This window comes from Helianthus annuus, chromosome 11, assembly GCF_002127325.2.
Source record: "Helianthus annuus cultivar XRQ/B chromosome 11, HanXRQr2.0-SUNRISE, whole genome shotgun sequence".
NCBI classification, from domain to species: Eukaryota; Viridiplantae; Streptophyta; class Magnoliopsida; order Asterales; family Asteraceae; genus Helianthus; species Helianthus annuus.
In genome coordinates, this window is record NC_035443.2 from 11,881,956 (window position 1) to 11,954,044 (window position 72,089).

At 37.1% G+C, this 72,089-nt stretch overlaps 2 protein-coding genes and 1 long non-coding RNA gene across 35 annotated transcripts; all 3 read right to left on the reverse strand.

Moving 5' to 3' along the window:
* Positions 1-31,299: 31,299 nt before the first annotated feature.
* LOC110921996 (rho GDP-dissociation inhibitor 1) lies at positions 31,300-33,604 on the reverse strand. Its single transcript, XM_022166332.2, has 5 exons — positions 33,171-33,604; positions 32,949-33,015; positions 32,654-32,872; positions 32,445-32,569; positions 31,300-31,659 (listed from the first exon to the last, which is right to left on the reverse strand). Exons 1-5 carry the CDS (start codon positions 33,387-33,389, stop codon positions 31,579-31,581), a joined length of 711 nt encoding a protein of 236 aa, XP_022022024.1. The 5' UTR covers positions 33,390-33,604; the 3' UTR covers positions 31,300-31,578.
* Positions 33,605-43,907: 10,303 nt separating this feature from the next.
* LOC110925879 lies at positions 43,908-52,652 on the reverse strand. 33 transcript variants are annotated; one of them, XR_004872021.1, is made up of 20 exons: positions 52,375-52,652; positions 52,061-52,264; positions 51,910-51,963; positions 51,730-51,835; positions 51,525-51,626; positions 51,304-51,414; positions 50,925-51,201; positions 50,103-50,328; positions 49,946-50,008; positions 49,796-49,835; positions 49,178-49,467; positions 49,008-49,110; positions 47,083-48,161; positions 46,872-46,926; positions 46,747-46,773; positions 45,981-46,259; positions 45,597-45,874; positions 45,368-45,522; positions 44,458-45,075; positions 43,908-44,366 (listed from the first exon to the last, which is right to left on the reverse strand). It is a non-coding gene; the product is annotated as an uncharacterized LOC110925879 (long non-coding RNA). The 33 variants fall into 33 exon arrangements; XR_004872040.1 differs by having other exon boundaries at positions 43,908-45,075; positions 50,925-50,987; positions 51,107-51,168; positions 52,375-52,650; XR_004872036.1 differs by having other exon boundaries at positions 43,908-45,075; positions 50,103-50,219; positions 50,925-50,987; positions 51,107-51,201; positions 52,375-52,650.
* A 4,218-nt stretch (positions 52,653-56,870) lies between these two features.
* Positions 56,871-57,467, reverse strand: LOC110922930. The gene has a single exon (XM_022167120.2). It carries the CDS (start codon positions 57,341-57,343, stop codon positions 57,050-57,052), a length of 294 nt encoding a protein of 97 aa, XP_022022812.1. The 5' UTR covers positions 57,344-57,467; the 3' UTR covers positions 56,871-57,049.
* Positions 57,468-72,089: the final 14,622 nt, after the last annotated feature.

A 72,089-nucleotide genomic window follows, 5' to 3' on the forward strand; every position in this document is an offset into this window, starting at 1 on the left:
CTCATTAAAGTCAATAATTAGGATGATAATTAATCAATAAGGAAACCATAATTAAGACACCTAGGCATGTCAAGCAGGTAGGTAGGTATGTCAAGCAGGTAGGTAGGCATGTCAAGCAGGTAGGTAGGCATGTCAAGCAGGTAGGTAGGCATGTCAATCAAGCAAGTAGGTAGGCATGTCAAGCAGGTAGGTAGGCATGTCAAGCAGGTAGGTAGGCATGTCAATCAAGCAAGTAGGTAGGCATGTCAAGCAGGTAGGTAGGCATGTCAATCAAGCAAGTAGGTAGGCATGTCAAGCAGGTAGGTAGGCATGTCAAGCAGGTAGGTAGTCATGTCAATCAAGCAAGTAGGTAGGCATGTCAAGCAGGTAGGTAAGCATGTCCCAAAAATTAGTATAAATAGAGGACACTGGGACTTGATTTTGGGCACTGAAACGACGATAAAACTCCAAATACACACGGAGATATCGCCTGTATACTATTAAAACACACACAGATCTCGAATCGCTGCCGCAATCAGGGTAATAACTCGATCGCTATTACGATTCAACGTCCGATCGATTATAACTATCCAACGATTGTCCGAGTGCTGCTCAAATTGAGCTTGTACTTTGATTATTCATCGTGATTTCGATTTGAATACTTGAGTGCTGTTCGAATTCGAACTATGCTCTGTTATTCTTTGTGAATCCGATTGAATTATTAAGTATCGCACTTGTTTATCGATGTGAGGGTTTGATCTGGTGAATTGACGTAACTGCTAAATTAGTTACTAACCCGTTTGTGTGTGTGTATTATTATTTAAATTAGGTTAATCACAGGCAAATCAGTAGGCTTATATCTTGCTCGTTAAATCTGCAATGTGAGTCATTCTCTTTTCTCACAGTTTGTGAGTCATTCTCTTTTCTCACAGTTTGTGAGTCATTCTCTTTTCTCACAGTTTGTGAGTCATTCTCTTTTTCTCAAACTGTTTTACAATACCTCAAAGTATTTTCAAAAGTTATAATTACAGGGACTAAGTCGTGGATATCTTGATTTATTGGTTAGTGGGGTATTGTGCACATTACTATTTCTCCCAGTTAGGTTCATTGACCTACTAGGGAGGAACGTCACTATTAGAGTTCATTGACCTAATAGTGGTATGACCATCGTCACCATTGTGACTTATCACCATTGTGGCAGAAAGCCAGATAAAGATAAGATGTGAACCATTGTAATCGCTCTTATGCTGTAATTTATAACTAAGAGTCATTTCATAAAACCTGAATGAACTCACTCAGTATTTCGCCGCTGACAAAACCTTTTTCAAACATGTTTCAGGTAATCTGTTGTGAGCAAGGAAAAGTGCCAGGAAGCACTACCAGCTTAGAAAAGTGGCTCAGTGTAAATAAATAAAGGAACATGTTTTAAAAATAAAGATTTCCATGGAAATCACATTATTGTAAATTACTGGGTTTTATCCCTAAATTATGTAACGAGCAGTTTTAATACTAAAGATCCTGTTTTAAAAGACTTCCGCTGTCGCCTAAATTAAATACCGCAGGATTTCTGTCCCGCGGCTCCTGGAACGGGTCAAACCGGGTCGGGGGTTGTGACAGAAATAAGGTGGTAACAGAGCCACTTCTCAAGCCACTGATTTAAGCCAATTTAGTATTTAGAAAATACTTAATTTCCATTAATTGCTATTTTGTAATTATTTGTTTATTTATCTGACTGATTTAAACCAAAGTTTTATAAATAATTCATTCTGTCAAGATCTTAACTTACCTTTAACCAGCATTAGACAAATCTTTACAGTCGAAACGGCAAGCGGAAATACCCTCATCTATTTTAATAAATCTCGAGGACGAGATTTTTCTTAAGGTGGGGAGGATGTAACAACTCTCATTAAAGTCAATAATTAGGATGATAATTAATCAATAAGGAAACCATAATTAAGACACCTAGGCATGTCAAGCAGGTAGGTAGGCATGTCAAGCAGGTAGGTAGGCATGTCAAGCAGGTAGGTAGGCATGTCAATCAGGCAAGTAGGTAGGCATGTCAAGCAGGTAGGTAGGCATGTCAAGCAGGTAGGTAGGCATGTCAATCAAGCAAGTAGGTAGGCATGTCAAGCAGGTAGGTAGGCATGTCAAGCAGGTAGGTAGGCATGTCAATCAAGCAAGTAGGTAGGCATGTCAAGCAGGTAGGTAGGCATGTCAAGCAGGTAGGTAGGCATGTCAATCAAGCAAGTAGGTAGGCATGTCAAGCAGGTAGGTAAGCATGTCCCAAAAATTAGTATAAATAGAGGACACTGGGACTTGATTTTGGGCACTGAAACGACGATAAAACTCCAAATACACACGGAGATATCGCATGTATACTATTAAGACACACACAGATCTCGAATCGCTGCCGCAATCAGGGTAATAACTCGATCGCTATTACGATTCAACGTCCGATCGATTATAACTATCCAACGATTGTCCGAGTGCTGCTCAAATTGAGCTTGTACTTTGATTATTCATCGTGATTTCGACTTGAATACTTGCGTGTTGTTCGAATTCGAACTATGCTCTGTTATTCGTTGTGAATCCGATTGAATTATTAAGTATCGCACTTGTTAATCGATGTGAGGGTTTGATCTCGTGAATTGACGTAACTGCTGAATTAGTTACTAACCCGTTTGTGTGTGTGTATTATTATTTAAATTAGGTTAATCACAGGCAAATCAGTAGGCTTATATCTTGCTCGTTAAATCTGCAATGTGAGTCATTCTCTTTTCTCACAGTTTGTGAGTCATTCTCTTTTCTCACAGTTTGTGAGTCATTCTCTTTTCTCACAGTTTGTGAGTCATTCTCTTTTTCTCAAACTGTTTTACAATACCTCAAAGTATTTTCAAAAGTTATAATTACAGGGACTAAGTCGTGGATATCTTGATTTATTGGTTAGTGGGGTATTGTGCACATTACTATTTCTCCCAGTTAGGTTCATTGACCTACTAGGGAGGAACGTCACTATTAGAGTTCATTGACCTAATAGTGGTATGACCATCGTCACCATTGTGACTTATCACCATTGTGGCAGAAAGCCAGATAAAGATAAGATGTGAACCATTGTAATCGCTCTTATGCTGTAATTTATAACTAAGAGTCATTTCATAAAACCTGAATGAACTCACTCAGTATTTCGCCGCTGACAAAACCTTTTTCAAACATGTTTCAGGTAATCTGTTGTGAGCAAAGAAAAGTGCCAGGAAGCACTACCAGCTTAGAAAAGTGGCTCAGTGTAAATAAATAAAGGAACATGTTTTAAAAATAAAGATTTCCATGGAAATCACATTATTGTAAATTACTGGGTTTTATCCCTAAATAATGTAACGAGCAGTTTTAATACTAAAGATCCTGTTTTAAAAGACTTCCGCTGTCGCCTAAATTAAATACCGCAGGATTTCTGTTCCGCGGCTCCTGAAACGGGTCAAACCGGGTCGGGGGCCGTGACAGAAATAAGGTGGTATCAGAGCCACTTCTCAAGCCACTGATTTAAGCCAATTAAGTATTTAGAAAATACTTAATTTCCATTAATTGCTATTTTGTGATTATTTGTTTATTTATCTGACTGATTTAAACCAAAGTTTTATAAATACTTCATTCTGTCAAGATCTTAACTTACCTTTAACCAGCATTAGACAAATCTTTACAGTCGAAACGGCAAGCGGAAACACCCTCATCTATTTTAATAAATCTCGAGGACGAGATTTTTCTTAAGGTGGGGAGGATGTAACAACTCTCATTAAAGTCAATAATTAGGATGATAATTAATCAATAAGGAAACCATAATTAAGACACCTAGGCATGTCAAGCAGGTAGGTAGGCATGTCAAGCAGGTAGGTAGGCATGTCAAGCAGGTAGGTAGGCATCTCAAGCAGGTAGGTATGCATGTCAAGCAGGTAGGTAGGCATGTCAATCAAGCAAGTAGGTAGGCATGTCAAGCAGGTAGGTAGGCATGTCAAGCAGGTAGGTAGGCATGTCAACCAGGTAGGTAGGCATGTCAATCAAGCAAGTAGGTAGGCATGTCAAGCAGGTAGGTAGGCATGTCAAGCAGGTAGGTAGGCATGTCAATCAAGCAAGTAGGTAGGCATGTCAAGCAGGTAGGTAGGCATGTCAAGCAGGTAGGTAGGCATGTCAATCAAGCAAGTAGGTAGGCATGTCAAGCAGGTAGGTAAGCATGTCCCAAAAATTAGTATAAATAGAGGACACTGGGACTTGATTTTGGGCACTGAAACGACGATAAAACTCCAAATACACACGGAGATATCGCCTGTATACTATTAAAACACACACAGATCTCGAATCGCTGCCGCAATCAGGGTAATAACTCGATCGCTATTACGATTCAACGTCCGATCGATTATAACTATCCAACGATTGTCCGAGTGCTGCTCAAATTGAGCTTGTACTTTGATTATTCATCGTGATTTCGACTTGAATACTTGAGTGCTGTTCGAATTCGAACAATGCTCTGTTATTCGTTGTGAATCCGATTGAATTATTAAGTATCGCACTTGTTAATCGATGTGAGGGTTTGATCTCGTGAATTGACGTAACTGCTGAATTAGTTACTAACCCGTTTGTGTGTGTGTATTATTATTTAAATTAGGTTAATCACGGGCAAATCAGTAGGCTTATATCTTGCTCGTTAAATCTGCAATGTGAGTCTTTCTCTTTTCTCACAGTTTGTGAGTCATTCTCTTTTTCTCAAACTGTTTTACAATACCTCAAAGTATTTTCAAAAGTTATAATTACAGGGACTAAGTCGTGGATATCTTGATTTATTAGTTAGTGGGGGTATTGTGCACATTACTATTTCTCCCAGTTAGGTTCATTGACCTACTAGGGAGGAACGTCACTATTAGAGTTCATTGACCTAATAGTGGTATGACCATCGTCACCATTGTGGCAGAAAGCCAGATAAAGATAAGATGTGAACCATTGTAATCGCTCTGATGCTGTAATTTATAACTAAGAGTCATTTCATAAAACCTGAATGAACTCACTCAGTATTTTCCCGCTGACAAAACCTTTTTCAAACATGTTTCAGGTAATCTGTTGTGAGCAAAGAAAAGTGCCAGGAAGCACTACCAGCTTAGAAAAGTGGCTCAGTGTAAATAAATAAAGGAGCATGTTTTAAAAATAAAGATTTCCATGGAAATCACATTATTGTAAATTACTGGGCTTTATCCCTAAATTATGTAACGAGCAGTTTTAATACTAAAGATCCTGTTTTAAAAGACTTCCGCTGTCGCCTAAATTAAATACCGCAGGATTTCTGTCCCGCGGCTCCTGGAACGGGTCAAACCGGGTCGGGGGCCGTGACAAAAATAAGGTGGTATCAGAGCCACTTCTCAAGCCACTAATTTAAGCCAATTAAGTATTTAGAAAATACTTAATTTCCATTAATTGCTATTTTGTGATTATTTGTTTATTTATCTGACTGATTTAAATCAAAGTTTTATAAATACTTCATTCTGTCAAGATCTTAACTTACCTTTAACCAGCATTAGACAAATCTTTACAGTCGAAACGGCAAGCGGAAATACCCTCATCTATTTTAATAAATCTCGAGGACGAGATTTTTCTTAAGGTGGGGAGGATGTAACAACTCTCATTAAAGTCAATAATTAGGATGATAATTAATCAATAAGGAAACCATAATTAAGACACCTAGGCATGTCAAGCAGGTAGGTAGGCATGTCAAGCAGGTAGGTAGGCATGTCAAGCAGGTAGGTAGGCATGTCAAGCTGGTAGGTAGGCATGTCAAGCAGGTACGTAGGCATGTCAATCAAGCAAGTAGGTAGGCATGTCAAGCAGGTAGGTAGGCATGTCAAGCAGGTAGGTAGGCATGTCAATCAAGCAAGTAGGTAGGCATGTCAAGCAGGTAGGTAGGCATGTCAAGCAGGTAGGTAGGCATGTCAATCAAGCAAGTAGGTAGGCATGTCAAGCAGGTAGGTAGGCATGTCAAGCAGGTAGGTAGGCATGTCAATTAAGCAAGTAGGTAGGCATGTCAAGCAGGTAGGTAGGCATGTCAAGCAGGTAGGTAGGCATGTCAATCAAGCAAGTAGGTAGGCATGTCAAGCAGGTAGGTAAGCATGTCCCAAAAATTAGTATAAATAGAGGACACTGGGACTTGATTTTGGGCACTGAAATGACGATAAAACTCCAAATACACACGGAGATATCGCCTGTATACTATTAAAACACACACAGATCTCGAATCGCTGCCGCAATCAGGGTAATAACTTGATCGCTATTACGATTCAACGTCCGATCGATTATAACTATCCAACGATTGTCCGAGTGCTGCTCAAATTGAGCTTGTACTTTGATTATTCATCATGATTTCGACTTGAATACTTGAGTGCTGTTCGAATTCGAACTATGCTCTGTTATTCGTTGTGAATCCGATTGAATTATTAAGTATCGCACTTGTTAATCGATGTGAGGGTTTGATCTCGTGAATTGACGTAACTGCTGAATTAGTTACTAACCCGTTTGTGTGTGTGTATTATTATTTAAATTAGGTTAATCACAGGAAAATCAGTAGGCTTATATCTTGCTCGTTAAATCTGCAATGTGAGTCATTCTCTTTTCTCACAGTTTGTGAGTCATTCTCTTTTCTCACAATTTGTGAGTCATTCTCTTTTCTCACAGTTTGTGAGTCATTCTCTTTTTCTCAAACTGTTTTACAATACCTCAAAGTATTTTCAAAAGTTATAATTACAGGGACTAAGTCGTGGATATCTTGATTTATTGGTTAGTGGGGTATTGTGCACATTACTATTTCTCCCAGTTAGGTTCATTGACCTACTAGGGAGGAACGTCACTATTAGAGTTCATTGACCTAATAGTGGTATGACCATCGTCACCATTGTGACTTGTCACCATTGTGGCAGAAAGCCAGATAAAGATAAGATGTTAACCATTGTAATCGCTCTTATGCTGTAATTTATAACTAAGAGTCATTTCATAAAACCTGAATGAACTCACTCAGTATTTCCCCGCTGACAAAATCTTTTTCAAACATGTTTCAGGTAATCTGTTGTGAGCAAGGAAAAGTGCCAGGAAGCACTACCAGCTTAGAAAAGTGGCTCAGTGTAAATAAACAAAGGAACATGTTTTAAAAATAAAGATTTCCATGGAAATCACATTATTGTAAATTACTGGGTTTTATCCCTAAATTATGTAACGAGCAGTTTTAATACTAAAGATCCTGTTTTAAAAGACTTCCGCTGTCGCCTAAATTAAATACCGCAGGATTTCTGTCCCGCGGCTCCTGGAACGGGTCAAACCGGGTCGGGGGCCGTGACAGAAATAAGGTGGTAACAGAGCCACTTCTCAAGCCATTGATTTAAGCCAATTAAGTATTTAGAAAATACTTAATTTCCATTAATTGCTATTTTGTGATTATTTGTTTATTTATCTGACTGATTTAAACCAAAGTTTTATAAATACTTCATTCTGTCAAGATCTTAACTTACCTTTAACCAGCATTAGACAAATCTTTACAGTCGAAACGGCAAGCGGAAATACCCTCATCTATTTTAATAAATCTCGAGGACGAGATTTTTCTTAAGGTGGGGAGGATGTAACAACTCTCATTAAAGTCAATAATTAGGATGATAATTAATCAATAAGGAAACCATAATTAAGACACCAAGGCATGTCAAGCAGGTAGGTAGGCATGTCAAGCAGGTAGGTAGGCATGTCAAGCAGGTAGGTAGGCATGTCAATCAAGCAAGTAGGTAGGCATGTCAAGCAGGTAGGTAGGCATGTCAAGCAGGTAGGTAGGCATGTCAAGCAAGCAAGTAGGTAGGCATGTCAAGCAGGTAGGTAGGCATGTCAAGCAGGTAGGTAGGCATGTCAATCAAGCAAGTAGGTAGGCATGTCAAGCAGGTAGGTAGGCATGTCAAGCAGGTAGGTAGGCATGTCAATCAACCAAGTAGGTAGGCATGTCAAGCAGGTAGGTAAGCATGTCCCAAAAATTAGTATAAATAGAGGACACTGGGACTTGATTTTGGGCCCTGAAACGACGATAAAACTCCAAATACACACGGAGATATCGCCTGTATACTATTAAAACACACACAGATCTCGAATCGCTGCCGCAATCAGGGTAATAACTCGATCGCTATTACGATTCAACGTCCGATCGATTATAACTTTCCAACGATTGTCAGAGTGCTGCTCAAATTGAGCTTGTACTTTGATTATTCATCGTGATTTCGACTTGAATACTTGAGTGCTGTTCGAATTCGAACTATGCTCTGTTATTCGTTGTGAATCCGATTGAATTATTAAGTATCGCACTTCTCGTGAATTGACGTAACTGTTGAATTAGTTACTAACCCGTTTGTGTGTGTGTATTATTATTTAAATTAGGTTAATCACAGGCAAATCAGTAGGCTTATATCTTGCTCGTTAAATCTGCAATGTGAGTCATTCTCTTTTCTCACAGTTTGTGAGTCATTCTCTTTTCTCACAGTTTGTGAGTCATTCTCTTTTCTCACAGTTTGTGAGTCATTCTCTTTTTCTCAAACTGTTTTACAATACCTCAAAGTATTTTCAAAAGTTATAATTACAGGGACTAAGTCGTGGATATCTTGATTTATTGGTTAGTGGGGTATTGTGCATATTACTATTTCTCCCAGTTAGGTTCATTGACCTACTAGGGAGGAACGTCACTATTACAGTTCATTGACCTAATAGTGGTATGACCATCGTCACCATTGTGACTTATCACCATTGTGGCAGAAAGCCAGATAAAGATAAGATGTGAACCATTGTAATCGCTCTTATGCTGTAATTTATAACTAAGAGTCATTTCATAAAACCTGAATGAACTCACTCAGTATTTCCCCGCTGACAAAACCTTTTTCAAACATGTTTCAGGTAATCTGTTGTGAGCAAGGAAAAGTGCCAGGAAGCACTACCAGCTTAGAAAAGTGGCTCAGTGTAAATAAATAAAGGAACATGTTTTAAAAATAAAGATTTCCATGGAAATCACATTATTGTAAATTACTGGGTTTTATCCCTAAATTATGTAACGAGCAGTTTTAATACTAAAGATCCTGTTTTAAAAGACTTCCGCTGTCGCCTAAATTAAATACCGCAGGATTTCTGTCCCGCGGCTCCTGGAACGGGTCAAACCGGGCCGGGGGCCGTGACATAAACCTTCGTTCCAGAATAGGAGACCAGTAAAAGAAACTTGCATTTGTTTATTAAGGATTATTACTTGCTCAGGTAAATACTTTTAACTTATTTTCTGTTATACGGGCTTGGGTTACGGTATTTAAAGTACCGCTTGGTCGGGAAATTGACCCCAACTCATTAGTAGTCGGGTGATTTCAATGTGACCCGTTTAAAAAAATTGGTTTTGTTGGCTTTACGCCTTTGGGAGCTTAATGACCATGTCCCGGATATCCTTGGCATCATTTTACGAAATGGCCACGACCTCGACACACGGGTGTAGGCGTACACCCGTCAATGTGTCTATATTATAAAGGTATAACCGTTGGTTTTCCCGCCACGGCTTTATGCTTTGTGGCGTGTCTATTAACCTTAATCCCGACACGACCCGGGCGACCGAACGCATAGTAAACATGTAATTCTTTTACAAGCTTTAATTATAAATTATCCCAAGTTATAAAGAGTTTGTGCCTTGTGCATTCAAATCAATTTTATTAAACATTTTACAAAAGTGTTGGTTGAATGTATTTACCAGTGTAAACTGACGTATTCTCCCCAAAAGATTAATGCAGGTTCTACTCGTAATAGGCTGGCCACTCCTTAGCATCGTTAGAGTCTCGCAAGCTTTGGATGCCAATATCTGTTGAACAATTATTTTTCTATCTTATTTTGATCCCCTGTGGATTATATTTCGACGATTGTGATACTTGGATATTACATTCAATAGTTGAAATATATTTATCTTTATGCTTCCGCTGTGCATTTATATATTGTGTGGTTTGACTATATTGTTGCCAACTACGTCACGGTAATCCCCCACCGGGCCCACCGGTGATACACATGGAAATCGGGGTGTGACAGGTTGGTATCAGAGCCAACGTTGAGTGAATTAAACACTATTCTTATGTGTTTAATCTCAATGACACAATTGCACATACTTGAGTCTAGACAAGAACATAGGACAAATTCGAATTATTATTCCAGTTTGTCTTTTATTGTTTATTGTGATTTAAAACTTTGTTAAGCAGGAAATATGCCACCAGCAATTAGAAGAGGAGGAAGAGGCAAAGGGCCGATCACTACTCATAATGATCACGAGGCCGGACCTTCAAACATGCGAGCTCCTTCCAGCACGAGGAGCGAAGAGCCTCAGAGAGGTAGAAGAAACCTCTTTAAGCCAGCAAGACGGTCCACCTCACACAGTTCAACACATTCATACCGTCACTCTTTTAGACCAGATTCGGAGAACAATCCCAATAACCCTCAACCTTCGTTTATACCTCTCCAGCGATCTGCTTCGCACCGTTCCTATGGCGATTCTACTCCTTTCTTTCAGGGCCAGTTCAACCCGGCTGATTATGTCCAGGAACCAATAGGTTATAACCCTTTAGGACCTGAAGACCATTTCTCCGAAGATAATGCGGTAGATATGGATGAAGACACGGATCCCATAGAACCTGCAAGGGGTACTCCCAACCACCCTATCGAGATCTCTGATGGGTCATCCTTTCATGGAACACCCTATCAAGGTCCCGACAGTTACCAGGCGAGGTTTAACCAGTGTGATTGGTACTTCACACCTTCTCACCACTTCTCGCCTCATGAGCAGCAGCAACAACAGGATCCTTCCGAGGATTCGCGTTTCGTGGCAGTTACGCCACCGCCTCCTCCGCCACCAGTTCAGCAAGCACCTCCTGATCCGCCAAGGCGTAGGAGATCAGGCGCGCGGATGTCTACCCGAGGAGGGGAATTCCACTTTAGCACCCCTCGCCACTCGAGTGCAAGTCACTTTCCGCCAGTGCCTGAAGAACCACAGTTAAGGGAACCTTCGGGTCACCCTGCAAAGGTGAATTCTGCACCAGTTGCACCACCTCCGCCACCATTCGGCTATGATAATCCGATACCAGCATACGCCGGTTCCACCGCGTACAACCCGTTTGAGCAGCCGACTCACACGCACTACAACTATAATTATGATGCCGACCCATACGTGGTAGCGGCTAATTACAATGCCCTCCATCCCGACAGATCTTATGGAAACCTTTGGGGACCAGATTACTCAACTCATGGGTATCCAGCACCTCCTAGACCTCCGGTTCAGCAACCGTCGCAGCAGCCACGTTTTTCTCCACCGGAGTAGGAAGAAATCCTCCACCGTCTAAACCGAGTGGAACGAGACTTTGAGCAAGAATGTAAAAGTAATCGTGGATTCCTTAAGGGCCTAGCAAACCTACTAAAAGGGAGGAAGAAATGAGATCATTAGTCTCTTTATGTACTATAGTATTTACTATTACAATCAAGTCCCTGCGAGGACATTTGTCTTGAGTATTTTAGTCCCTGCGTGGACATTTATCGTGTTTAGTCCCTGCGTGGACATTTATCGTGTTTAGTCCCTGCGTGGACAATTGCATTTCAGTCCCTGCGCGGACTTATCTTTTAGTCCCTGTGTGGACATCTATCTATGTATTTGGTCCCTGCGTGGACTTGTTTTCTGTAAACCTCTGTGTAGGTATTTATCTATTTAAAAAGCCCCGTTTAGGGCAGTGTGTAATCATTATAATGATTAATGGAATGTTAAGCTTCTAAATTTCATCTTTGTCATTATATACATTATTATATGAAATAAATAAATCAAAAACCGTTCCTTTTAAATTAATCTGCTTAAATAAAGAATCTTAATGGTGAAACCTAGCCTGGTATCATTATAAGACCCGGCTAAGATGGTAAGACTTAATTAAAAGATTCAGATTCCTGTTAACCTCTGTAAACATGTTAACGTTCTTGGCAAATGTGATTCGTTAAAATCACACGCGTCATTCTTATATAAGAATCCCTCAAGGGATTCCAAAACCCAAAATAATGACTTGTAAATCATGGGTTAAGTCGTCAATAAAGATGATCATTTATTTAAGAGTTAATTACACAAATGGGTCCTGTGGTTTATACATAATTTCACCTTAGGGTACTAACTTATTTTTTTAACAGGTTTAGGTTCTATGGTTTCAATTTTGTAACACCTTTGGGTACTAACACCAAAATTAGTTAATTAATGACTAAAATACCCTTGCATTTTTTTAAGTTTATCAATGTAACACATTTAGGTACTAACACCTAATTTTATTTAAGTTTAAATCAATTTTACAAAATCTATTTATTTTTTTATTTTCATTATTTTATTATATCTGTTAATTAACATAAACTCTATTTATTTTTTTTTTATTTTCATATTTTTATTAAATTTCTTATTTAACATAAAATCTACTTGTTACACCAGTATTTTTTTAAATAGATTTTTTAAATAAAATCTACTAGCTATATAGTTTTATGTAAATTAAATTTTCATTTTCAATTTTGGATTGAAATGATTGATAATAATAAATATCTTTCATGTAAAAAAAATTAAGCCTTTTTTTAACTCATTTTTTTGTTCATTTACATTTTACTATGTTAGAAAGATATTTAATTTACATAAAACTATATAGCTAGGTATTTTAGATAAAACTATATAGCTAGGTATTTTAGATAAAACAATATAGCTAGGTATTTTAGATAAAACTAAAAAAAATTAAGCCTTTTTTTAACTCGTTTTTTTTTTGTAAAATAGATTTATAATTTACATAAAACTATATAGCTAGTAGATTTTACTGCTGCAACTAGTAGATTTTATATAAATTAAATATTTTCTAAAATAGTAAAATGTAAATGAACAAAAAACGAGTTAAAAATGGCTTAATTTTGTTTACATGAAAGATATTTATTATTATCAATCATTTCAATCCAAAACTGAAAATTAAAATTTAATTTAAATAAAACTATATAGCTAGTAGATTTTATTTAAAAAATCTATTTAAAAAAAATACTGGTGTAACAAGTAGATTTTATGTTAAATAAGAAATTTAATAAAAATATGAAAATAAAAAAATAAATAGAGTTTATGTTAATTAAGAGATATAATAAAATAATGAAAATAAAAAAATAAATAGATTTTGTAAAATTGATTTAAACTTAAATAAAATTAGGTGTTAGTACCCAAATGTGTTACATTGATAAACTTAAAAAAATGCAAGGGTATTTTTGTCATTAATTAACTAATTTTGGTGTTAGTACCCAAAGTTGTTACAAAATTGAAACCATTGAACCTAAACCTGTTAAAAAAATAAGTTAGTACCCAAAGGCGAAATTATATATAAACCACATGACCCATTTGTGTAATTAACTCTTTATTTAAGCATCCATTAGTGATGAAGTGCCTACGGGCCATACTTACTGTCATATAAAACAAAAGGCAGTGATAGTCTATAACTCCCTGTCAGAAAAGGTAAAAGGACTACAGTTCAAACCTTCATGCCTTGATTCTTTGTAATCCCGGCTTATATTATAAAAACGTCCTTGTTACTAGGCTTGTGTGCCACTAGCAATATTATTTGTAATTAGGATAAGTTATATTCAAATCCTAAAAATGAAAGTGAGTAACAAATTAACCAAATATGGTCTACGTCTACCATGGTTAATGAATTGCCATAAAAGACAATTCCATAATAAACTCCTAAATAAAACTTTGTCATTATCTTCTGTAGCAGATTAAAGTTTGCAATGGCTGACCCAAATGAAGTTAATAGTCATTCGAAGGAGGATGACAATGATAACGCCCAAATTCATATAACGGGCGCGGAATTGAAAGCTCTAGTAGACGGCGCTGTTAAGGCAGCCTTGGATCGACAGTACGAAGAATACACCGGGTCCCGAAGCAGAACCCTATCTACACCACACTCAAAACCAAAAACCCACTCTAAATCTCACAGCAAACCACCCTCGACTCCGTCTAAGCCTAAGAAGGACGGCGATAGGCACTCATCCAATGAGAACAGCGTCCACCCTAAGAAGAAAGTGGTCGATGACGCACCTCGCGCCAAGGGTTGCACATATAAGTACTTTGTCTCCTGCAAGCCCAGAGATTTTACTGGGGAAAAGGGCGCGGTGGATTGTATGACCTGGTTAGACGAGATGGACACTGTTATGGACATCCGTGGTTGTGCTGAGAGAGACGTGGTGAAGTTTGTTTCACAGTCGTTCAAGGGTGAAGCCCTAGCGTGGTGGAGATCTCTGGTTCAAGCCTCTGGGAAGGCTGTTTTGTATAGCATGACATGGGAGGAATTTATTGCTCTCATCAAGGAAAATTTCTGCCCTCAGCACGAGGTTGAAAAGATCGAGTCTGATTTCCTATCGCTGGTCATGAAGAACCTGGATTGCCAGGCATATCTCACGACTTTCAACACTCTATCAAGATTGGTTCCGTATGTTGTAACACCGGAACCCAAACGGATCGCGCGCTTCATTGGGGGTTTGGCCCCAGAAATAAAAGCTAGCATGAAGGCTTCTAGGCCTGCTACCTTCAGATCCGTGGCAGATATATCTCTGTCTCTCACGCTGGATGCAGTGAGGCAGAGATCGTTGAGAAGTGCTGATAGCGAAAAGAGGAAACGTGAGGATGATGATTTACGTAGATCCAGCAAGAAGCATCGGGGCAATCGTGACCACAAGAGGGGGTCAGAGAACAAGAAAAATGACCGACAGTCGGGCGACAAGCCCTTATGCAAGGTTTGTCAGAAGCACCACTTTGGAAGGTGCAGGTTTGAAAAGAAATCCCCACCGAAGGCGTGTAGGATATGCAAGTCCTCTGAGCATAGGACTCTTGAGTGCAAGAAACTCAAGGATGCAACTTGCTATAGTTGCAACGAGAAAAGACACATCAAGACTAACTGCCCGAAGATAGTGAAGAAAGCTGAAGATGGGAAAAAGACCAATGCGAGGGTCTTTCAGATGGATGTTAAAGAGGCTATCCAGAACGACAACGTCATAACCGGTACGTTCCTTATCAATGATGCATTCGCAAGAGTCTTATTTGATTCTGGAGCAGATAAATCCTTCGTGGATGATAAGTTCTTCGAGTTGTTAAAATTGCATGTTAAAACCTTGAATGTAAAATACGAAGTAGAACTAGCTGATGGTACTATGGGAACAGTCTCAACTGTTTTAGATGGATGTGTTATATCCATTAGGAACCACTCATTTCCTTTATCCCTGTTACCCTTTAAACTCGCTGGTTTCGACGTAGTGTTGGGTATGGATTGGTTATCGCATAACCAAGCCCAAATCGTGTGCAACCAAAAACAAGTGGTAATCAAGACTCCGTCTGGAGAACTGCTCACCATTCAGGGAGATACTCGACATGGATTGCCTGCACAAGTATCTATGCTAAAGGCATCCAGATGTTTGAAGAAAGGATATGTCATTTATATGGCACAGGTGACTATTGGGGAGGAGAAGCCCAAGATTGAAGACATTCCAGTCATCTCTGACTATCCTGAAGTTTTCCCGAAAGAACTGCCTGGTTTGCCACCAGACAGGCAAGTGGAATTCAGTATCGACATCATTCCAGGAGACGCGCCTATTGCAAGAGCACCTTATAGATTGGCACCCACGGAAATGAAAGAATTAAGGACGCAGCTAGATGATCTGCTAGCCAAAGGTTTTGTTAGACCAAGTGCATCTCCTTGGGGAGCGCCAATCCTGTTCGTCAAGAAGAAAGATGGTTCGATGCGTCTATGCATCGATTACCGCGAGCTTAATAAAGTTACAATCATGAATAGGTATCCTTTGCCTAGGATCGACGATCTGTTCGATCAATTGCAAGGAGCGAGCTATTTCTCCAAGATTGACCTACGGTCAGGCTACCATCAATGGAAGGTCAAGGACGAAGACGTGCACAAAACTGCGTTTAGGACTCGATATGGTCATTTCGAGTTCCTAGTGGTGCCTTTCGGGCTCACTAATGCACCTGCCGCATTCATGGATCCCATGAATCGCGTTTGCAAGCCTTATTTGGATAAATTTGTCATTGTCTTCATTGATGACATCCTCATTTACTCCAAAAGTCAAGCTGACCACGAGAAGCATCTTCGATGCATTCTTAATTTGCTTCATCAAGAAAAGCTTTATGCCAAATTCTCTAAATGTGAATTTTGGCTACGAGAAGTCCAGTTCCTCGGGCATGTAGTCAGCGAGCGTGGTATCCAGGTGGATCCCGCCAAAGTTGATGCCGTCATGAACTGGCAGGAGCCGAAGACACCTACGGAGATTCGCAGTTTCCTAGGTCTAGCAGGATACTACAGACGCTTCATCGAAAACTTCTCAAGAATTGCTGCACCCCTAACTTCCTTAACTAGGAAGAGTATAAAGTTTAATTGGGGCCCTAAGCAGCAAGAAGCTTTTGATATCCTCAAACAAAAGCTGAGCAATGCTCCAGTGTTGACATTGCCGGACGGAATGAAAGAATTCGTCGTATATTGTGATGCATCGCACACCGGTATGGGTTGTGTGCTTATGCAGAGGGGCAAGGTGATTGCCTATGCTTTGCGACAATTGAAAGTGCATGAAAAGAACTACACCACCCATGACTTGGAGTTGGGTGTCGTTGTATTTGCACTAAAGCTTTGGAGGCATTACCTTTATGGCATTAAATTTGTGATCTATTCTAATCACAAAAGCCTTTAGCATCTGTTCAATCAGAAAGATCTGAATACGAGGCAGCGACGTTGGATGGAAACTCTGAATGACTATGACTGTGAAATAAGATACCATCCAGGCAAGGCCAATGTAGTCGCAGATGCCTTGAACAGGAAAGAAAGAGTGAAGCCAATAAGGATCAATGCCAAGAGCATTGAAATCAAGAACAGCCTGAATGAACGATTGTTAGCTGCACAGAAAGAAGCTGTGTTGGAAGCTAACTATCCAAACGAAAAGCTAGGGGTAACTGAAGAACAGTTATCTTATGGCAAAGACGGAATTCTGAGATTGAATGGAAGGATATGGGTTCCTGTTTATGGAGGTCTTCGTGACGTTATTCTTCAGGAAGCCCACAGTTCCCGATATTCTGTTCATCCTGGTGCTGATAAAATGTACCAGGACTTGAAGGCAAATTTTTGGTGGATAGGCTTGAAGAAGTCTATAGCCACCTATGTAGCAAAGTGCTTGACTTGTGCGCAAGTAAAGGCTGAACATCAAAAACCGTCAGGCTTGCTGCAACAGCCTGAACTTCCCGAGTGGAAATGGGAGATGGTGACGATGGATTTCATCACCAAGTTACCAAAGACAAAGAAGGGAAACGATACAATATGGGTAATAGTTGATAGACTGACTAAGTCATCACATTTCCTACCCATAAAGGAGACTCATAGCTCCGATATATTAGCCTAGTTGTTTGTAGACAAGATTGTAGCCCTTCATGGCATGTCTGTGTCTATCATCTCTGATAGAGATACCAGATACACGTCACACTTTTAGAAAAGCTTCCAGCAATCTTTGGGTACACGTTTGAACTTCAGTACGGCTTACCACCCTCAGACAGATGGACAGAGTGAGCGTACGATCCAAACGTTGGAAGACATGCTTCGCGCATGTGCGATCGACTTAGGTGACAGTTGGGATAACCACCTACCATTAGTCGAATTCTCCTATAACAACAGCTACCATACAAGCATCAAGGCTGCACCTTTTGAAGCCCTATATGGTAGAAAGTGTAGAACGCCCGTTTGTTGGGCAGAAGTTGGAGATGTCCAAATGACAGGACCTGATATAATATTTGAAACAACGGACAAGATTTTCTAAATTCGTGATCGATTGAAAGCTACCCGGGACAGGCAGAAGAGCTACGCAGATTTGAAGCGTAAGCCTTTCAATTTCGAAGTAGGCGACAAGGTACTGCTAAAGGTATCACCCTGGAAAGGGGTGATGCGATTCGGTAAGAAAGGCAAACTAAGCCCGAGATATATTGGACCTTTCGAGGTAATCGAACGTGTCGGATCGGTTGCCTACAAATTAAACTTACCGGAAGAGCTCAGTGGTATCCATAATGTGTTCCACATCTGTAACCTAAAGAAGTGTTTCGCTGACGAATCACTAGTTATACCGCATACAGATGTACACATCGACGAGAGCTTAAAATTCGTTGAGAAACCTGTGTCGATCGAGGATCGACAGGTTAAGAAACTTCGCAGGAAGTACATACCGATTGTGAAGGTGAAGTGGGATGCCCGTAGAGGTCCTGAGTACACGTGGGAGGTAGAGTCCACGATGAAGGAGAAGTACCCTCATCTATTCCAATAAATCTCGAGGTCGAGATTTCTTTTAAGAGGGTGAGGATGTAACACCTCGAAATTTTGCGTCCAATAATGTATTGACACGTGTCTTGAGTTTACACGTGGTGTTAAATACTGAATAAAGGACTAAAGTTGACAAACATGGAAAGTATGTAAATTCGAGGGTTAAAAATGTCAACGAGGGATAAATATACTGTACATTAGCCCTAAATGATGCTCGTACCATCAAACGAATGAATCATGGATCGTACGGAACGAATTGTGGAAGAGAGTGAGGAATTACAAACTACAGGGGCCAAATGTGTCAACATGTTTAAGTTATACATCTGAGTGACCTTTGAGCATACCCGAGGCTTTGTAATGGTAAATTATACACACTAGAATGCGTGATTTAAATTTCGCGAAGTTCCGATTCGAAACGAGAAAGTTATGATCGAATTCGTTAAAAAGGGTTAAAAGCGTCAAACATTGAAAGATAAGACTTTTCGGGTAATAATAAATTAACCAAGGGTTAATATGTTGGGTGGAAGTCTCAAGGCCCTTATACGCAAATAATCGAGACCCAAATCGCAAAGTTACCCCTTCGAAACCGAAAGGTCAGGTCAATGATTAAAAAAGATTTGAAAATCTTGAAAATCAAGTCTCAAGCGACCCGCGTTAGAGATGCAAATGATCTTACGCGGGCCGCGAGCCATGTGCAGATTCGTTGCCTGACATTAGGAATCAGGCGACCCGCGTAAGGGTAGCCTGATCCTTAACGCGGGCCGCGTCAGACCGCCAGATGCAGAATACGGGGACAGGTTCATTGTTTGCTATTTTAACCGCCTTAGAATGCCATTATGAGAGCATGGGCGCCCCCTAAACGACCCCTAGCACCCAGGGACACATGTTGATGATCAAGGAGCCCTTGTAGCCTTAGTTGTGATGATCTTGTGCTCCCATTTTTTACTATAAAAGGCCATAAGTTGTGCACATTGTAACCACACCTCAAACCTGCTTTCTTGATCACTTCTGGAGCTCAATAGCACTCTTCTAACATCTCTGGTCGTGTACCACACTTTTCTGTAAGTATGCCTAATCCTTTGTGGTTTAGTTTTTGCTTAGTTATAGCCTAAAAGTCAATCCGTCGTAATTAACGATTGACTTTACGATAAATCACAAATGGTCCAGTGGTTTGTCGAATCAAAGGTAGTTATATGTTGGTGATCATGTAGGCTTTAAACCCCTAAAAGGGCACCCTCTGATTCCCACTCTAACTAGTCCGAATGTCGAGTCAAACTTGCTTAGAAAAAGTCAACAGAATGCTATTTTGCGATTTTATGCATAATCAGTAATGTAGATGGCATGTAACCTGTTTTAACACTCATATAACATGATAATAAGTATATTAACTAGTCTAAGCTTGTTTGATCCGACCATTTACTGTTTTGACCCGGTTCGGAACCGAAAGTCGCAAAACTTTGACTTTTGCTTTGACTTCAGTTCTGACCCGTTTTGGTATGAGTTAGATATGCCTTAGGACTCTCTTAGGACCAGGTTACATGATTGTTTAACCCTCTGTGACCGGTTCGTTGTTTTTCCGAGTCTTTTGCACATTTCCGTTATATGCTTAAATGTTGACCATAACGCCCTTATGACCTTAAAACGAGAATTTTGGAAATGTGAGAGAGCAAAAATCTTTCTTACTGATTTCTAAGCATGTCCCTAAAATTTCATGTCAATCCGAGGTCTAGAATAGGAGTTATGCTAAATAACGCAATTACAGAAACTTTAGTAATTAAACGGCGCATTTAGCGTAAAACCTATCTAAACCCAAATTTCAACACCAAACCTTTTACACACTGATGTAAAATAATATTTTGGGATTTTTAAAGATTTTTAATTATTTTTAACCTGCTCATAACCTGCGGTTATGGCATCGGTTCGGTAAATACCGAATATGCCCTTTTGGACATAACTTGAGTTCTACAAGGTGTTTTGACCCGATTCCAGTTGCTACTGATTTTAAATAATAAATAGAGTATTTTGGACTTAATAAACTGTTCGGAAAACTCAGATTTACTGTAGAACTCAGAAACCCCTTTTATAATCTTTAAAATGACCAAAATACCCCTACGGGGCATATAATGGGTTTAAACTCGTTACGGGCATTATGGGAGGTATCCTACTGATACCACAACCTCTTTAAAGCATATTGACTTAGGAAACTTGTGTAGGACTCTTACGGTTACCCGTTACGCCTTTTGCGCGCACGGTTCGGTTTATGTAACTAGTTTACATAAACTAGCCGAAACGGGTCAAACCTTATTGTTTTGACCTCAAAATCCAGAGTGTGGTTATATTACCCATATAAAACAAGTCTTCAAACTTTTTGGGTCCGAATCACATTCCATTCCCGGTTTTCGCCTTTCACGCAATTAAACCGTAATTATCCGCTGAAACTGACCGGTCTAAGCTAAGGCTAAATTAAAGACCCGTTAGGATTCTAATAGGTTATTTTAAACCTTCGTTCCAGAATAGGAGACCACCAGTAAAAGAAACTTGCATTTTTTTATTAAGGATTATTACTTGCTCAGGTAAATACTTTTAACTTATTTTCCGTTATACGGGCTTGGGTTACGGTATTTAAAATACCGCTTGGTCGGGCAATTGACCCCAACTCATTAGTAGTCGGGTGATTTCAATGTGACCCGTTTAAAAATATTGGTTTTGTTGGCTTTACACCTTTGGGAGCTTAATGACCATGTCCCGGATATCCTTGGCATCATTTAACGAAATGGCCATGACCTCGACACACGGGTGTAGGCGTACACCCGTCAATGTGTCTATATTATAAAGGTATAACCGTTGGTTTTCCCGCCACGGCTTTATGCTTTGTGGCGTGTCTATTAACCTTAAACCCGGCACGACCCGGGCGACCGAACACATAGTAAACATGTAATTCTTTTACAAGATTTAATTATAAATTATCCCAAGTTATAAAGAGTTTGTGCCTTGTGCATTTAAATCAATTTTATTAAACATTTTACAAAAGTGTCGGTTGAATGTAATTACCAGTGTAAACTGACGTATTCTCCCCAAAAGATTAATGCAGGTTCTACTCGTAATAGGCTGGCCACTCCTTAGCATCGTTAGAGTCTCGCAAGCTTTGGATGCCAATATCTGTTGAACAATTATTTTTCTATCTTATTTTGATTCCCTATGGATTATATTTCGACGATTGTGATACTTGGATATTACGTCACAGTAATCCCCCACCGGGCCCACCGGTGATACACGTGGAAATCGGGGTGTGACATCATAGGTGTTAATTCTCATAGGAAGGCTAGGTTCGTTCGGTCTAAGTGCCTTAGGATTTGCAACTCTGTGGATAAGGGGAGGAGGGGTGGTTCACTAGTGATAGTTTCTATCACTCCCACTATCCAATCAAATCATGCCATGTCATCACCCAATATTCTATCACTAGTGATAGAAATGTAGGGGGTGGTATCACTAGTGCTGGGATTCCAATGTACATGTATTAATGCACAATGTACAAGATACACATTCATCACCAAAGTTTTTCAACGCGTTATATATATAATGAGTGATACTCTATCACTTGTTATGGAATTGGGCGGGGCGGTATTCCACGAGTGATAGAAATTTATCACGGTAAATAACGATGCCACCCCGTGTGGCCTAAAGGCCTATGATATTTCTCAGTCATTTGTGATATTTGATACATAATAATATAATATCTTAATACACTTTAATAAATTTGTATTTTCTATAAATTTACAAATTTCCACTGCAATGTGATTCTGCTAACCATTTTCACGGTAATTGCCTCATCCCTGCCAAGGCGGAAACACGAGAATGCAACGAATCGTTTAATCAAGAACACATTGTTTACTAGAGAAACACCAAGGTATCATTACATTGTCTTGAACAATTATAAAACAGAGTTCTAATGTCACAAAAAAGACCTTAAAATTTGATTGAAAAGGCTTTGAATACCTTTGTTTTGCTTGAAAAGGGGCTGTTATTTTTTAGAGCAGATGTGAAATGGGTTATGAAAGTGAATAGATTCCTTAATAAAGAAAAATGAAAGTTATATACGTGGGTGCATGTCCGATCGAAAAGGCAAGGGGGACAAATGTCCCTCTTTGACTTTGACTTCTCACTTTTTTCAACATTATAGATAATATTAAGCCGATATTTAAGTTTGTAGATAGACACTGGGTTTAAACGCTCCCCCAGTTTGGTAAACGGTCGCGAAACAAGTAGCTTTTCACGTTGTTTTTGTGTTTTTTTTAAACTGACTACCATTAACGAATGCCTAAATTCTTTCACTTTTTTGCTTAAGAATCTTAAATAAATGTTTTATAAGTCTTCTTAGGCTTGTCGGATGATGCAATGCATGTTTGGTTGATACAGTGCACGTTTAAATCGAAGGTGTTCCGTTAACCGAAAACTACTTCGTTTAATGTGTACGCTACTAGTTATAAGGCCTCAGTGTCCCTATGTTATTGGCTAAAGATCATGTTTACACTAATTCGTATGCTCGGAATCGTTTACAACACGTAGGTTTTTGTTTCGTTAGTTGTGTAAACACAATATTTCGATTTAAGGTTTACCTGGATTTTCACGAGTGTCACAGTCTCCTCGGTTACAAGAATTTTGTCCTCGAAATTCAAGTGTTATCAGTCTTCTTATTGGGTAAAAGATGTGGGTACTTTTTTTTTGAACTGATCTTTACGTTCTCAGTTTACTCTGGCCCTCGCTATGAATTCTATCGTACTTTGACAATCGAAATCTTGTTATTCCGTAGCCTCTTGACCTTTCCGTCTACAATTTCCACCAGTTCCTCCACAAAGTGGAGTTTATCATTCACATGCACTTCTTCTAGTGGGACGATCGCAGCATCATCAGTAAAGCACTTTTTCAAGTTCAAAATATGGAACACATATGTAACACCTTGAAAATTTGCGTCCTATAATGTATTGACACGTGTCATAAGCTTGGACGTGTTAAAGAATACTAAAGAGGGACTAAAGTTGACAAACATAGAAGTATGTGAATTCAAGGGTTCAAAACGTCAATGAGGGATAAATATACTTCACAGTAACCCTACATGATGCTCGTACCTTCAAACGAATGAACCATGGATCATACGGAACGAAATGTGAAAGAAAGTGAGAGATTACAAGCTACAGGGGGTAAATGTGTCAACATGTTTAAGTTATACCTCTGAGTGACCCTTTATCAAACCCGAGGCTTTGTAAAGGTAAAATATGCTCACTAGAATGCACGATATAAATTTCATCACGTTCCGTTATAATATGAGAAGGTTATGATCAAATTCGTTTAAGAAGGGTTAAAAGCGTCAAACATTGAAAGTTATGACTTTTCGGGTAATAATAAACTAACCGAGGATTTATAAGTTGGGTAAAAGTCCCGAGGCCCTTATACGTAAATAAGAAAGGCCCAAAATGCGAAGTTACCCCTCCGTAAATCCAAGAGCCAACTGCAATAATTGTAAAAGATTTGAAAAATCTTACAGCAGGTCTCAGGCGGGCCGCGTAAAGGTTAGCAAGGGCTTTACGCGGGCCGCGCTAGCAGCAAAAGATATGGGCTCTGACAAGGAGATTCATACGGGCCGCGTAAGAGTTGCAGGACCTCTTACGCGAGCCGCGTCAATGGCCCAGATACAGAAAATGCAGACAGAAGTACTGTTTGGTGTTTTAACCGACTCTAGACATTATTACAAGAGCATGGGCGCCCCCTAAACGACCCCTAGCACTCAGGGACACTTGTCGGTGATCAGGGAACCCTTGTAGCCTTAGTTGTAATGATCCTAAGCTCACAAATTCACTATAAAAGGCCATGAGATGCACACATTGTAACCACACCTCATTCCTTCACTTCTGATCATTTCTGGAGCTCAAGTGTTCGCTCTAAGCATCTCTGGTCGTGCATAGGACTTCAGTAAGTGTGCTCAACCCTTCTTAGTTAAGTTTTTTCTTAGTTATAGCTTAGAAGTCAAACCGTCGTAATTAACGGTTGACTTAACGATTAATCACTAATGGTTCAGTGATTAGTCGAATCAAAGGTAGTTATATGTTGGTAACTATGTGGGCATTAAACCCCAAAAAGGGCATCCTCTGATTCCCACTCTAACTAGTCCAAATGTCGGGTCAAAGTTGCTTAGAAAAAGTCAACAGAATGCTAATTTTTGAATTAATGCATAATTAACAATGTAGATGGCATGTAACCTGTTTTATCACTCATATAACTTGATAATAAGTGTTATAACTGGTCTAAGCTTGTTTGATCCGACCATTTACTGTTTTGGCCCGGTTCGGAACCGAAAGTCGCAAAACTTTGACTTTTGCTTTGACTTCAGTTCTGACCCGATTTGGTATGTTTTAGATATGTCTTAGGACTCTCCTAGGACCAGGTTACATGATGGTTTAACCTCTGTGGCTGGTTCGTTGTTTGTCCGAGTCATTTGCACATTTCCGTTATATGCTTAAAATTGACCATAATGCCCTTTTGACTTTAAAACGAGAATTTTGGATATGCGAAAGGACAATAACCTTAGTTACTGATTTCTAAACATGTCCCTAAAATTTCATGTCAATCCGAGGTCTAGAATAGGAGTTATGCTAAATAGCGCAATTAAGAAAACTTTTGTAATTAAACGGCGCAATTAGCATAAAGCCTATCTAAACCCAGATTTCGACACCAAACCTTTTACACACTGATGTAAAATAATATTTTAGGATTTTTAAAGATTTTTAATTATTTTTAACCTGCTCATAACCTGCGGGTATGGAATTGATTTGGTAAATACCGAATATACCCTTTTCGAACCTAAAATGAGTTCTACATGGTATTTTGACCCGAATCCAATTGCTACTGATTTCATATAATAAATAAAGTATTCTGAACTTTATAACCTGGTCAGAAAACTCAGATTTCCTGTATAACCCAGAAATCTCTTTTATAATCTTTAACATGACCAAAATACCCCTATGGGGCGTATATTGGGATTAAACTCGTTATGGGCATAATGGAAGGTATCCTACTGATATCACAACCTCTTTAGAGCATATTAACTTAGGAAACCTGTGTAGGACTCTTACGGTTACCCGTTACGCCATTTACGCGTTCGGTTCGGTTTATGTAACTAGTTTGCATAAATTAGCCGAAACGGGTCAAACCTTGTCGTTTTTATCTCAAAATCCAGAATGTGATTGGAATACCCATATTAAACAAGTCTTCAAACTTGTCGGGTCTAAATCACATTTTATTCCGGTCTTCGCTTAATCGTGCGTACGAACCGTATCTTTCGTTAAAACTAACTGGTCTAAGCTTAAGCTTAATCAAAGACCCGTTAGGATTCTAAAAGGTTATTATAAACCTTCGTTCCAGAATAGCAGACCCGGTAAAAGCTACTTGCATTAGCTGTTTGTGAATTATACTTGCAAAGGTAAATACTTTTAACTTATTTTTCCCTTATACGGGCTTGGGGTACGGTATATAAAATACCGCTTGGTCGGGCAATTGACCCTAACTCATTAGTAGTTGGGTATTATCAATGTGACCCGCTTGAAAATTGGTTTTGTTTGTTTTACGCCTTTGGGAGTTTAATGACCATGTCCCGGATATCCTTGGCATCATTTTACGAAATGGCCACGACCTTGACACGCGGGTGTAGGCGTACACCCGACAATGTGTCCATACTTATAAAGGTATAACCGTTGGTTTTCCCGCCATGGTTTTGTACTATGTGGTGTGTCAATTAACCTTAAACCCGGCACGAACCGGGTGACTGAACGCATAACGAACATGTAATTCTTTTACAAGATTAGATTTGATTAATTATCCCAAGTTATAAAAGATTGTGCCACGTGCACTCAAATCAATTTTATTAAACTCTTTTTAAAAGTGTCGGTTGAATGTATTTACCAGTGTAAACTGACGTATTTTCCCCAAAAAGATTAAATGCAGGTTCTACACGAAATAGGCTGGCCACTCCTTAGCATCGTTAGAGTCTCGCAAGCTTGGATGCCATTATCTGTTGAACAATATCTCCTTTTTATTTTGATCCACCTGTGGATCTATTTCAGCTAATATGTGATACTTGGATATTACATTTTGTTGGTTGAAATAAATCTATCTCTATGCTTCCGCTGTGCATTTAAATATTGTGTTGTTTGACTATATTGTTGCCAACTACGTCACGGTAATCCCCCACCGGGCCCACCGGTGAAACGTGTGGAAATCGGGGTGTGACAGGTAAGCGCTAGTAGACGACGCTGTTAAAATGGCCTTAGAACGGCAGTATGAAGATTATAGCGGGTCTCGAAGTAGGACCCGGTCTGCACCACACTCTAAACCGAGAACCCATTCTGAATCTCATAGCAAACCACCCTCGACCCAGTCTACACCTAAGAAAGATGATGATTGGCACTCATCAAATGAGAATAGTGTCCGCCCTAAGAAGATAGTGTTCTATGATGCACCTCGCGCCAAGGGTTGCACATATAAGTATTTTGTTTCCTGCAAACCCCGAGATTTTACTGGCGAAAAAGGCGCTGTGGATTGCATGACCTGGCTGGACGAAATGGACACTGTTGTGGACATTAGTGGTTGTGCTGAGAGGGATGTGGTAAAGTTTGCATCCCAGTCATTTAAGGGTGAAGCCCTAGCATGGTGGAGGTCATTGGTTCAAGCCTCAGGAAAGGTTGCTTTGTACAGCATGTCATGGGAGCAATTTGTTGCTCTCATCAAAGAAAACTACTGCCCTCAACACGAGGTCGAGAAGATAGAATCTGATTTCCTATCACTGGTCATGAAGAACTTGGATTGCCAGGCATATCTTACAAGTTTCAACACCCTGTCCAGATTGGTTCCGTACCTTGTGACCCCGGAACCCAAAAGGATCGCGCGTTTCATTGGGGGTCTGGCCCCAGAAATCAAAGCTAGCGTGAAGGCCTCTCGGCCCGCTACATTTAGATCCGTAGCAGATATATCTCTGTCTCTCACACTGGATGCAGTGAGACAGAGATCATTGAGAAATGCTGACACTGAGAAAAGGAAACGTGAAGATGATAATTCACGTCGGTCAAGCAAGAAGCATCGGGGGAACCGTGACCATAAGAAGGGGTCTGAGACCAAGAAGGGTGATCAGCAGTCGGGCGATAGGCCTAAGTGCAAGGTTTGCAAGAAGCACCATTTCGGGAGGTGCAGGTATGAACAGAAATCCCAGCCGAAAACATGTGGGATTTGCAAGTCCTCTGAGCATAGGACTCTTGAGTGCAAGAAACTAAAGGATGCAACTTGTTATAGTTGTAATGAAAAAGGGCACATCAAGACTAACTGCCCAAAGCTGGTGAAGAAGGCTGAAGAAGGGAAAAAGACCAATGTCAGGGTCTTTCAGATGAATGTTCAAGAGGCTATCCATAACGACAACGTCATAACTGGTACGTTTCTCATTAATGATGTATTCGCAAGAGTATTAGATGATTCTGGAGCAGATAAATCCTTTGTGGATAGTAAGTTTTGTGAGTTGTTAAAATTGCCTGTTAAAGCCTTGAGTGTGAATTATGAGGTAGAGTTAGCAGATGGGACTATGGAAACAGTCTCAACTGTGTTAGATAGATGTGTCATATCCATTAGGAACCACTCATTTCCTTTATCCCTGTTACCTTTTAAGCTAGCTGGTTTCGACATAGTGTTGGGTGCCGTTGTATTTGCACTAAAGCTATGGAGGCACTATTTGTATGGCATTAAATTCCTGATCTATTCTGATCACAAGAGCCTCCAGCACATGTTCAATCAAAAAGATTTGAATATGAGGCAGCGACGTTGGATGGAAACTCTGAACGATTACGAATGTGAAATAAGATACCATCCAGGCAAGGCCAACGTAGTCGCAGATGCCTTGAGCAGAAAAGAAAAGGTGAAACCATTAAGGATCAATGCCAAGAGCTTTGAAATCAAGAACAGTCTGAACGAAAGATTGTTAGCTGCACAGAAGGAAGCTGTGTCAGAAGCTAACAATCCTAACGAAAAGCTAGGAGTAACTGAAGAACAGTTATCCTATGGCAAAGACGGAATTTTAAGGTTAAATGGACAGATATGGGTTCCAGTCTATGGGGGACTACGAGATGTTATCCTCCGGGAAGCCCACAGTTCCAAATACTCCGTTCATCCTGGAGCTGACAAAATGTACCAGGATTTGAAGGCAAACTTCTGGTGGATAGGCTTGAAGAAGTCTATAGCTACCTATGTGGCTAAATGTTTGACTTGTGCGCAGGTCAAAGCTGAACATCAAAATGGGTCCTGTGGTTTATACCTAATTTCGCCTTTGGGTACTAACTATTTTTTTTAACAGGTTTAGGTTCTATGGTTTCAATTTTGTAACGCCTTTGGGTACTAACACCAAAATTAGTTAATTAATGACTAAAATACCCTTAATTTTTTTTAAGTTTATCAATGTAACACATTTGGGTACTAACACCTAATTTTATTTAAGTTTAAATCAATTTTACAAAATCTATTTTTTTTATTTTCATCTTTTTATTATATCTCTTAATTAACATAAAATCTATTTATTTTTTTTATTTTCATATTTTTATTAAATTTCTTATTTAACATAAAATCTACTTGTTACACCAGTATTTTTTTTAAATAGATATTTTAAATAAAATCTACTAGCTATATAGTTTTATGTAAATTAAATTTCTTACTCGTTTTAAATAATGTAAACCTTACTCGTTTTCAATTTTAAATTGAAATGATTGATAATAATAAATATCTTTCATGTAAAAAAATTTAAGCTTCTTTTTTAACTCGTTTTTTTGTTCATTTACATTTTACTATGTTGATTTATTTATTAAAAGATGAAAATTAAATATCTTTCTAAAATAGTAAAATGTAAATGAACAGAAAAAAAACAAGTTAAAAAAAGGCTTAAATTTTTTTACACGAAAGATATTTATTATTATCAATCATTTCAATTCAAAATTGAAAACGAGTAAGGTTTACATTATTTAAAACGAGTAAGAAATTTAATTTACATAAAACTATATAGCTAGTAGATTTTATTTAAAATATCTATTTAAAAAAAATACTGGTGTAACAAGTAGATTTTATGTTAAATAAGAAATTTAATAAAAATATGAAAATAAAAAAATAAATAGATTTTATGTTAATTAAGAGATATAATAAAAAGATGAAAATAAAAAAAAATAAATAGATTTTGTAAAATTGATTTAAACTTAAATAAAATTAGGTGTTAGTACCCAAATGTGTTACATTGATAAATTTAAAAAAATGCAAAGGTATTTTAGTCATTAATTAACTAATTTTGGTGTTAGTACCCAAAGGCGTTACAAAATTGAAACCATAGAAGCTAAACATGTTAAAAAAAAGTAGTTAGTACTCAAAGGCGAAATTAGGTATAAACCACAGGACCCATTTGTGTAATTAACTCTTTTTAATCTTAAAGATTTTGTCAGTGGTTTCATGAATAAGTTCAGTTCGAGTAATTTGTTTATCACCATACGTCACAAAGCTTTTTTTTCATCTATGTGTGATTGATTCACAAATCACAAGTTTATGATTGATAATATCCCTCAAAGAAAATGGCTTTATATCAAATATTTGAGTTGATCAAGGAAGAGAACGGGGTTATGGGTCAAGGCTTTCTTTAGTATGATGGGCTTCTTTTCTTGGTCAGGACTTCTGATCCAATTTATTTCCTGTGTCTACAAGAGTGCAAGAAACACCTTGTGTGTCACAATTATTGGATAATAACGTTCATAACTAATTAAAAAACCAGAAAATGGAAATAAATATAATATAAGTTGGTCTAGATTGAATGAAAAAAATGAGAAAAAATAAATAAAATAAAGGACAAAAGAAGAAGAAAGTTTGACACCAAAATTCTGAGTCCAAACATCATACATGCCTCTTACATTTATAGCCCAATCAGTATATGTAAAATTTAAAAGAATTCAATGACACTTATAAATTCATACAATGTTTTTCTGGTTAATGCTAATAACAATTGTTAAGGCCTGCATTGCATTAGCTAAGACCAACAACCCTCATCCGAAACTCAATTACAAATGCCTAAGGCTGTAAACAAACAACGAATAGTTCGTGAACCGTTCGGCGGGAAGTTCGTTTATGTCCATTCGTTTAATTAATGAATGAACATGAACAAGAAATTTCGATTAGTTAGTTAAATGAACGAACACGAACATATGTCTCGTTCGTTCAATTGCGTTCGTGAACATTCGGTAAAGTGTTCGTGAACATTCGTTATGTTCATTTGTTTATGTTGTTCCTTAAAGATTTTTTTAGCATTTATTTATTTTATCTAAACTTTTTATATTCTTTAGTTCTTATTTAACTCATTACCCAAATAAATAAAATAGAAAACCCTATCTCCACCTTGTTTATGCACCGTTTCACTTTCCTTCTCATTATTCACATCGAAAATACTCGAGCTTCGTTCAACAATTAGGACTTCAAGGTGTAGCGTCGTCACTCTCATCATCCACCTCTAGCCACCACCGTCTTTGCTGATTTTATATGTGTTCGTTTTTGTTCGTGAACACATTCCTTTCCTTCACGAACGAACACGAACATAAAATCTCATCTGGTAAGTGTTCATGAACCGTTCGTGAACACATTATATCCTTAACGAATGAACACGAACAAGGCCTTGTTTATGTTCGTTGGGTTCGACAAATGCTGATTTATGTCCAAGCAAAAAGGGAAAATATCATTGTAAAATTTCTGGACTTTTATGGGTTTAAAGTAGAATGCAGTGTTGATGATGTTAACATATTGAATGAAGAACAAAAGTGAGACAACAAGGTAAGAATTTGGTGGGCACTTGAAGTGATAAATGTGCAAATTGGTATTGAGAAAGTTATGTTATATTATCAGTCTTGAGCAATGTAGGCCATACAACCCAATAGCCCACTGGGCCAAGCCAGAACTATATAGGAGCCCAAAGATACAACCCATTAGCATTTAGACTACACAAACCATCACCAACTATAATTTCAGTACAACATATTACAATGTAAAAGGTAAAATGCAAACTCATATAAAATTTGGCATCATCACACTAAACTTGAAACAAAAACAAGAAACTTCAAGACTAAAGCTTTCTGACAATTTATGCATTTGTTTATTCAGAGTTGGCCCAATCTTTTCTGATATCAAACGCATAGTTGATCTCCAAGTAGCATTTGTTGTCATCATCAACAAACTGAAAACAATAAAAAAAACAAGTGTGAAGTAATAATTATATCAAGACATTATCATTTGCCCCTCACTTCATGGGCCAGCAAAATGATGGCTTACTTTAAAAAGCAAAACATAAAACACTCAACATGTGTCCATGATTCATGTTATAGTTTGGGCCACACAAAAAAAAAAAAAAAAAAAACATCTAATGTGTGACACGTTAAGTAAAAAACTCATTGCGCTTGTAACGAAACTTAGACACAACAACACGTTTTCTAACAACCAACGTTCCAACCATTGATGGATTCAAGAATTTTCGTCAGCGAGGGCCGAAAACGGGTCTGGTAGGAGATGGGTAGCTTGAAAATGGGCCGGGTTAAGATAATTATATCAAAACTTAGTTAAATTGAACTTTTTTTTGTCCCATAACATATTATTTGAGAAAATTCAAATATTTTTTATTATAGGTATGTCCTTCGTATTAACGAGAATTGTTTAACTTGAATTCTGAAATTTGAAAGTTCATGGGCCAGAAATGGGCCAGTATAAACAATATAATTGTTTATACTAGATCCATTACGAACCCATTTTTAATATAATTGTTTATACAGGTCGGTTCGTAATGGATCTAGTATAAACAATTATATTAAAAATGGCAAAATTAAACTTTTTATGGGCCTACTAAAGTAGCCCAAGCCTATAAGACATTATTTACAAAAACTTTAAATACTTTTCATTAGTTTGTGATCAAAAGTTGAAATTTAAAAAGTTAGGAGCAAAATATTGAAAATTGTTATATTTATTTACCTTTGTTTTAGCAGAGTAAGATCCTCTTGCAAAGTAACCAGAAGGTGTAGTCTCTTCAGGCATCTCATAAGTATATGCTTCTTGTTGGGGGCTAAAAGTTCCAAGCATTTGTTTCACTCTATCCACTAAAACCAAGAATAACCGTCTTATATATCACACTTAAAACAATATATATGTATAGTTAGTTAGTTGGTTAGTTAGTTAGTTACCTCTGACACCAGTTCTCCATACGTTGTTGGTGTACTTTAAACCGGAAACAATATTACACCCAACTTGAAACTTGAACCGTAGACTGTAACGACAACCTTCTTTCAACGTAAACCATAACCCTTTCGGCTTTCCATCTTCGGGTATCGCAAGAACAATGTCAGATCTCCCAGGAGACGAGATCGAAAGACTAATGATTTTCACTTCCGGTTCGAGTGACTCTATAAACAAAATCAACATATTTATTTTACTACTAATTTTTAACAAAATTGAATTCCATTAATCAAACAATAGTACCTCCAACATCATTAATATCAACATTTCCAAGAAGCTGTTCTTTCCACTTTCTAAGACTCTCATCATCCTACAATCATTTAAAAAAAATTAATTATTGTTATAATTTTCAAATACATTATATAAAAAAAAAGAATGACAGTTAAACTGGCAAAAGAATGACAGGTAAACCGGCGCAATCTTTTGAATAGCAAAACCGATCCTACCGTAAAAAAAAAAAATTACCTTATCTTTCTCAAGTTGTGATTTGAGGGTGCACTGAGGACCCAATTCAATTTTATTGTTATTATTATTATTATCTTCTGCTTCTTCATCACCTTCATCTTCAGTTTCATCAATGGATGATTCACTCTGAATTCTCTTCATACTTTGTTTTTCTTCAACAATTTCTTGAAACCCATTTCTGGGTTCCTCTTGGACTTCTTGTTTGATGGTCAACGACATGAAAGGGTTGTGAACAAATTGTGCTGGTAATTGATGAAATCAATGTGAAGAAAATGGAAGGAAAAAAAAGAAGAAAAAGGTGGTTTGTTTCTTGGAGTAAAAGGTGTTGGGAAAAGTGAAAATGTTGAAATAACGGTGAAGAAGATCCAAGAAACAGGAGGAAGAGAAAGCGATAAAATCAAGACAAAGGGTGATAGGCCCACCGAGAACACGGGTAAAGGGATCTGCTTTTAAATACATACATACATATATTTATTGTTTTTTTTTATTTACAAGATACTTTTTTTTTTCTTGTGAACATTTTTATTTTATATTTTTTGATAAAATAATGTAAGAAAAAGAGTAAATACAAGATACTTCTGTATGAGTCTCGTTTGAAATAAATTTTGTTCGGAGTTGAGCCATGGGTTTTTCTAGTTGTGGGTTTCTTGCTGGAAGTTGGGTTGAGTCACCATGTTTTTTATTCGGGCGGAAGGGTGATCCATATGTCAGGTGATCTCTGTTGTCCGGCCTTTTGTTGTTAAAAAAAAGAATTTAAGGTGTAGTTTAAAAGTAGATTGATTTTACATGTAGGGTGCCCATTGAAGATGAGGTGATATTTGGGTGTTTTGGATTGAGTTTGGAAATTATTAATTAACTTATTAGTTTTTTGAAAAAATTAATTAGTTAATAAGTTATTTATATAAGCTAGAATTTTAGGTTTTTTTTAAATAAGTTGTTGACTTATTGGCTCCAACAAATTAATAAGTTATTTTTAAATTTTTTTTTTGAACGGCAAAAATATTCTATGATTATAGAACCGGCCAACATATGCTGTAAAACCCAAAATTACAACTACAAACCGAAAAGGAAAACAAACTTTTATACAATCCCCCAACCGATTATTACTAATTTATGATATCTCTTATATTGAAATCCTCCCATCTCTCCCAAACCACATCTTTCACCTTCGATCTACTTTTTAGCCATAAAAACGAGTCCGCCTTAATCTCGTCGACAATGTTTTCTTCTGACCTTACTATACCTTTGAACTCTTTTTCGTTTCTTGCTTTCCATATGTGCCACATGGTTGTCTGTATAACCAATTTTATAATTTTCTTCCACTTTGTAGAACCATTTAATCCATCTATGTATGCTAGAACCTTCTCACAAGAGCTGATGTCCCCTACTGATGGTAGTTTCAGCCAAATAATGATTCTTCTCCACACTAATACTGATTCCGTGCATTCGCTGATGATGTGTTCTACCGTCTCTTCCGCTGATCTGCATCTAGGGCACAGGTAATCTTCTAGCATAATGCCTCTTCTCCTCAATTCGGCTTTTACCGGAATTCTACCGATCCCCGCCCTCCATGTGAAATAATTTAATTTTGCAGGCACCCACGAGTTCCAATGCTTCCATTCTGCTTCTCTATTGTTACACATCTGCTTATAGATCTGTTCTTTGACAACTGCTACTGTGAATTCTTCCCAGCTACTATCCGCCCATCCCCATCTATCTTTACCTGTAAGAGTTTTTATGTTATGTAATTCTTTTAGCAAATCTGTCCATTGAAACCATTCATCATCTGAGCATGGCGGTCTTAACGTTTCGATGTTCCACTGCACTTCATTCCGAACACATGTGGCATGTTCTGAAACCCTAGCGTTTTTGCTCTTTGCGATTTTATACAATTCTGGGAATTGTTTTATAAACGGTTTTTCTCCAGCCCATCTATCCGTCCAGAATTTGGTCTCTGCTCCGTCTCCCACTTTCACCATAAGTCGATCTTGTATGATTATATCTCTGCTTTCCAGTTCTCTGAATGATGCCACTATATCTTTCCACAGACCACTGATTCCATTGTTTACAGGAAAATATTTTTTACTTCTTGAATTTGCGTGAATCGCCCTTATGACCCTTGCCCACAGTTCTGTCGGATTCATCTTGTATTTCCATCCCCATTTTGTTAGTAATGCTAGATTAGCACTGCTCATGTCCCCAATACCAAAGCCTCCGTCTTTTCTTGGTTTTGTCATATTATTCCACGCTATCCATCTAATTTTGTTTTTTCCATCTTTCTTTCCCCAAACAAAATCTCTGCGAATACCCTCTAGTTTTTGTAAAACTTTCTTTGGTGCTCGAAACATTGACAAATAGTAATTTGGCAAAGCTCCCATCACCGCTTTCGCAAGGACCATTCTTCCAGCGAAGGATAGGCACTTAGCTTTCCAGGCCGAGAGTTTGCTATTAAACTTATCCACAACCGGTTCCAATATTTAACTCGTTTCATGTTTGCTCCGATAGTTAATCCGAGGAACTTGAAAGGTAGTTCTCCTTTGCTACAATTTAACTTGGCTGCCATACTATCAATTTCCTCTTCTTCAATACCCACTCCAAATAGCTTGGATTTGTTTAAGTTTACTTTTAAACCCGATACTAAATAAAAACATCTCAGTATTCTTTTTAAATTTTGTATATTTGATTCAGACCACTCCCCCATGAAAATCACATCGTCCGCGTAGAATAGGTGTGATATACACGGGCCTTCGTTTGGTAATTCTACTCCTTTGAACACCCCCTTTCTCCCGCCCTATTCATTATGACATTTAATGCTTCCATAGCTAGGATAAATAGGAACGGGGATAGGGGATCGCCTTGTCTTAAGCCTCTCTGTAGTTTGAACTCTGAGGTTGGGGAACCGTTCACCAATACTGAAGCCCAACTTGATTTCAGACATGCTCCGATCCATTTTCTCCACAAGAATGGGAATTTCATTGCTTTTAGGGTCGCCAAGAGAAATTTCCAATTTATTGAATCGTATGCTTTCTCAAAGTCTACTTTGAAGACGAAAATTTTCTGCTTACTCTTCTTAGCCCATGATATGACTTCACTTGCAATCATCGGGCCATCGAAAATAGACCTACCTTCCACGAAAGCGGTTTGAACCGGGCCAACTACAGAACTGGTGACCTTTTTGAGTCTAGTTGCTAGTATCTTAGCAATCACTTTATAAAGTACTCCGATCAGAGATATTGGCCGATATTCGCTAACATCTTTTGGATCTCTCGTCTTTGGAATTAAAGCTACAAAGGACGGATTACAACCCCTGTCGATACATGCCTTCTCGTGAAATTCCTTTAGTGCTCCCATGAAGTATTTCTCCAATTGATCCCAGTACTTTTTAATAAATTTGAACGAAAAACCATCAGGCCCGGGAGCCTTGTCACCGCCGCACGCCCAGACCGCTTTTTTTATCTCTTCTCTTGAGAATTCAGTGACCAGCTTTTTTATTTGATCATTATTGATTTGTGCGAAGCCTCTACCATCCAGCGTCGGTCTTCTGACTACAGGTTCTATGAATCTTGCCTTAAAACTCTCTAAAATGGATTCCTTGATCAGTTTTGGATCCGTCTCCATGACCCCGTTTACTTTTAGTGCATTTATTCTGTTCCTCGCTTTTCGGCAGCTTATTATACCGTGGAAGAATTTTGTGTTTTCATCCCCTAGCTTCGCCCATCTGAATTTAGCTTTTTGTTTTAAGTTGTCCAGCCTTCTTTTCTCATGTTTTCTTATCTTCCATTTGCTTGTTATTCTTTTCTCCTTTTCCTGCCTTGTAAGACTTCGGTTTTCGGCCAATTTCTCGATGTCTTCTACTTCTTTCTTGTACTCCTGTAACTCTTTTTCCTCTGTTACTTTTGAATTTTTCCTCCATTGTTTTATATCGCCTTTAAGTCTCTTAAAAAGACCCGCCACATCCTTTAACGAAATTGTCCCGGTACCATTTGCAACCAACACTTTTCTTACCACTTCATCAAGTCCCTGTAATTCCAACCAGCTATTATAGAATCGGAAAGGTATTGGCCCGAAGTCCGGTGAATGGCATATCAACGAAAGTGGGCTGTGATCCGACAAGTTCCTTGCTAGAGCTTCAAATTTTGCCGTTGGCCAATTATTCAAAAACTCATTGCACACTAGGATCCTATCTATTTTGCTAAGACTTGATCCATCCTCCGGCATGTAAGTGAACTTGTAACCCCCCATTTGATATTCAACTAATCCTGATTCGGCTATAAACGAGTTGAATAACATTGCACTATAGCTGTCAAATCTTGAAATCATTCTATCCCCTTCTTCTCTTACTTCGTTGAAATCACCCAACATGATCCATATTCCTTCTTTTTGTTCCTTAATGGTCTTCAAATCCTCCCATAAACTTCTTCTACGCATTGTATCGCAAGGAGCGTATACATTTACTATATTGATAATTATTTCCGTTCCAGCTATCTTCCCTGAGATTAGTAGATAATGCTCTCTTTTTACGTCGCTGATCCTGGAAAAGATGGATGGGTCCCAAGCCGAGACTAATCCACCCGATCTACCCGAAGCATCAACTGACTCCCATTCCATCTCTACTTGGCCCCAGTATCTCCCTACTGTTACTCCATCAATACCCGAGACTTGAGTTTCTTGTATACAAAGGAAGGATGTTTTGTTTTCTTTTACCAACTTGCTGATCCACCCTGGCTTTTCTGTACCCGTTCCTCTGATGTTTATTGACAAGAAATTCATAATTCTTCGTTTGACTCCAATTCCTGTTGAATGATCCTGGTGACTTCTGGTCGATGCCCTGAAATCCTTACTCCTATCTTCTTCCCGATACGTATCGTTTCTTCTGTTTCATCCTGTGTGTCGATTACCGACGCTTCATTCAAATCAAAAGTTCTGTCAATTGGGTCAACCAGATCATCGTTTGACGCCTGACTGATACCTGTTCTTTCATCGTCTGTCCTTAATCTCTTGTGTTTCTCCGAATAAGTGTTGATATGAGCACATTTGGACACCCTCTTTCTCCTTTTTCCTATAACCCTCTTTTTACTTGTGGCCCATATTAGTTCATCTAAGTTGAAAGGGTCATAATCAGGCCCATTATCATTTCCAGTTCCTTCTTTATCTTTCTGATTTAGCTTCTTGTTTGGTCCGGTTTCCCCTTTATCTTTTACCGGCCCAGTATTCCTAGGCCCATTTTGTCTCTCACTTCCAGCCTGGAAGTTTACTTCCCAATTTTCGCTTTCTAGAACAAAGTTATTGTTATTATCTATTGTATTCCTAGGGTTTTGAGGATCTTCTGACGCTTCGGTTCTGATACAATCAGCAAAAATCTCTCTCCAATTCCCACCGAAACTATTACCTTCATTTAATATTTCACCCTCCTCGATGTACGTTTGGTCTTCCGCACCTGATGGGTTCCCTGACTTTTCGTTTTCTTCCTCCTGTCCTTCCTCGTCGTCACCGTCTGCCATCATGTTCTCTGTGTCTCCGTTCTCCGTCGTATTTCTTCCGTCGTTGTTCACCGGACTATTGCCTGTCTTTTCCCCTATCTCACTGTTTTCATTACCTATATTTTCATTACCTATATTTTTAAATTCAATCTGAAGAAAAACGCTAGAAAACATTCAAAATTCGTGAGCGTATTTAATGTCGTCTTTAATGAGATGAGATATTTTATTTTATATGCAAATTCTCTGTCATTGTTTAATCTCCGGATGAAAGAGTTTTTATTTTTTAAACTTTACGATTTTTTTTTCTTTTTACCTATATCATATGGTAATTTATAGATTAATCATATGAAAATTGACTGTCTGATCTATGAACGGGTAGTGAAGTCGATAAAACTGGTAAAAATGATCAAACCATAAAGACGAAAATAGCAGTTTACAATTCGTAATATGAAGCAGATACTAACCTAAGTTTATAATGTTTTTATCGATTCTTTATTCTCTATATTTTGTCCAAATTATAAGAGAACTATTTCCATTTTCGTTTGTTTTCTCAATGACTTACTTCTATACTTTACCTTGTACGTTTTCCAAATAAATTCAAATATACTTGGTAAAGACTGAAGAAATACAAAAAATGGCATTTTACCTCTTCTATCTCATAGTTAATGATCAATAATTTGAAAAGAAAAAAACATACAAATCAAAATGAAATGCATACACTATTTTTTTTTTTTTAACGGCCAACAAAATTATTTATTACTTAAAGGGCCAAGAACATGTTAGCCCACACCAAGTTACATACACCCATTACATACACCAACTAACTATCGATCTACTAACATACACCAACTAACTATCAATAAAAAAAAAATGCATACACTATTATATACCAATCTACAAAAACTACTCTCCTAAAAGGAAAAAAAAAAAAAAAACCCCACCAAATCTATACAGAAAGATGGTGTGGTTATGAAGTTAAGTTCTTATATGCTGTGGCGGGTAATAGGTAGTGGATTGGTTATTTGAGTCTTGTAGTTGTTAATTAAAGTTATGAATTATTGATGATGAATGATACGTTACATGAGAGATCAAATGTAGATTTAACGGCAAACGAATCCGTCAAATGGGTTACTGGCGAAATTCACCATATCGGGATACACTCACCTCCGAACCAGGGAAAACCCTCACATAGGGCCGAAGCCCATGAACACTCGCCCGAAGGCACGACAGTGCGGTGAGATAAAACCCGCTCAGTTCAAGGATCGAACTAGCGATCTCCACCTTTCCTTCTAGTCTCTCATCATCACCAGGTGCCGAAGAAAATATTAGGATGCCAGAAATCGAACTTGGGTCCCTTAGAACACCAAGTTTCTCTCTCTTACCACTCCACCACCACCTCATTGGCCAAATGTAGATGTTAATGGGTCAGTTTGTGATGATTTTGATATCTCTAATCTAATGCCAACCACTGGAGTATCATCGTACCACCAGCGAAGCTCACCCGATCATATCCATCTCCGCTAGACAATAATGTCTATACACCAATTCAATAGGAAACCCAATAAATCTAGGAGAAAAACCCTCTTGTGAGAATCGAACATTGATACTAAATATATAAGGAAAAATTACAAGTTTTGTCCTTTATCTTTATACCACTTTTCAGGCGGTGTCCTTTTTAACGAATGTTGACAGGCGGTGTCCTTTGCTAGGTATTTTGTTGCAAGTTTAGTCCTTTACACCCAACCCAGTTAAAAAACCCTGTTAATTGTTGGGTGTAAAGGACTAAACTTGAAGCAAAATACCTAGGTAAAGGACTAAACTTACAATAAAATACCTAGTAAAAGACACCGCCTGTCAACAATTAACATGGTTTTTTAACTGGTTTCGGTGTAAAGGACTAAACTTGCAACAAAATACCTAGTAAAGGTCATCGCCTGAAAAAGTGATATAAAGATAAAGGAGAAAACATGTAATTTTTCAAATATATAGTTCTGTCAATTCAATTTTCTTTACAATGCTAGTTGAATTTTGTTTGTAAGAATATAAACAAAATACATATGGTCATGACAAAAAAACAGAACAGAAAACCCAAATTGTCTTATGAGTTCTGACACAAAATTCACAAGGATGAGGTGGTCCAAGTTAGTTTGTCGTTAAATAAATAATGTAGGAATGTAGCTATTCTAAGTATTTAAATGGTTAAAAAATTAATTATATAATAAATAACAAGAAAATAAGGTATGCACTTGGATGACCTTTTTATTAATGTATTCTCGACTTCTCGTTGGAGGTAATATGGATCTAGTTGCTAGCTTGAATGCTTTAGTAGTATCAATACTGATCTATTTGTAATGAGTGATTTTATAGAAAGGGAATGAACTAATTTTACTATTAATCCAGTTGTGCAAATCCATCATTTGTACGATATCTAAATTGATTCTAATCTTAAAATTTGAAAACGTAAATTACAAGAATTGTCTTTTATATTTATATTCAATTTCAGGTGCTATCTTTTGAGTTAAAAATTACGAGTTTTGTACTTAATGTTTTAAAATCTTGTATGGTATATCATTTAGCACTAAATCAGTTAATTTTTATCATTAATATAAATCAGGTTACACAAGTGTAGTTTGATCTTTTACCTATATATTTAATATAATTCAATAAATAAAAACAAAACCAAATGCCATCACCATCTCTCTCTCTCTCTCTCTCTCTCTCTCTCTCTCTCTCTCTCTCTCTCTCTCTCTCTCTCTCTCTCTCTCTCTCTCTCTCTCTCTCTCTCTCTCTCTCTCTCTCTCTCTCTCTCAATCCACCACGACCACCAAAATTTAGGACAAACAAAAGTCTGTTTTCTGCAAGTGCCAACACCACAACCTTCCAAACACAAAATAAGATCTCAAATTAAACACAACTTGCAACCCTCATCGGCTCACCCCACCAAAACCATCAAGAACCCTAATCTTTAACAACTCATAACCACTTTCAAAATTCCAATTTGCGTGCCTCTTCACATTCACTTATCAACACTCCTTTTTTCTACTCTCCTGTCTTCCGACTTCCATTCAATCAAATCTTACCACAAACCCTAACACGATAACACCCAAATCACTTTAATCAAACCCAAAATGGGATCTGCTGAAAGCCACCAAGATTTACACTTATCCAACACTAAATCCAAAGAAGAACAACCCCATACCAAATCAGAAGAAGATGAAGATGTAAAAGACGACCAATCACCTATCAAAACCCCACCCAAAACCCCATCTGTTGATGAAATTGAAGCTAAATTAAAAGCCCTAAAGCTCAAATATCAATCTAAGAATCAATTTAAAGAATTCCGTTAAACTTTACGTTTACTCAGGTGGAAATACTGCCAATTCAAAATGGGATGTTGTTGATAAGCTTTGTTCGTTTTCTTTTATTAAAACAACCACCGATCAGAACCCTAGACATCCGTCACCACTAGATCTACGGCTGACCTCCTCATCGGGTGAGACCTAGTAAACGATTAGGCTCTTCGGTATGGTGACGGAGATGAAGACGGGACAGGATGAAGACGGGACGGGATGAAGACGGAGGGGGCGGGATGGGGTGACGGAGAGGACGTCGGAGAGAGAAGAAAGGGGGCCCACCATTTGGATCGTCCTCAACGTCGATATTCCGACGTTGAAGACGGGGACGGAGCTCGACGGGAGGGGGGCGGGATGGGGTGACGCCGGCGCCGGGCGGAGACGGGGTGGATGACGCCACCATACCGAGCAGCCTTAGGGTGTTTTAAATTTATCTTTTGTGTTATTAATTAATTTATTAATTTTTTTAAATAAATATATAAAAATACTAAAGTACCCATGTGTGACCTAATTTAACCTAAAAATTAACTGGGTTAGGATCAAGATTATGGTGTTTTAAATTTATCTTTTGCATTATTTATTAATTATTTTTAAATAAATACGTAAAGAGAATAAAGTACTCATGTTTGACTTAACTTAAGCTTAAAAATTAACTAGGTTTGGGTCAAAGGACATACCGTGCAAGATTTTGAATCATTGCCAATTTTAAAGTCAATGGACAACGCTTGAAATTGGGTATAAACATAATTACAATTCTTGTAATTTACCCAATTTAGAAAGATAATATATACTACTTGATAAACAATTTAACAAAAGGGCACATGACATCATTTTAGGGCCTTAGAAAGTTGGTTGTTTCACCCTCTCATCATGGTTGTAAAAGTCCCGTCTAGGCTCCGAGTACTCCCCGAGTACTCGCTACAAGGTAGGCTGCCGAGGCACGAGTACTATTCTCCCAGGCCAATTACTCCCCGAGTAATCTCCGTCTAAGCCGAGTACTCCCGAATCCGACTAGCGAGCGCCTAGCGACTTTTGCAACCATGCCTCTTATACTAAATAATAATGACTAAAAGAATATATTTTTAGATATATATATATATATATATATATATATATGAATTTAATTATGAGTACTTGTTATTTAATCATACATAACAATTATACATTCACCAAATTATGGTTTGTAATTTTCATATGTATTTATATATTAAAAATTGCAATTTAAGTGAGCTTAACTATACTAAAAATATATTTAAAAGACTAAGTACACTTTAATTTAATTAAAACTTAGCAATTACATAAAAAAATAATACTTACCTAAAACATGTTTTAAAAATTAACTTAACATAACTTTAACAAATTACATTGTATTTTATTCAACCCGTGTAATACACATATTTATTTAATACATACAATACACGGGTTTTATTACAAATCACACAGTTATATTTATTTAACCTGAGTAATACATTAGATTCTAACTCTATGTACTTTATATAAAGTAACTAGGTTATAACCCGCGAATACTCGCGGATCGTAAATTTAATTTGCATTAATCGAATTGTCATTAAATAAAATAAAAACACATGCTTTCGAAGGTTTTTGATGAACACGTTTGAGAGAGAGAGAGAGAGAGAGAGTATGAACGAATTCGTGAGTTATTGATGTTATTGTAATTGTGTGATCTTTATCTCTCTAGTTATCTCTCTTCGTATACATCCAAATGGAAACCCTTGATTAGATAATAAGGATAATTACGTCCATCAAATAATTACTAACTAATCTAATAAGGAATAAATATATTTTGATTAAATGTACAATAAAAAAAATTCAAAAAATCTAAAAACATAAAAAAAATTCTAAAGATCTAAAAAATCTAAAAGAATTCTAAAAATCTAAAAAATAAAAAAGATCTAAAAGAATAACTGCACAGTTCCATAAGATCTCTCAAAACTATAAAGGCGCATAACGGCAACCGGAGTCGGTGTATTTGTTTATAGTTACTAAAAACTCCCTTTTTTTCTTCCTTCCGACACTCCACTGATTAAAAACATATCTTGTGAAACGTATGTCCATCCTTCACTCCTTCACTAAAGTAGTAAAAACTACCTTTTTTTGCTTCATTCTGACACTCCACGGATGAACCTCACTTGCACAAATAAAACGGTCATTGGCTGATTTGGAAGATTATTAGAAAAATAATGATTCACATATGAAGATGGCAACAACAGCATAATAACCCATTTTATAGTAAGAAAGATATAAGAACAAATAGAACAAAATGAAAGCAAACAAATAAGATGATGACCATTTGTTTGGACTCACTTCTGCTGTCAAGTAATGAGGGGAAACATTCACATCCCCTACAAAGTACACAAACACCATAAGGCTATTTGGGCTTCACCATTCAAATAATAAGTCCTAATAATGATCGTTTTAGGGAGCAAAAATTACCAGCAATTACAAGATCTCGTTGATCACGCTCACAAGCTACCACCCTAACTTAAAGTCAAAAAGCCATAAATATAAGCAATTCAAAACCAACAAAAGCGACAAAATGCCATATAATACCAAAAATTTTACAACATTATTTACCATTTGTATTGCAGAACACCAATATACTTGAACAAACAGATGTAAATGCAGGTATTTTGATACTTATCGAAACAATAAGAAAATCACAATAATAAATAGTTGCATCCAAACACTCCGAATTATAGAGCAAATTCAAGTCGCAATAATCAGTTTAAATGCAATTAATTTATCATATTTCATCTTTTTCTTCGCACCAGAATTAGAGCATCCCAAAAGGTTAATACTTTACCTTATCGTTGAACATAAAAAAATTTTAAAACCACTGTCGGATATGGTGATTAATCAGAAATTTCACAAACACAATCGCAGCTAATACATTCGTTACTACACATAACTTCGAAACACAAACTCTCATTTTAAGTCTATAAGCAACAAACAATAATAACCAATTCAACTTCTTTAGGCATTGCATATACCTAAATCCAAAAACCTTCAAACCAAACAATAATCACAACCTCCCCAAATGAAGATTAGGACCTGCATAAAAAAATAAGGCTTTAATCAATGAAAGTAACATTTTGGAGAAGAAAAAATGTGTGGTCTTCCAATTATTTTGATGCTATTTTGTAAAAAAAAAGACATTTATTTTCATTTACATCTAAACCCTAAAACCGAATAATCCGACCCGAACTAACCCGAACCTGAATAACCCAAACCCGACTAACCCGAACTTTAAAATGGGTTGGTTATCGGGTCAATTTCTCCATCCCGAAAAACCCGAACATCCCAAAAACCCGAAACCTGAATAAGAAACCCGATGAATACCCACCCTACTTCCAATACCATTCCAACATTAAAAACTCAAGATATGATTGATGGTTAAGCAACTTGAGGAGCTTTGTAGTATGCTGCAACCATTGCTGAGAAGTACATTTGTCGAACTCCTTCCGACTTGATAATTGGAAAGATGATCCCAGATGCACCCTGCAAACAAATTAATTCAAATGTAAAAAATATGGCCAGAAATAACAATTTGTTTTACATATTAAAAAGCTAACCAAGATGAGTCGAGCCCCAAGCTATAACGGTTTTGGTGATGGGAACAGGTTGAGAGAAACAGCCAACACCATAGATAGCAATAGAAAAAAATGAAGAAATAGGACTATGAGGCGTCGGTTGAGTCATGAAAGTAAAGATATCGGTCCTTGTGAGCATATGCCTTCAAGGCTAAGATAATTGAAGCATGCTTGACGCATTTCTTTTCTTCATGAGTCTGGTGATGCACAAAATACCTTGTATAAAGCACCCACCAATGTGTTTATCGTAGATGACACGACTGCAAAATAAAACAAAAAACAAACATTTTTTTAAAATTCTATTATTCTTAGAAATATGTGGCTATTATATTATTAGTTAAGTATTAAAATCTACTTGTGGCACACCTTTCTAAGAGCATAGAAGCACTCAAGATAATTGCAAAGTGTAGGTGCATCATTAAGATTACTTAGTGGTCTACAAAGGTCGCGAAGTAAGACGATATCTGATAACACAACAATCATTCCTACACCGGAACGGGTGTCACGTGTTAAATGGGTCTCCCATTAAAAGCGCGCCAGGAGTAGGCATGCTTCTGTTTGGCATTGTTATTATATTTCCTTTATCTACTGCAGCCACAAAGACGTCATATTACTCTATTACTCTGGGTGGAACCTGAAAAATAACTATTAAAAACCATTAATTTTTGCAATGGATGGGAACACTTTATCCGTTTAATTTCCAAATTAAATGCCTACCTGGACCCATTTAACTAAAAAATGTGTTAATTAGGATTTCATATATCTTCTGTCTAGCCTAACGGGTATACTTTTAAAACTAACTGAAAAAGAAACCGGTCACATGGGTGATCGGGTCAAAAGTTATCGAAGTTCTTTTCGAAGGTATAAAACCTCCAGAATTGCTTTTGTTATCAAAAGTATATCACTAAGTTTATCAATCAATATACTTTTATAATCTTATCTATTCATCATTTATTTATAAAACAATAAAAAATGAACCACCCAACTCGACCCATTTGTATCCGTACTAAAAGTTACCCACTTAATCCATTACGCAACAAACCAGACCCGTTCAACTACCTACTTTACGTTTTACTACCCACTTTCTAGATAACACATTATACGAATTGACCCATTTTGAGTAAAAATTTACCTACAGGAGGCAGAGGAGCACCAATAGCTGCAAAACCAAAAAAATATAAACAAATGAGATCATAAGAAGTGAATTAGTCCGTAAGTAGCTAGTGAGTAGCTATATAAATAAGTAGACCTATGTACCTAATTGAGTGATAACTACTTATGTGCCCACATAATACAATAGCAGTTGATGAAACTGCACCAAATACAACAGGAGCACACTAACATTTATCAATTCCTAACTTAAATAACCAATTTGGATAAAAAAAAATCTTATATTACTTGACCGATAAACCACATAACATTAAAAATGTCATTGAAGAATTTAAAGAATGGATCTAAGAATACGAACCTCATAGCTCTTTTTTTCTGGTACGGCTAACGCTCAATTTTTCTTCAACAGAGACAAAGGTTTTTTTTTTTATCTGGTGCAGCTAACGCTCGATTTGTCTTCAACAGAGACAAAGGCGTGCTTGTGGAGCTAACGACGTACTTTAGGTAATAAAGATTCGTATACAAGTGGGTACATACTACTTCCGTCAATATAACATGGCATCACGAATGCCCAGTTCTTGAATTTCTTGGAAAATAATTGCCAACTTAGAAACATATTAATTAGCGGGTTTACCACGTCATACAATGAGCGAGAAAGTGAAAATTAAGTGGTCTCATTGATTGACACTTGGCATAAAAAAAACTTTATCTATTATATAGCATAGAATAGATTAAGCTTCACCACTCTGAGAAAATAAATCCCACAGGAATTATATTTGAATATTAATTAATCAAAATGTTTAAATAGTTCAAGTGTTCAAGTTAATACCTCACCGAGTTTCCCCGATTCAAATGCCAACCGAGTCTGACATGTTAACCACTATTGACCAGCTTTGACCGCGGTTGACCAGTGGTTGACTCGTTACTTGACTCGTCTCTGGTTAATACCTCACCGGCTACCCCGGTTACTCTCCATAGCTCCACCGAGCACCACTAAAAACCAAACCACCATTGTCCGCCATAATTGTCAACCGTCACCACCACAATCACCTTCTACCACCCCCGGAACTTATACCCACCGTTAATCACCATCACTGCCCGCTATTTATCGTTATTCGCTATGTAACATATAGGTAGGTACCTTATCGCTATTTGTCGCTATTTACCGTTAACAACTATGGTGCCCGCTATTTTAACACTATAGCTACGTAGCGTATATGTAGCTTATCGTTATCATCAGCAATTCGCTATTGACGACTATGCATAAAATGCTCGATCAATGACTGAGAAATCGGCGTGGGTGAAACTTTATCGACGCGACCGTGAAAATGTGTGTTAACGTCAACACTATGATTCAAATAAAACCAACACTTTGATATCCTTATAAGCATCTTTCGTGCGCCAGCGGACAGTAATACCGATTTCTGATGAACGCATCTGCACAAAAAAGTAACAGATTAAATTATTAAACCATGAAATTGTTATGTTCACTGATTTTATTTCTTGTATGTTTTTATTATTCTAACAAACTTAATTGAAACTAAAACTAAAATAATGATGCGAAAAAAGAAACAAACCACTGGTAATGTAGCTCAAATCTGTATTCAACAAAAGTATTGCAATAAATTTGGCAGTAAATATGTAGAGGTCGTGATGCAGGTGATGTTTCTTCCAAACAACCAGCTCAATTTGGGGAATATAACCCATAGGACTTTAGATGGTAAAAAAAGAAAAAAAGTTTTCACTCTAAAATTTGTAAATGTGCTAACTATTGATAAGATAATGACTATTGTATTATATTATAAATAAAAATTTAGAAATAGAACATAAAAAATGCATCAAAGTGGAAGAATATCAACACAAATATAATAACCCTATGTGAATAAACAATAAAGCAAAGGCTGCAAAAATACAAACATAAGTCTTCTCAACAATATTTGCATAGACAAGTTAATGCAAAAATACAAACAGAAAATAAATAACAATAAAGTGCACCATCAAGTATACCTCAAATATCATATTAAAAAACCATTAAAAAGTGTTGGTGTGCCCTCAAATCTCATATTTAATAACAATATAACCTAAATTGACGTATTTATAGATAACTGGTCAAATAGCCTTCTATGACATAACTGTGCATACCCAAAAATTAAAGCTTTTTACCCTTTAGATGAAGTTTGGCACATTTACTTTTCTAACTAACTTCTGTAATTTACTTGTTGACCGATTTGAAATAAAACGTAACCCAAAATAGATATATTTATAGATAACGGGTCAAATAACCTTTTATGACATAATTGTTCATAAACAAATATTGAAGCTTTCAAGATCCCTTGTTGCAAGGCCTCAAACCGTGCTTCATGCAGCTCCGTAGGTCTCATTTGACCTGTCATTTAGGCATACGGAAAGGGTCACGTCAAGTTTATATGAATAGCAACATGCATATTACTAACCTGGTATTATTCAAAGGGCCAACATATTTCGAAATGGTCAACCCGCTTCCTCAAAATCTGGTTAGTAGACTCCCAGAGCGTGATCTCTTGAATTAAATTTTGACAAAGACCAAACTCTAACAGCTCTTCATCCAACTTCCCTTTTTCACTCCCAAAAACAAATTGAGACACTACGATTGACATCTCACAGCCACAATTTCATTTTTGTTGGACTCCAAAGCAAAGATTTTTGGAAATACATCCGCCCACACGTTTCACCAAGCGATTCAAATAAAAAATCAAGCGACCACCTATTTATACAATGTATAAGCAGTCAGACATATCTTCACTACTCGCACTAAAATGAAGAAAACGCGGAAGGTGAATCCAGATTCGTGTCAGGTATTGCATTAAAGCGCAATCAAATGTTTGCAATATTCTAAGTCGTTTTGTTTATACAAAAATGAGATCATTATTTTAGTAAATATAGTATCTTGGCTCCAACAAAGGACACTAATAATAATGCATGGTAAATAATATGTGTGTGTATTTCATCCAACAACTGAATAAGTGCTTATATTCTTTAAAAAACATAATAAACAGAAAAAATATTTGTAGGGGGAGTTTGAGATTGATTACCTTACGAAGAAACATAAAACCACGTGGCCTGTTAAGATCCCTACAAAAATGACCCATTTGACCAGTTACCCGATCCCCCAATCATGCAAGTCACATACACTTTATGGAATCAAAGCTAGAAAGATGATAGGTGATTAATCAGATACACACCGTTTGACCAGAAGCATGCGCTATCCTCGAACTTTCTGCACGATTTTACTTTCCACTTTCTGCCTATTGATTTGAAACAAAGTTGATATAATTACAAAGATGTAAAATAATGCATAACTGTATATAATTTATTGTTATAAAGTAATGCTCAACTAACATCTGCAAGAACATGAAGTGGTTGACCAGAACATCAACGTTTGCAAAGCGTCGGGTGATAAAAAAAATGAACCAACATGAGGTGAAACATTCCAGCATCTTTCACATTTTGAACTCTCTACATGGGACACCACGACCCATATCTTATGTTATCCTTGAATTATATATTGTCCAGAATATGGTATATATTTGGTGGATGCGTGCTACAATGTAAAAATAATCTCAACCTGTAGTTTGATCAATTAGCTTTCTAAACATTAAATGCATCATCAAAAATTGATACCTAGCATGTCAAACCATAAAATGAAGGATTTAATAAAGAAAATTATCAATCAATACCATTAAAATTACAATTAATTAACACCTTGAAAATTAGCTTTAGGTATATAATTAACACCATTAAAAGTTTGGATTGGATCATCACATTTTTGTTTGAGAGTTAGTGTCGAGATGCCATTTGGTAGTCCTACTTGGAGGTGACATGGACACCATGTGGAGCCAAAGGTTATAATTCAACCAAGTAATGTCAGTTTTGAAAGCATGGATTAAAAAAGTTAAGATATTCTTGAAAAATAAGATGAACAAATTAACATTCTGAAACTTTGACTTAAGGATCCTTCCATATATCCGTAGATATTACCGATAAAAAGTAATAGTAAATCAAGATCCAAAAGTCCAGAATCATAAGTCATTACTTCTTAACTTTAACAATATAATGGTTGTGTAAGGTTTTATTCAACTTTAAAATTCAACCAGAGTGTTTTAACAGATATACTTTGTTTAGAAATTAAACAATAAAAGGATCCACCCAACTTAGAAGTACCTGTTTGTGACCATTTTGGGAGCACCTGTTCATTAGAGCTGATTCTAATAACATCCCTTTACCCTAAATCAAATAAACAAAAGTAAAGTACAAATGACAATGCTACCTCCTGTTGCACCAAGGAAATTATTATTCCAGTTGTAAACATATAATAAGATGAAAACTTGTAATATCAATCAAACCTGTCCAGTATGTTGCTAAAGAGACACCATCAGTATCAATCTACCCATTATCCATTCTAATTCTTGAAGTCCCCAAAAAACAGCAAATTAGTTTGCTGGAGCAAAAAATAAACAGCGTGTTGCTAAAGAGACACCATTAGAATTCTGAAAATATCAAATCGAGAGAAAAGAAGTCCAAATGAGAGGCAAGAACTCACATGAATTTCATTTTCAGATGATGTCCATCGCAAAAACGCATATGCCGGTAATTTGCATCTTGAATTTTTAGTTGAAGCATTTCATCAAACAGTTGGAGTGCGTCTTTAAACCTTCTAGTTTTAAACATATAATATTCTACTGATCAAAGAACATAGCAGCCCAACCATACAAAATTTACCATTTTTTCTACCCAGATTTGCTATAAGGAGCCAAAACTTACCAGCAAAACTCATATGTGCTTGCGGGTCTAACTGACAAGAGCCCCTTCATCTACTCTATGCCATTGTTGTTGTCGGAACAATCATCGACAACGTACTATGTACTGCAAACATTATACACAAATTGCTTTGGTTCATCCATTATACACAAAAGCACCAAAATAACTTGGAACCCAACAAATCTTAGCCACGAATCATCATTCTTACCCTGATTTTCATTGGATTTGAAGTCCCATACAACCATGTTAGACACCAGCTGAAGCTAAGACTTGGATATAACCCCTATATTAGTCCAAATGGTCTCTGAAATAACCTAAAAACATATGAAACAATAACCAAATCAGAATCACAACATGCACATGAAGACACCAGCTTTAAGAAAATTACCTAATTGTTCTGGATTTAGACCTAATAGTCCACAACATCCATTCTTCTTCATTTCTGGAAAAAAAAACACCACTAATAAACAACAAATGAGAAACCCTAATCACACCACGATTACTCAAACAGTAAAATAATAAAAACCCATAACACTTACAAAAAACCTGAATAGCTTTGGAGGTGATTAAGAACCAAATGATTGTGGTGGGGGCGACATCGGTTGATTTAGGGTTTCTGATTAAGGGAAAGAGAAGAAGCCGCAGGTTTTAGAAAACCATAATTACTCTCAAATCCCGATTAGAAAACCTGCTAAGTTACATGATTCCTTCTTCACAGCAATCGAATGACGAAGAAAGATAATCTGTGATTTTGATAGTGATTTAGTTGAGAGCGAAAAAGGAAAACAAAAATAGGATTAATACGATTCAAACAGATAACAAAAGAAATCAAATATAAAGAAGAAGAACATACCAGTGATTAAGATAGACGAATCCTCTTCGTCTCCGACAATTGCTCACGTCGTCGTTTCTCTAACCCTAAACACCACAATCATCGTCTTCCATACTTTGATCCAAAAGAAACTCTGCAAGGATTACGGTGATGCGGTGAGAGGGTAGGGTATAAGATTGCAAAGAAGAATGAAAGCGGCGACGAAGGATTATTGAACGAAAGAACCTGATGAACAACTTTGGTTTTAGGGTTTGTGTAGAATGGCGAAGCTTGAAAAAGAAGGAGAGTAAAAAGGGATATAAAGGATCTGTATAGATCATTGGGTTACCCAAATGCATTCGGATCCCGCCTCTTTTGTGTTAAAATCGTGAATGTAGAAGCAAGAAGTCAATTTCCCTCCTAAACTAAATTGCCACATCAGCCAAGATGGCCAAATACAAATGCCACCTAGCCCAAATCCATCTCATTTATATATATATATATATATATATATATATATAGATTAAAAATCAATATAATGGTGTTTTGTGTTTTTAATTTTTCGAAAAATATTTTTAGCAATAAACGTATGTTGTCCTTATCGGATTGTATAAAATAGATTAATTATATAAATACTACACATACAAAAACAAATACTATAAATATGCTACAAACCAAACACCCTTAATTGGTTGTGTCTATGTACGTAGCCCCAATTCATGAGATGAATGTGACTTCTGCTTGGGCTAAGCACATGATATTTGTTCTTTATCTATTATACGATAGAGGTGCGTAGTTTGGATTGAACCATTTGTTTCACCTAATTTACTATCCATATTTATTATAGTACAATATCACTATGAAATAGACATAATACATTTAATCCACTTATATGAAAATAACCACATCAAATGAGTTGTACATAAAATTAGCTGTAAAAGGAAATGGTCAAATGGATTAAAAGGATGAAAGTCACCTATATCTTAACGTGGATTCTAGTTTTTATACTAGTTTTGAAACTTTAGAGTTTTTTATACTAGTTCTGACTCGTCACTTAGGTTGTTTTTTGTTTCCTTCATTTGAGATGTAATTTTATAAAAATACCCATCACATGCTTTTGCTTGTGACCTGGAATTAACAGCAATGTGGATGGAGTTAGACATGTAGACTGAAATCGTAATAAATTAAAACGTTGGTGTGTAGTTTGCAAGACTTTTCATATTTGTAAAATATAACAATTCGTTATTGACCACGGGGACCAAAATAGCAATTTACTCTTAAACTTATTTAATTTACTTGGATGGACAATTATTCTAAGGGTATATTATCATTTCTTTGAAAACAGAATCCTTTAGATCACTTGGACCTAAATACAATATAACCATAATATAATACTCAAAATGTGTCTCAAATTTTCTATGTTTGTAACATTATGGATCGTTAAAATCAACATTCAAACTTCAAAATACTTTAAGCAAATTGAATAGCACCACCCTCTCCACAATTTTGTTCAAAAACATTGTGTTAATGTGCGATTAAAACTATAAAATTTGGTTTAAATACTATAAAATTTAGTATTTAAGAATTAAATAAAATTAAAGATGGAAATGTCTAAGACCTGCCTGATAATTTTTGACAATTAAATAGTTTAATTATTTTCTGACTAAAACAGCAGATTTTAAACTCCAGGGGCTTAAACTGCCAAGTTCCAGTGACCTTTAACAGTAATGTGGATTGTGGTCCTTTGGGAACCCGGGTTGACCCATTCCAGCCCAGTTCTCTCTAGCAGGTAGTCCCAAAACCTTATACTCATTAGCCCACGAATAAGTTTATCTACATGTTTTAAATGACTTTTTTTATGGCGGATCTAGCCCAAAAACTCAGGAGTATCATAATTTTTTTGGTGGCGGATCTAGCCCAAAAACTCAGGAGTATCATAATTTTTTTTTGGATCAGGGGTATCCTTTGTATAAAACAGAAAAAAAAAAAAAAATACAAATTTCACACTACCTAGATGGAGTTGAGGAGTATTTTTACACTATGAAGATGGATTTGAGAGGTAACCTGTGTAGCCGTGCTACCCTGCTTATACACTACCTCCGCCCTGGTGTACAAAACCAATTTTTGGACGTCGAAACTGAATCGGTTTTTTAAAACAGGTTCGAATCAAGTTAATGAAAGTAAAAAAAAAAAACCATATCGGATTGGATCGGTTTAAAAACCATTTCGGCCATTATATAACTAGTGGTTCTCCCATAATTGGTTTCAAAACCATATTCTAAGTATTTATATAGTCAAGTGTTTCAAACCGATGCATTAGATTGGATTCGAACCGCTTTCACCCTAACTGGTTTCAAAATTGGATTCGGATAGGTTAAAGATCCGGTTTGGTTATGCACCTCTATTTATAGTGTAGAGCATAACTTTTTTTTTAATTATATGAATCCCCACTCTTGTAGCTAAGGCGTTAGAAATATTGTTGTGGGTCAATTGCGACGAATTACTGACGAGTACTTTACTGATTGATCACCAACAACTTTTGTAAGGCTGTCCAAAGTGTTTGTTTTCAACAGATTAGCAACTGTTCTATTAAATATACTTTTTTCATTTATTTTATTTTATTTACCAGTGTCCATTGGAGTTCTATCGGTGATACTTGTTTGTTTAGTAGTGCATATACATAATTAATTAACTTTGTTCAAAAGCCGTATTTTAAGAAGAAAGTGTTGTCGAAAAATTTGATTTTAAACCTCACCTGTATGTTGATACACATTCACTCATATGTTCACTCAATTGATGCAATCTTGCTACATCCATGATCAATGAACCAGAAAGAAAGAAAAAAAAAAGAAATTTCCGTGCATGGTTCACTCGATCGATGTGACCAGGCTACGTCCACGACGAATAAGATAGTTTTAGATAACTTTTCGTTTTGATTGGTTTATATTTACATAGGGTATGTTTGGCATGGAGCTTCTAGCTTTAAGCTTTTAAGAAAAAGCTTCTACTCAATAAAAAGTCTTGTTTGGTTGAAGGAGCTTTAAGCTTTTAGGTTAGAAGCTTGAAGCTTTTGGTTGTACGCTCCTACTAGTAGCGTTTAGAAGGAGCTACAAGCTTTTAGGGAATAAATGACTATTTTAACCTCTAAAAATAAGGAACTTTTTAATGCACCAACTTTCTAAATTTTTAGTTATGTCCATTTTAGTCATTTTATACATTTTATTAAAAGCTCCAGCTACTTTACCAAATACAAAATATATATTTAAAAAGCTACAGCTACTAGCTACCAGCTACCAGCTACTAGCTTCCAGCTTACAGCTACCAGCCACCAGCTACTTTTGCCAAACATACCCATAGTGTTATATGATGATTATCTTAATGTGTTGGATTGGCTTGTTTGACCAAAGTGTGTAATGATATACTTCAAACGAGTTAGGAGAGTGTAGAGTGCACGCTTTGTTTGAGTTTATCATATTTGTTTTTGTAGAATTGAAATTAAGATTATTATCCGGTTAAAAATGTCCAACACAACTCTCAGATTATACAAGCATTCATTTATTTCAGAAATTCACAACGTTATATATATGGAGGTTGTATGTCTAAAGGCAAATTAGAGTAAATGACTTGTTTTCAAAGTTTCTTCCTACCTTCATACTACATGCATAAACCACACCATGCATCATGGTGGGAATCACGTCCTCCAGCAACCCTTAACCTACATAGTTTTAATTAGTTTCAACTTCCATTTCTCTTTTAAGTGATCATTAATACTCAAAAACAAATAAAAAGTAGATGCTCAACCAACGAGAATATTCTTTATCCTCTTAGACCAAGAAGCTAGTGTTGGCTTAATATGAATTTGTCTTTAATAATTGTGATTAAACGTTTAGTGCAAAGTTAACTTTTGTTCTATGTTCCCCTTTTACTCTGCACCCCATATATTTGCCACTAAATATATGGAATCACTTCACCTTGTCACCAAAGATTCCTTTAGAAGGTAAAAAGAAAAGCTCATTTTGATGCCTCACGTACAATTAGGTATTGAACAAATTGGTTCATTAATCTAACCATTTTAGGGTTAGGTTCATACTCAGTACATCCCAACCGGCACTTGGTCTGACTTTATAAAGTAGGTTTAGGTGACTTTGATTTGCAATTCGAGTCGATTGATCATCCATACCTTACTCGTATGATCATATGATTTTGTGAAGAAGCTAATTACCAATGAAAAAAAAAAAATCACTCGGTTATTTAGTCTAGTTACTTAACTAGACAATTATATATAACACGTACCATGACTAGTTTTTGATCGCGACTGAAAAGGCGGTACGGATGCGCAGTTTTCTAGCAGTGTCAATCATTTGATGATTTTTTTAAGAACTAAGGATCCTCATCAGAGTGTCAAAAGTGTCATCCAAACATCTAGCTAAACTATCTATAGGTGCACAACAATATACATTCACCATATGTGTAACAGGTTAAGGTTTCTTCAAATCATCACTAAGCGGAAGAAAGAAAATGAATGATCACAACCTAGCAAAACCCTAATCTGATTATGTATTCTTGTCTGAATTTCTATCTCCTACATAAGATATTAGATATAAATACAACACGAGACAGAAAGAAAGAAACACGAGGAATTGATACATCACCCAAATATCTCCATCATGTTTTTAAGAAAAGCGATGATCGATTATTACTACTTACAACTCTTAAATTACATCAAAATAACATAACGCATGCTATCGTTAACCACAAGATGATTAACCTCAGACATCCGAGCAAGCTCTCCAGACACCCAAACTCCGTCGGTAGCACCACTTATGCTTGGTTGAGATGATAAGCATGATAGAAGTGAGAGTGGAGCCCTTATGATGTTGTATATAAGAGCAAGATGAGTCGAGAAGTACCCTTGCCTTGTATGTTGAGCCATATTTGGAAACTCAAGTCCATTTCCTTCTCCAAACATGCTTTCATCCGCTACTTTAGGACTCTTCTTCATGTTCCTCATGTTTCACCGGAGCGCCAACAATATTCACACGCCAACCGATTTAATTTTCTTTGAAAGAAAGGCAGATTGATAATAAGCTAATGGTTTAGAGTTGTGTGGAAATGAAGTGAAGTGAAGGAAAAATTAAAGGCATATAAGGAAGGAGCTTTGTATATGGCCTAGCTAAGTTAGTGGCATGTCATGATGGGCTTGTTAGTGCTAGTACTAGTCATAAAAAATGTTTATGTTAGTGCTCTTTAGAGGACTCTCACTTCAGTCATTTTCTTCTTTATTTTATGTTTTGTATGTTTTGTTTAAAGCTAAACCTGCCGCCTATAATTAGCGTGTTCAATACATGATATCATTTTAATTTGCATATTTACAAAATCAACCATAATAAACTATAATATTTGCTTTAACATTACAAAAATACTATATATTATACGATTCGATATATAGTGCTTTTCTTATTTACAACTTGATTTTGATTTAGTGACCAATTATTACACTGGAGAATCAGTTCTTAATTAATTAGTATCACATGAATTGCTGCACTTTCTCCTATCATTGATTCTTGCTTGACATAAAGCCTTGTATTTCATGAGGAATGGAAATATTCCCAACCTTTTTATAATTTGTTTGAACATATATGTCTCTTATATTGCCATTGATATGCTGTCTCATGAAAGTGAACCAGTGCATGTAAAAATTTGCACATGGAAATGATACCCTTTTAGTGAAGACAACCACAAGACACTATTAAATCTATTGCTATATATTGATACATATCAGAAGAACAAATACAATAATATTCAAACACGTTATGAGAGAAAAGAAGAATTATTTTTTGAAGTTTAGAAATCTTACATCATACAGTTATATTATATGTTGGTTATAGATTAAATGCGTAATAACAAATCTTATATTGTAAAAGTAGAGTGGGAATTAACTTACAATCATGTTGGAATTAATTGTGTGATCAAAGTTTGAATGAAGTTACGGGTTGATTATTTAATTTATCTAAAGTGGATTTAGAGTCTGAATTGTAATGTTTAAGTGTCTAGAGATCTTAGTGTTAATTGTCAAAGTTGTAAATAGTTTGTAAAGGGACGCCACGTATCATCGATGCATCACGTCGTTACCCTAATCTTTGTATAAAGTCTAGATGGAACAAGCCAAGGGTGGCGATCCCTTCCAGATTTCAGTTTGTAATCTAATTTGTTATTATGTGTTCTTCACCTTTGTTTAGTTCTTGACTAATGAATTGATTCAATGATCCATGGATTCAGTAAATTGTAAAATCTTGGAAAGTTCTTGTAAGTTAAAATCGGAGTTGCGGATGAGGGAATTCATGTACAAAAGTTAAGTGTAGGGGTTTGTTAAAGCGTATGACTAGTTAAGGCGTTGCGGTCACATGTTTTATCTTCAGAGAAAATAAAATCAAATTAAAAATGCATTCTAAGCTAATGAGAAGGTCACATGAAACAAAAAAGAACAAAACAATCATATATCTTCTTACTAGATGATTCCAATTAGCATTCAGACAAACAAACCCAATCATAATAATAGTGGGACAACAGGATAACTGATTGCATGATTACCTTATCTCCATATTAATCTTCATTGTGGAAAGAGTGTGGGACAATAAGAGGGACAATGTCAACACCCACACATATCAAAAGTCAAAGGTCAAGGACCATGATGTTGTATAAATGGGAGCCATACAAGTAGCAACAACTATGAATACTATTCAAGATTGGGACTGTCCAATTTTGGAGGTAGTTAAACCATAAGTTTTATTTCCCGTATGCAATTGGGTCCTCCACTAATGTTTTAAGTAGCCCCTCCAACTCCATTACTAGATACCATTATCATATCAACTCTTTATTTAAGAGCCCCATTGGTGTTTCTTGCAATATTATAAAAACAACTAGGTATATAAGAGATTATTGGTATGCTGGTGAGGTATGCGGATAACTCGGGGAATAAAGTATTTTTTATAACTTATATTCATTTTTATAATTTTGTTATGTTTTTTAATCAAATTTTGTTAAGGGTGAGGATTCTAGACAGGAAACATTTTTTTGCAAGAATTATAAAAATAACAAAATAAATCATTTTTTAAGCTTAAAATAATTTAAATTGTTCAAACTATTTTACGTCTACTTTGATATTAATTAGTGATAAAATTCATAGGAAACTACATAATAGTGGCAGGTAAACGGGTAACAAGCTGCACCACAACCCTTTTTTGAATTACAAAACCGATTCTACCAAAAATAAAGCTCTGGTTTTCGATGTCACGAAATTGCCGTGCACAACTCATTGCACTCTCTTCAGGAAGCCAACAATTTCAGGGGCAAGGGAGCCAAAGTTATCAATAGCAAAGGGAATGAATGTATGTTAATTCTCAACACAAGCTTAGCAACTTTCCCTGATTATACCTTCAACACGGCATGGCCAGCCATGAACCAGTTGCCCCTAACAGGCCCGTCTCTGAAAATGTTAAAAAAAATCTAGGCCCTGTATGAGATTAAAAAACCGGGCCCAGTGGTGTAACCAAACTTTTCTGAACAGGGGGTTACAATGTAACTTTACATAAACAAACGTACGTTAATAACATTTTTTTGGTTTATGTATTGCAAACCCTGTAAAAAGTTTAACTTGCTAATGATAAGTTAGATATTTGTACCAATGAATATTTGTTTTGAGTTTTTTATAAAGTTAATTATAAAAAAATACATAATAATCAAACTAAAAAAATCTACACATATTAAAAGAGTACATCATTTTAAAATTAAATAATGTATCGAATTGATATAATAATAAAGTAATTAATCTAAAATTTATATATAATAAAATCAAAACTGAATGAACAGTACATCTAGAATTTTAAATTAACTTTAAATTAAAATTAGAATTAGAATAGATTAGAATGGTAACATCCTTAAGAGATTAGCAAATGGTATCGGGTATAGGTACCGGTCTCAAATTTACCAAACCGGTATATTTTCGGTACCGGTTCTGCACAGGTATTCACCGGTTTTTACCTTCAAATACCGGTGCCGTACCAGTACCAACCGGTACCGAACCGTACCATACTAGGTATATTCGATACCGGTACCCACGTTTAGAGATTTTGGTAACGGTATTTTCGGTACGGTTGGTATCGAGCTCATCAAATCCTATAACAACGTAGCAATGCAAGTAATTGCACCGTTTATATTACTTTTCATACACACAGTAAGTAAACTGTATTTTGTTTGAATTAGGTTTTATATACACAACTTATTTTGCTTTTTTTTTTTTTTGTCTTTTTATGTAATGAATGAATTTTAGCATGTAAAATTAACTTGGATATTTAGATTATTGATGAGCAAATCGTATCAAATCCTGTAATCAAACTGGTTCGTATCGGTACCAAATTTACTATACCAAATCATTCTCGATACCAATTTGGTACCCACCTTTTGGCGTTTTCATAATCGTTACTTTCGGTTCGACACCGGTCTAGCACCATACCTGTATTTATTGATTTTTAGCTTCAAATACCATACCGTATTGTACCGAGCATTTTCGGTGCCGGTACCTAATTTCGATGATTTTCCGGATCGGTACTTTCGGTGCCGTAACAGGTACCGAGCTCATCCATATTTTAACGTGATAGCACCGTAATAACTGAGCTCCTCCATATTTTAACGTGATAGCACTGAATTGAAAACAATCGAATTTCCAACGTGTAGGACGTGTGGGTCCTATACTTACCACGCCATTTTATTTATGTTTTGATATTCGGTATCTGCTTGCTGTTGCTGACACGCATTTTGCTGTCATTGGGTCCCCGCCGCAACGCGCGGGTGGAAAATAACTAGTATAACAATAAAGAAGCAAAATTCAATTAGTAACAATTAGTATTTTTGTATTACATTTTACTGAAAAATGATTATATGTTTCAATTACTCCAACAACTTCAAATAATATGTGTTACTGCCAATGATTTCTAGATTAAGTTGTGGAATGCTTGCATTTCTCTTAAGAGATGCATGTTCAACTCTCACTTGGTGCAGAGTGAGGCACTGGTGGACAATGATAGGAGATCCAGGGAAACTTGGGTTCGATCCTTGAGCCAAACAGGTTTTACAGGTAATTTTACCGTTGTGCCTACGGGCGGGTGGGTTATCGGGTTTTCCTCGGAATTGGTGGTGGACTCGGGTTACTCTCGGAGTACTCCGTTTACGTCCCTCTTCTGTCTTCATCATCCAAAAACCCTAATAACAGCATCCTAGCAAAGTTGCAGCCGCATTAGTCGGAGAATTAGATTCCAGTCACGTTACCATCTCGTTTATGTTTTTCTTTCAACTTGAATGATAATCAAAGGGTCAAAAGATCAATAAACTTCACCCTAACTCTTGGTTCAATATGAAATATGCGGGCCCTCGGAGGTTTCTGGCCCTGAGCCGTCGCCCACCCGGCACATGCTCAGGGCCAGCCTTGGTCCCTAAGCCCAACCAGGGGGACACTCCGATAAGGTCCTCACAAGCGTGTTTTCCACCTACCCAACCGAACACGAGAACATCCGCTGGGCGAAGAGTGGACCTCCCTTCATGTGGGTCTTTTAGGAATTTCACAGAAGCTTCTGTTTTTGCCAAGATTCCTGCCCGCTTAACCTCATCGCATAGGACATCCTTGACCAAATCATGTAGGTATTTAAATCCCGGTAGCGCCTTGTAACGAACTGCAGGCTCCCCAAAGTTATCCAAGCAGACCTTACGGCAAACTGAACAAGGCTCGCCAAAGGGAAACAAAGGGATCATTGACCAATATTTAAGGATAGTCCGATATTCCAACGCTGACATGTGTTTTCCTAGCCTTTTAATAGGGATAATTGTTAGAAAATATTCAGCATGAGGGCCCTGTAAACACTCTAAGACCGTTTTCTGTCTCGTGGATAGGTCAAACTTCTCTCCTAAAATCTAGTCGGTTTTGCTTTATGGCACTTGCTAAAGTATTTTGAGTCTTTGGTGGGCAGTGTCCTTATTAGCGAACCCGCCAAGATCAAGATCGGAAGGAACCTGTGCAAGCTACCCAACGCACACCCACAATCGGAGTCCAACCCATCAATATGACTGTCCCACATAATATGGTCTTGTAAAATCCAAGATTGTGCCCTCGAGGCCATGAAAGCGCATGCTGGTCATTCTTCCGCCGAATATAGGCCTAAACCCCCAAAATAGATCGGAAAGGATGCCAAACACCATTGAGGAACGGACCCCCACAAACCACAATGTCCTCGATTGCATCCTGGAGGCCTTTTTTGAAAACAAAAACAACTTTCTTAAAAACCACGGGCTAGCAAGTTCGTAGGTCAAACAACAACTAAGCAACCCCCATACAAGAGCGAAGAAGAAGGTGTTCGCATCATGGATCTCGCAGACAAGATAAACATTGCATAAGATCCACCGCACATGAAGCCCTCCTCACAGCCAAGTTGTTGATGTAACCGCCATCCCAATTGATAGCCCTAAGGAGTTTCACAACCAACTATGGCATCCCAATCCAACGGGGAAACAAGCCTTCCTTGACTTTAACCCCATTGCACAAAGGCCAAAAGACCTCCGACTTCTTGATGTTAAGCCCAATACCCCCGCGCAATGTGCAAGTTGGAAAAACACAAATTCATTTATGTTTTCTAGGCCACGCTAGCATTATCACTCTACTGTTGTTTTCTCAGCTATGTTTTTGGTTTTTTTATACATTTGCTTACATAAAAGTGTGAATAAAATTGTTGGTTTATAGTACTGATTATTGTTTATAATGAAGGCTATACCATAAGCAAATAGCGTATTAGATGAAGAGATATTAGCCCTAACAATAAGACTTCATGATGGTGACATGGAGATTGTGGAGGCAAAGGCTAGAAAGGGTTCTGCTACACTCTCAATGGCATATGTCTGAACTTATTTTTTAATTGTATTTGTTGATGTCTGTTTATTTATTAAGTTGAACTTGCAGCAGAAAACTAGATGATTATTTTGCTCAAGTAGTTGCATCTTAGCCAATATATGTTTTTTTATTGCCTTCTTGTAAGACCTTGCCCTCTATTTAATAATTCATATAGTATGTAATGCATTTCACATAACTTTAAACAAAAAACATCGACAAAACGATGATTTATATAAAATTCAAACCTTCAAACGAGGTTTACTAACATTTCAAAACTATATTGTTAAAACAAACCATAATTAACTTTAAAAACATGCAAACCATATTTACAAAAGTTTGATAACACAACACCAAAGTGTTTTGTGACAAAAGTAATAGTTTTCATTTGCGGAAGCTCCTTTTTAGTGCGTGTTCGGTTCTCTAACGAGGCTTGATCATCATCCGCAAGTCCGTTCCTTTACCTATGACCAAAAGTCATCAAAACATTAGTTATACCAGTTTATAATGTGAATTACAAGTTCTAAAGTCAAAACACATTGAAAAACAAATTTTTTTCCAGATTTGGGGAATACTGTTTCGAATTCGACGGAGGGGCCAGCTAGCCCCAGTCGCTTTCCATATGAACCTGATGAGCTGATCGGGGGCGATTCCGTCTTGTCCATACAAAGGCGACTTTTATCTTCGAATCCCTTTTCCTAGTGCCGAAGAAATAGACTTTGCCCGTACGCAAGCAGGAGACCTCTTCGAGGTCAAGGTTCAGATCATTCAGCGAATGCAATGTCACACCCTAGCTTTGCGGAAGCGTGGTTAATTTGGTGTGACTTCTTAATACCATAGCTTAACCATAAAAAATCTATATGAAATAAAACCATGCAAGATCATCCATTTAATTAAGTTTTAAAAACCAAATACAACAACATTGTCTCAACGGAAACACATCCTAACGACATAAACATTGTTCAACAAACACAAACATCAACAAGACATAAACATAGTTTAAGGACTGTGACTTGTCCAGGAAAGAGTCACATCCCCTAAACCCGGATGACCTCGTAACTAGTGCAGCGGGAAAACGTGTCATACCGCGCCAGATCCTTTAATTCCCTGAAATACATGTAAGTTGAAAAATCAACAATAATGTTGAGCGAGTTCATGTGTAAGTGAGTAAATAAACCTTTGTATGTATAAAATCCTGGTATGTAGCAAATAAGGAAAAAAGAGATCACCAATGGTTTGCAAGGCCATTGATATGTGTGAAGTGCAAGTAGGGAGACTCAAACCTAGCAGATTTATGCGTTGGGCACAAAGTCACCCCGAGGTCCGTTTCTAGTTTGGCCTGGGGCTGGGCTCGCTACACCCAGATAGATCTACCGCTCCTGTCCCTCGGTCCTACCATGAGGATTAATGGCCTCATGTTGCTCCTACCCACTCACATGATCTAAGTAGTAAACCTCCTTACGCTAACCATACCATGTATAAAGTACTTGTAATCAAAGTAACATGTATTTCACCCCCGTAGTTTAGAAAACTGAAAACATTTAAGAGAAAAGGGGGACATGAACTCCCCGTGGTGTGTCTCTACCAAGTATATCTCCTGCTTAAGCAGCTGTGCGACGACCTACACGTACTAACTCTATTAGACGGACGGCCGTGCCTTAGCTTTATGGTTCAAGTTTTTGGGAAATAGTTAGACAACTATTTCGTGTTTACATTTTGTAAATACTTGGTAATCATTTTCCTTCCCAAGGATGGGGGATTTAATACATGTGTGTTCGAAATATATTATTAAGTCTCACTTAAAATATATTTTATTTCTAACTCCAAAATATAAATATTCTTCTCAAAAATATTATATTTTCTATTACATAAAATTTTCCAAAATAATACCTTGACAAAATACGCGTTCAGTCATATTTTCTTAATAATGCGTAAGTTACGTTTTAATGATCGAGTGGTAATAATAATTACCGGTGTAACTTATATATTTATCGTAGAGGCGTTCGTATTATTTTGGATTCGTTAACATTCGATAGTATTATTTTTACCCTAAAAATAATATTTGTGTACTTCACAAAATAATCATAAACACATATCAAGTGACTTTATGAAAAATATATACTAAATATATATTTACCAAGTTTTATTTTGTGAAATCCCACCTCCGATGTTTTGTAAATAAAGTCGTGGCGAAATCTATAACCTGATAACAAGTCAAAAAGTATTTCTAACACTTGTAGTGAAAATAATTCTAAGTGTTAGGTTTTTGGGAAAATTTCTCCAGAGTTTCCTCTGTAACGGGAGGTGGCCACGCTTTCAAGCGTATCATTTTCTTTTATAAATCAAACCAATCAATTTTCTTATTCAACCAAAACAATGTTCAGAACAACAAACTAGTCAATAAACATGTAAATCGCAAGAATCACATGAACTTGTAGTTTTCCAAAACTATGAAGTAAGTCTCATTACTTTTAGTGGAGCTTTATATATATCAATCCGGTTTCATAAAAACCTCGTTTTTAAAGAAATTCCGTCTTTACATCTTCTTGCAAATTTTTACAAAAATATTTATTTTGTCGAAACTTTGTGTTACACATGTGTTTACACACTCGTGTGTTCTGAAAATCATCCTTGTTAGTGTAAGATCCGGCTTTAGTAAATATGTTTTCTTTGACACTCGGTCCTTTGAAAATACCGCTTGTAGATCCGTAGATCTACTAGTTTTAAACACCATTTCGTAAGTAAAATCGTTTTACACAAGTTCAAGTTTGATGTGTGGTAGAGTTTCATCACTTAACCCTTGTTACACTTAAACAAGCTCTATGTCATGATCCATGATCATGACCAATCCGGGTTAAACGATGATCTGAGCTACCACAACATAGATCGGGCCTAAATAACTACACAAATCAAATACTACAAGATTTACACAACATTCAAGCTTTTAACCATCATTACTAGCATTTTTAGTAGACTTTTATGTATCATCTTGTAAGATTACGAGTTTTAACCGTTACATAACATTTTAACCACCTTAAAATAGATCGAGAGTGTGATTCAAGCAACTTACTACTAGCTCGAGGCTAGGGAAGGATCTAGACGCGAAATGAGTGGATAAAAGCAATGAGATGAGGTCTTCGAGTTCCGAATGCACCAAGCCTCCTTGTAGGTGATCCTTAACACTTGTGTATACTTGGAATGCTTGAACAAAACTCAAAAAAAAAAATTGATGGATGATGAAGGGGGTTCGGCCGAGAGCTCTTGAGAGGAGAGGGAGAGTTTTGTGTCGAGTGTTGAGTGATGGAAAGAATGTTGGATCAAGTCTACTACTTATAGACATTTCATGAGTTTATTATCCAATAGATCATATGTCTTCTTGATATTAAGCAATGGTGATTAAATTAATCACAAAAGTACAAGAGGTTTCCCCCTTGGGGATGGTTCGGTTAAGGGGGGGGGGTCTTGGTTCATTTCCAACTTTTTAGTTAGTGTATAGTTAGGTTAGTTTAGTTAGTTTAGGGATTAACCCGGTTACTAGTGTGTTGTGTATTACAGTGGGTGTTAGGGTATTCGGGGACCCTAACTGGCTCAGAAAAAGATGAATAATGTAAATGGCAATATTTTTATGTTCCGGGTAAAATCCGGTTGTTCGGTTGGATAGTAATCCGTTAAAGCGTTTAACAAAGCTTTAAAGTGTCGTTATTACTATTTTTAGTGACACAACTTATCCCCGACACTTTGGAAAGTGTCTAGTAATATTTTTCTCATGTTTTGGCACTTTATTAGTTAACCAAGTGCTGAATTTTTAGTTAAAGTGCTGAATTTTGTACTTAGAGTACGTTTTAGGCACATCCTGTCATTGTAACTTATTCCTAGAGACGCAGTTCTACAACCCTTGTATCTCCACACTCACTATTAGTGTAGTAAACTATCTCGGGCTCATACAGGCCTTAGAGGCAGTATCTGCCTGATGCTGGCTTTATCAGTATGTTCAATAGGTTATCCGTTCATGGTGCTACTGTGCTTTTGCGCATCGTGTTTGTCACTAAAGTTCAGCGTGTAAATAATGTAGTGACAGTAAATAAAGTATGATGCAAGTAAATACATGTATCAGCATTCAAGTAGCAGTTTTGTAACACCTCGAAAAATTTCGTCCAATAATGTCTTGACACGTGTCATAAGGTCCCGTTATGTGAAAACATACTTTAGAGGGACTAAAAGTGACAAACAGTGAAAATTATGGAACGTAAGGGTCCAAAGTGTCAACAATGGGTAAATAGGCTCTATGATAACCCCACATAATGTTTATAACCTTTAACGGATGGTTCATGGATCATACGACGCGGAAATTGCCCAAAAGTGAAGTATTGTAAACTATAGGGGCCAAAAGTGTCAACATGTTTAATTTATACCTCTGAGTGAACTTTTGGCAGACCCGAAGCTTTGTATAGCTAAAATATACTCACTAGAATATGTGGTAAAAATTTCATGAAGTTTCGTCAACGTATGAGAAAGTTATGGCCAAAACCGTACTTAAGGGACTAGAAGCGTCAACGTCGAATTTCAGGGCTTTTCGGTTGAGCGCAAAGTTATCCGAAGGCATTACCATGTTGGTAAAAGTCCTAAGGTCCTTAAAAACCAAGTTTGGGGGTTTACGGGTCGAGAAAAGTAGCCGAAACAGCACGTACAAGCTCAGGGACCATTTCTGTCAAAGATTGAAACTTGTTGGCTGATCAGGAGGGTCAGGCGACCCGCCTGGACATGCCCAGGCGGGCCGCGTGGGACTGCCAGCGACAGAAATTCGATTTTTGGGTTATTTGGGTCCGAATTCAAGTGTTATACAGCTCATTTTCGCCTCCTCTTGCACCAATAGCATGCCATGCATGCCTACTACTACAGGAACCTCGAAATCTTGGCTTTAAATCAGATTATTGATCATTTCTTGATCATTTTTCATTGTAACCAAGTGCTCTCAATATTCAAGAACTTCAAGCAAGCTCTCTGGAGGAAATCTGATCATCAAGGCCGACTTCTAGTGTCCACTAAACATCTTTAGGACTCTTGTAAGCCTTCAATTCGTTCTTTAATCCATTTTTGCTTTGATTATTAGTAAAAGTCAAACTGGGTGTTCATAACCTTTGACTTTCTGATTAAACGGATTTCTTTCAGTCATTTCTCGAATTGAAACTTGTTATAGATTGGTATTTATGTGGGAAACAAACCCTCTAAAGGTTACTAACCGATTCCCACTACATGCATGCTTAATGTCGAGTCAAACCTATTTCTAAAAAGTCAACAGAAGTGATTTTTGTGAAAAATGACATGATTAATGATATAGATGACATGCAACCTGATTGATCATTGAAAATAACTTGTAATATATATATAAATGTGTTTTAATCATCATCAACTCGACAATCTATAGTATAGCCACGAATCGGAACCGAAAGTCTTGTAAAACGATTATTTCGTAGACTATCGATTCGGATTCATACATGCATGTTCGAGATCTGTATTGGAAAGTATTTTTGACTATTTTTATTTTAGTTAAACTTTCTGGAATTTTCTTTGATTGAGTCTATGTTTAGCCTATTCGAATGTATGTTTCCGGTTTATGCATAAAGTTGACTATTTTGCCCTTTTTGATTTAAAACGGGATTTTTGGAAAAGTGAAAGGATAGAAATCTTTATTTTTATTATATAAACTTGCACCGAAAGTTTCGGATCAGTTGGTGGTCCAGATTGTGAGCTATGGCCATTAGCGTAAAACTATATTATAAATTTACATAAACGGTCCTTTTCGCATAGAACCCGTTTCTGGCCACGTTTTGGTACAAAACTTTTTACCAACAGAAGTAATATAATATTCTGGGAATTTTGATGATTTTTAATTAATTTTTGGCTGAACGGATCCTAGTTCTCCTAGTTATTTCGGCTTATGTCGGTTTTGACCGTTTTAGCCATAAGATGAGTTTTTCACATCCTTTTGACCCGAAACCTTTTTCTACTGATTTTATATGATGAATAAATTATTATAAGACTTCTGGAAATATAAAAATCTCAGATTTAATTTGAAAACCCGAAAACGCCCTTAAATCGCATATTTAGCGTTTTAAGCGCATAGTAAGCGTTATACTTGTTTTAAACATATAAGACCTATACCTACTGATGTGTTTAGCTTATTTTCATATAAAAACAGTAAGTATAAGTATATGAACTCAGATTTCCAGTTTTGGCATTTTTAGCCCTTGTGAAATTACTAAATTGCCCCTACGGTGCATAGTTTGGTTTTAAAATGATATATTTGGTATATGGGTCATACCCTACTGATATAATATGTTATATTAAGTATATTTACTGTATGGACCAGACCCGAAACTCAGATTTCTAATTTTACCCTTTTATTATCTTTTAAATGACCAAAATGCCCTTCTAAGGCATAAATTGAGTTTAAAAATTATCCCGGGCAATATAGAACATAACTTACTGATATAATATCATATTTTAAGCATATTATCTCAGGGAACTTGCATTTGAATCATTTGGCCACCCGTATCGCCCTTTTCGCGTTCGGTTCGGTTTACGTAACTAGTTTGCGTAAATTGACCAAAACAGGTCAAACAATATCATTTTTATTTTCAAAATCCAGAATGTATTTAGTATACCCATATTATACAAGTATTCAAACTTGTCGGGTCTAAATCACATTCTATCCGGTCTTTCGCTTAATCGTGCGTAAACCGTATCATTCCTAAAACTAACCGGTCAAAGCTTAGGCTTAAATAAAAGGCCGTTAGGAATCTAATAGGTTAATTATAAACCTTGTTCCAGATTAGGAAGCCCGGTAAAAGCTATCAACACTTATCATTTGTGACTTATACTTGCTCAGGTAAATACATTTTGACTTATTTTCCCTATACGGGCTTGGGGTACGGTATTTAAAATACCGCTTGATCGGGCGCACAAGTCCTGCTCCTTATAGGTGTTCAGTCTTGAATAGCTTGTGCGACTTCGTTTAAACAGTTTTGTCTTACTTAAAAGGCTTTGGGGGGTTGTTGACCGTGTCCCGGATATCCTTGGCATTATCTTACGAGATGGCCACGACCAGAGCACGGGGTGTAGGCGTACACCCGTCGTGTATAACTCTTTGATGTGGTGTGTCAATTAAATCTCTAGCCCGGACAGTAGATCCCGGGCCACCAGAGATATAAGTGCATGTAATTCGTTCACAAGTTTATATGATATAATTATCCCAAGTTAATAAAAAAATATTTATGCCTTGTGCATTTAAATAAATTTTCAATCATTTTCAAAATGAGTCAGTCGATTTGTATTTACCAGTGTAAACTGACGTATTTTTCCCAAAAGATTAAGTGCAGGTACTATACGGAAATAGGCTGGCTGTTTCCTAGAGAGCGTCCACAATAGTCTCGCAAACTCGGACGACATTTATCTGTTGAACTATTTATTTCTATTTTTATTTGATCAGCCTGTGGATCCATTTCAACTACTGTGATATTTATTATTACACTTGTTTAAAGTTGAAATGTTTCTATTCTGCTTCCGCTGTGCATTTTTATATTGTGTTGATTGTCTATGACGATGCCAACTACGTCACTGTACCCCACACCGGGCCCACCGGTGACACGTGGAAATGGGGGTGTGACAGGTTGGTATCAGAGCCAATGCTGAGTGAATTAAACACTATCCTAATGTGTTTAATCTCAGTTACACAATTGCACATTCCTCGATTTTCGAGTCTAGACAAAGAACTTAGGAAATGTTCAACATTTCGTTTAATTTACTTTTATTATTTTGCATTGTCTTATATATATTGTTGTGCAACTTGTTTGACTTTTGACAGGATCAGGATGCCGCCAAGGATGAGAGGTCGTGGAGGATTTCCTACATCGCACGATCATGAGGCTGGCCCCTCGCATAGGCGGGCTCCATCCGCTACACACCACACAGCCGCCAACGACCTTTGGAGGTCTTTTGCCGAGCCTGCTAGGCATTCGGTTTCCGCGAGCACTTCTCCGTCATTACCCCACTCGTTTGGGCCCCATTCGGAGAACGGGCCCCATGGTTCGCATGGATCATACATACCATTGCACCAGTCACCGCACCAGTATCCAGCGCCAGCCTACCAGGGTTTGTATAACCCTAATGCTTATGTGGAGGAGCCAGTGGGCCACAACCCACTCGGGCCGGAGGACCATTTTCCGGGAGGGCACGAGATGGACGTAGACGAGGATACGGACCCGTCGCTACCACCATCAGGTACGCCTAACCATCCGATTGAGATATCGGATGGGTCACCATACACAGGATCACCATTTAATGGTGTGGATAGTTACGAGGAGAGGTTTCGGCAGTATGATTGGTACCACACTCCTAGCCACAACTCTCCGATGCTTCAATCACTCCATGGTACTCCGATGCTCCAATCGCTCCATGGTTCACCGGTGCACTCGCAGCACCACTCGCAGCAGCTTCAGCAGCAGCCGCCTCTACCGCAGGACCTATCTGAGGCCCTGTGGCGTGACGTGATCACCCCGTCACCACCGCCGCCACCAGTCTTACCTCCTCCGCCTCAGAGGCCTAGGAGGAACGCGCGCATGTCTACGCGCGGAGGGATTCGCATAGGCACCCCTCCACGTGTTAGTAGCAGCCGCTACACATCTCTACCCGGGGAGTCTGAGACAGGGGAGTCTCAGCATCCCGTATCGGAGGTTACATCTGTTCCGATCCCGCCTCTGCCACCGCAGAATTTCGGGGAGCCGATTCCAGCCTTCGCCAGCTCAGCGCCATTCGACCCATTCGCCCA

Excerpts from the sequence above, each read along its gene's own strand:
- LOC110921996 (XM_022166332.2), bottom strand. The coding sequence starts at position 33,389 with ATGTCGTTGACCATCAAACAAGAAGTCCAAGAGGAACCCAGAAATGGG. Across the intron at positions 33,016-33,170 it reads CACAACTTGAGAAAGATAAG|GATGATGAGAGTCTTAGAAA; the intron begins GTAATTTTTTTT and ends AAATGATTGTAG. Across the intron at positions 32,873-32,948 it reads TGATATTAATGATGTTGGAG|AGTCACTCGAACCGGAAGTG; the intron begins GTACTATTGTTT and ends TTTTGTTTATAG.
- LOC110922930 (XM_022167120.2), bottom strand. The coding sequence starts at position 57,343 with ATGAGGAACATGAAGAAGAGTCCTAAAGTAGCGGATGAAAGCATGTTT.